The sequence below is a fragment of the Phragmites australis genome, chromosome 16 (assembly GCF_958298935.1).
Source record: "Phragmites australis chromosome 16, lpPhrAust1.1, whole genome shotgun sequence".
Taxonomy (NCBI): Eukaryota; Viridiplantae; Streptophyta; class Magnoliopsida; order Poales; family Poaceae; genus Phragmites; species Phragmites australis.
In genome coordinates this window covers 9,703,125-9,775,213 of record NC_084936.1, presented here as the reverse complement: position 1 = coordinate 9,775,213, position 72,089 = coordinate 9,703,125, and the positions used below count along the sequence as shown (strand labels likewise).

General features: G+C 42.8%; 3 pseudogenes; 1 reads left to right on the top strand and 2 right to left on the bottom strand.

The window, feature by feature from the left end:
• Positions 1-4,814: 4,814 nt before the first annotated feature.
• On the bottom strand, positions 4,815-6,756 carry LOC133895259 (two-component response regulator ORR12-like; annotated as a pseudogene).
• Positions 6,757-24,546: 17,790 nt separating this feature from the next.
• LOC133895044 ((DL)-glycerol-3-phosphatase 1, mitochondrial-like) lies at positions 24,547-29,293 on the bottom strand (annotated as a pseudogene).
• Positions 29,294-69,835: 40,542 nt separating this feature from the next.
• LOC133894855 (putative disease resistance protein RGA3) overlaps positions 69,836-72,089 on the top strand; it is an 11,106-nt pseudogene continuing 8,852 nt past the window's right edge.

Below are 72,089 nucleotides of genomic sequence, written 5' to 3'. Positions count from 1 at the left end.
GGAGTGGCATTGTGTCTGAGGTCCCTTGAAGATTCCTATGAGATGATTTGTGATCACAGAGATTTCACCAGTAGGGGAGCCAACTGCACTAGTGAATTCTGGGGCCATACAAGTCAGTATGTGAGATTACTATTAAGGATCACATGTCCATCAGCTACAGATTGTGGACTGTCGAACGAGGTGATCCGCACATGGTTCCTGATTCGATCAAGAACGACATCTTGTGGCCCAAGATATTAGAGAAGTTCAACTTCCCTGAATAGACAGATATGGAAGTAGTTAAGCATAAGATGCTAACGAAAATAGGCCTTTCATTTAAGAATGAGAAGGGGACACTAAATAGAATGTATGTGTAGAAAGGTACAATGCCATATTTCCACAAATGACCGCAACTGCAAGATCATTGGTAAGCCTTTGCAGAGTACAAGTTATCGAAAGAAGCACAAAAGGTTGAGTAGGGTGAACAAAGCAAACTCGAAGAAGAATATGTACCCCCACAAAGTTGGCAGTCGTGGGTACGCGAGGAAAGAAAGGCAGTGGCAACAACAACTAGATGAACTGCGAGAGAGAGAGGTGTCACGCCTGAGACGGAGGGCTGGAGAAAACGATTGACACACTTCCTTCTTGGGAGGGGTGCTTCTTACTCGTCTGATAGAAACTTATGCTTTACGACCTCCAAAGACCCAGAAGTGATGCAAGATCTAGCAAAAAAGCTTGTAGAAGCCCACGAGTAGTCTGCACAAGACTCTTTTAAGCCAGAAAGGGATAGAGATGAGCTCACCTTGGCCCTGGGAAATAAGGAGCACGGTGGTTGCACACGAGGCTTTGGTGTGATGGGTTGAAATATGGATTCCCTGGTGACGTCGACAGTTACAAGAGTCGAAAGTGATCCCAAGCAGAGTGAGATGCAGAACGAGAGGTAGAATAAGCTAGGATGATGAAAATACTTGAACAAGCGCTAAAAAAGGAGAGGAAACAGACAAAAGAAAAAATAGCACAAGCAGTACGATAAGCCCTCATGCGTGAATGGGGTGCCATTGTGAGTGAATAGGAACGGCCAACAACATCTCCTAATGTTGCACGCTCCAGCCCTAGTGGTCATCGAAGTAGCTATGCATCCACAGGAGTTCTAGGAGTTGACTCCATCACTTATGCTGTGGACCTCATCACAGCACGAACACCGTGTGAACTACACATTGGTGCTAGGAACATTACCATCAAGGTGACTTTCGGCGTGGCTTATCCTCGCAGCTCCTATGAATATTTGCACGGACATCCGATACCAGAGGGCTACACTGTGGTCGAAGTAGACGAGACAATTAACCAGTACTGCCATGTTGAGGTGGACTACCCCACAGAGGAGGGGGCCGGACACTATAGGAGAGAACGAGCACACATTCATCGCGTGGGAGAAGGTCTACATAGTGTTTCCACCAGGGATAACTCTCGAGAATCTCCACTCTCCACTACACCCCGGGCTGACGTCACCTCGAAGATCTCCCTCTCCTCAGCCATCTCCCAAAAGAAGTCCACCTCCTCAGCCATCGCCTAGAAGAAGTCCATCGCTCAAGAAGCTAGCACCATCAAGAAGCCATCCATCAGCTCTGAAAACAAGATCAGGTTCTGCAACATCCAAGCAAATGACATCATCTAAGAAGTTGGCGGCATCTAAGAAGTTGGTGGAATCCAAAGATGTCTATTCACTCACTACTGAGGAAACCAAAAAGATTGTGGATGTAAGTGTCACATCTCATTTCCATCATCCACCACCTCTACCGAAGCCTGTTGTGTCAGAAGATGCCTTGAAAATTTTCAAATGGCCAAAGCTAAACAGACAGGGGCGGCTTCAAGTAAGCCTTCGACTGACTATGAATGCATTAGCAACAAGTGGTCTACGAGAAAACCAGGCCCAATCATTAAGGATGCTCCAAGCATTGCAGACTTCCTTGCTGTTCAAGAATAACATCAAACTAGCATGGCTTACTATGGGAGTGGATATATCAAAGTTGGATGTTACATGACCGTTTGAGTTGAGCAAACTTTTGGTCAAACTAGATATAGAAAGAATCTTACAACTCAAATGCACCGATTACATCAGCGGTACTTGGAGTAGTCCAAGCAGGGTTTTCAGGCATTTCCCGTAAGATACAAAGATGAATATTTCCTCAACGGGGACGACTTCTTCTAGTTGGAATTCTTGCACTTGTATGAACTGTACAAAGAAGATGCCCTCGATGTGGCTATAGTTAGAGCATGAACTCTGTAAGTGACTTATGCGTATAATTCATATTATATGATCATATACCTTGAAATTGCATAGCTAACTTATCTCTTTTGTAGAATGGAGATCCAAACATACAAACAAGACTTAGATAAGAAAGTAGGATTCATAGATCCTGGACTTGTGAACCAGAAACTTGTAACGAAGAATCCAGACTTCACTAAGGACTACTTATTGAAGTGTCTGCTTCACCACCAATACAAGAAATTCATACTCTTACCCTACAGCTATGAGTACGCGTTTGCATGCCAGGGTGTCCTCATTTTATGGACAACTCAATTCTAGTACTAATTTGCTATGGTGACATATTCTGCAGTTTTCATTGGATCCTCTTTGTCATCCACCTAGACTTGAGCAACATCATTGTCTTGGACTCACAAAAGAGAGATAAAACAACTTACCAACACCTCATCGACATGCTAAATAGGTTAACTCAATGATTTAATCTACTCGATGATTGCATCTAAGATTAATTGTTATTCATATTCACGTACAGGGTGTACACAAGATACTGCAAAAAGAGTGTTATCCATTTTCCATTCAGGAAGCAGTATGAGGTAAAAACAAACTTTTCGGTACACAATCCATATTCATGTCTTGCATTTCCTACTGAATAAAAAGGTTTTATTCATTCCACTGACGAATCCTTTCCTCTTGATGTGTATGAAGCAGGCACCTGACAACAATCTCTGTTCATTTTATGTTCTTACTTTCATGCACACATTCAGATCGGACGGAGACACTGTTAGGTTCAATGATCTTGAGGTATGAAATAACACATCGATGTCTTCTTTTCAATTTCTACACATATTCAAGGACTAATTCTGTCGATTTTTCAAACGGAACGCTCCAAACTAGGCATAAGTGTGTTACAACCTGCAGAAATACATGCCCTTCAAGTGTACTAATAGTAAATACGAGCTGTCTGTAATAATAGTACAGACGGTTTCTATTTGAAGCTATCTGTGATATTCGTTTTATTACAGATGGCTCTAAATACAAGCCATTTGTATTAAGATTACAGACGGTTCTCAATGGAAACCGTCTGTACTAAAAGCGTCCCACCACTTCTAGAGGCATCTCATCATTATTATAGAGGTTCTTATTTAGAGTCGTCTGTGATAATCTTTGCACAAACAGCTCCATAGTAACCATCTGTACATGGGTGTCCCACTAAATCATTTATATAGTAGTGGGCACGGCCCGTCAGCTATCATGCCATGCTGGGTCAGCCCGGGTATTGTTGTGGCACGGCTAGCCCGGCGGGCATGGTGAGAAGGCGGGGTAGCGTAGGGGTAGGGCAACCGAGCGGTGGGGTGGGACAGGGCGATCGGGCGATGGGGTGGCACGGCAACAGGACGAGGCAGCACTGTGGGGGCAGGGAGACTGGGCGGTAGGGCAGGGCGGCATGGTGAGGTAGCGGCACGGGGGGCGGTGCGACCAGGATGCGGGGTGGGGCGGCTGGGGACGGGGCGACACGACAGCGTGGCAGGGCAATGGGGCAGAGCAAGTCATGCCCGTGCCCATGCCGGGCCGTGTCTGTGCTAACTCGTCTAAACCAGGTTGTGCCAGCCTAGCCCGCCTACCCCTGAGGCCGTGCCATGCCTAGGCCATGCATACAGTGCCGTGCCTTCGACCGGTCCAGTAGCCATGGCCTATTTGAATAGCACTACCTTCCGGCACAAATAAATGAAAAAAAAAGATAATATGGCGTCTGCTTTGTGTGACATCATTCTCCGCTCTGCTCACACTACTACAAAAGCTATTTTTGAGACACCTAGGTTTCATTTTTACTGGCGGTTCATATGACAAACCGCCTAAGTACTCGGCTGTGGCTCCGTGCGGATGTGAACCGTATATGGAAACTAATTTTCACAGGCGGTTCGTTATGTGAACCGTCTGTAAAAATAACTCCATTTTCACATGCGGTTCACATAAGGAACCGCCTTAGAAAATATCTATTTCCATGGGTGTCTACTTTGATAAAAGGCAATCATGGGTGCACATAAATTTTGTAGAGGTTGCTTGTCCAAATGAAATGCCAAAGATTATAACACAACACAGAATTAATTGAAATCAAAAGTGTCTGCGCTTTCCAGCATGGAAATCAAGGACCAACGTAAGAGTATATGCAACCAAGCAGAAAAAACGGTAATTTTGAGATGATTTAGGCCTCTCCAATGCTACACCTTGGTTTATGTTTTAGATATTAAATGCATGTTTTTGTAGGATAAAATTTGATGTGCCAAGCAATTGAATGATGAAATAGGAGTTAGTGTGTCATGAAAGAAACAAGCAATGCTCGAAATCCAGAAGACAAGAAACAATAAAAAATGCATTGGCAAAAAGATAGTGTTGATATTCCATAATCATATATATAACTTATAGAAGTTTGCAACAGATCAAACAAAACTGATAACAAAACCAAGACCATACATGGTCACATCTAAACAATGATTTATAGATAAAACTCAGCAGATAATCCCACGTGAGAGTTGCATTCTATCTTTATTCATTGCCTCCCTCTTGCTCATCAAATGCAGCTCAGAATGTGAGGCACATCGCCAACTTTTACAGGCTTCAAGATAAAATGCTTTGCTCATCCATCCAAGCACCTACATACAAAAAATGCATCTAACTCAATCTGAGTAATGTACTTATAATTAGATAAAAAATATTTAACTAATTCAATGATTTGATAGTTTTGTTTTTACTCATCACTTATTGATCCTTTCCGAGATGCTGTCGGAGCATGCAATCACCATTGGGATGTGCTTCGACTTGGGTCATTTCTGAATGAGAAAAACAAATTTGGTTATTAATTAATAAGGCTTTAAATATTTAGAGACACCAAAGTACATGTTCAACAAAAAAACTGCAAAATTGTGCAAAGTTTTTTTCTTCAAAAAGAACTTACCTTCACTACCATAAGTAGATCATAGCCAGTCATATTAGCCATACAACAGTCAGTCAAAATCAAGTTCATGTCATGTTTCTATGTCCAAAGTTTTCGAAGACGAACAAGTCAAACATAGTAAATAACCACTTTAACTTAAAGAAGTAAGTACATTCTAGTATAATAATATTGAGATACCGCATCCAAGAACTTCAAAGCCTGCTTGGGACCCTCCACAACCGTCACTTCAAAAAGAAAGAAAAACATGAAAACACTTAGGCGACAACTTTAGGAGATATGGTTTGTAATCTCAATAGAAGCTGGACATTTCAATATATTGAAAATGCTTGTATCTTACAGTCTATTGATGTATTATACCTTTATGGCTAATGACATAGAAAATAAAGCAAATGAACTCATTACTTTCTTTTAATTTAGTGTGCTAAAGCTGATTTATTGGTTTATTGTCAGGCACGGGGTTGACTCAAGAATGAAGAATGAAGAATGGTTTGCAATGTTGTGAGGATTTGTATATTGATATTTTACTTCTGTTTATGTGTATGACTTTGTGACATTGAATGAAGATGTTCGATTGCTATGTGTATGATATGTGTATGTTGTTTGATCTGTTGTTGTTTGAATGCAAATGATCCATGAATAATTTATTGTTGATATGTCAGTTTATATTCAGTAATATATGAATGCAGTACTGTATAAATGCACATTACAGACGGTTCTATGTCTACAATAGTCTGTACAAATACACAGTATAGACGGCTCAAAATTGGAGCCGTCTGTATTGAACTATCTTCACAGACGGCTCGAAACTATTCCTATATCACAGACGACTCAAAACCTGGAGCCGTCTGTGATAATCTATAGTATAGACAGCTCTAGTCACGAGTCATCTGTACAAATCTTTGTACAAACAGTTCAAAACCCATATATACAAATCTGATTTGTACAAACTCTTTTTCATAGACGGTTCAAAAAAATGTCCCGCACAGGTGTTGTGAACCGTCTGTACAAATGGATTCTCTATTAGTGTAATAATATTGAGATACCACATCCAAGAACTTCAAAGCTTGCTTGGGACCCTCCACAACCGTCACTAAAAAAGAAAGAACAACATGAAAACACTTAGGCAAATGGAAAGAAGGATGGATGACCGGAAAATAGCATGACCTATATATGATATTACCATGCAAAATCTATTTGCTATATATAGTTTTTACATAAATGGTTCAAATTTCCTATTTACCACATAGTTCATGGTGCATCGGATTAACATAAAAAAGTGTCAACCTAAGCATTACATAAGAACATAAAGTGTTGCTATCGTATATATCCCTATCACTATTACATACTAACATTCTCTCTTGGCAAAAAAATAGGTATACTAATGAAAATGAACATACTCGGAGAGTAATACATCATAAAAGACTAATTACACAATAATATGGAAATTCCTAATAACCACATCACCTTGAATGTTGCAACTCTTTAAGACCCTGGAAGCAACAAGGAAATCAACACGAGAATCGTCGACTATGAGCAAATGGGGAGAAGCACCGTCCATGACACTCTCAACACAAGTTTCTTTGGGATAATTGCCCTGCTTGGAGGTCGACACTGCAAAACTTTGATATAGGGTTCTTTGTATTACAATGTCCTTGAAGGATTGAAGCCAAAATGGACATGTTTATATATAGTAAATTGTGGTTGTACTAATGATATTCTTAAGATAGTCAATGAACAATAGCCAGATCTAGCTATCATATCTTACAACATGATAAGTGAGAATACATATATCATTGTACTAATGATATCCTTAAGATAGAGAACGAATAAACAGTAGCTAGATCTGGTTGTCATATTATCATTGTACTAACAATATTTTTAAGATAGAGAATCAATGAACAGTAACAGGATCCGACTATCGTACCTTACAACACCGCAATTGAGCATATATATCATTGTACTAGTGATATTCTTAAGATAATTAATCAATTAATGAACAATAGTTGGATTCGACTGTCATATCTTGTAACATGACAAGTGAGCATATATATTATTGCACTAATAATGTTCTTAAGATAGAGAGATCAATGAATGGTAGTTGGATCTCACTGTCATATCTTGAAAGACGACAAGTGAGTATATCTTATAGAAGCACACCGTCACATCTGAGTCATCTGAGTAGGGATGGCAATGGACTCTCATCCCCTGTTCCCTGATGAGTAACAATCTATTAGAGGCAAATAGAGAGCCAATTTTCTCCCCTATGGGGCCATTAGCGGGAGAAATCTAGCCCCACTGGTGGAGCAGGGTCAGTGTTGTTCTCTTGCTCCCATTCCTCATGGGACCTTGAGTCATGTGCATGCGAGCCTTCCCAATATAGTTTAGGAACCCCTGGCCCAATGAATGTTTGAGTCCACTGGGTGAAGTCAGCGGGGGATTTTTGCTTGCGCAGGGTTTGAGCTGTTCACCCATGCTCCGTTGGAACAACCCCGTTGCTATCCCTACATCAGGGCCTAGATGTTTCTCTCTTCGTTGGCGAATGCAGTGTCACAACCCTCCAACCATGCCCCACGGAATGGCTGAATATATGGTGACCTTTACCAAGACATAACCACATGGTCACGGCACAAACCGGAAATGATTGCCCTCATGTCAGATCCTGGCATCTAATATGCATGACCCTTTGTGATTTCTGCACTAGCCCCTAGATCCATATGCTAGTGCTCATAGTTTTTACAGCAATGAACCATCATACATTATGTGGAAGCCTATACAATAAAACCGAATAGTTCACGCCAGTATTTAGTTTAAGTTTAAATAGTATACCACATAGGTCCAATTTAAAGAGTTCAATTATGTCCAAAAAAAAAATCTGAGGTGACACAAACAATAATCCTCTCTATATCATAAATTGGATCTCCTCTAACCTCTGGATTTTGTGGATAACAAGAGTGAGTATATGAAATACTCAATAAATAGCAGAAAGGCAAATGCAAATATAAAAGTGGAATGTACAAGCTTGAAGGAAGAGACTAACATAATTTGTTTGCAGAAAAGTAGTATTTATACAACAGACTGACACTTAAGAATAATAAATAAAGCAGTATTTTACAAGTAGAACATCAATTAAGTGAATGAAATAGTGAAGCTACAACCACCAACTCTGTTCCACAACTCAACCCCTTGATAGCATGTGGAGCCATCACTAGTCACAGTGCACCAACCCAGACTCACCCTTCCAACCCAACATGTTATTATGGTTGCATTTGTCTACTAGTGTGAAATTCCAAACCACTCTTGACCGTAAGTACCGTTATTCGAATAGTTTTATACTCTACAGAGATTGTATCACTTTACCTATAATTGGTGATTAACTCATTTGCGAGCATCCATCTGTGCTTTACATATGCCAAGTGATGTGCGTTCAGTATCACTACAAAGCCTTTCATCAATGTCGTCTGGTATTGGCCTCATCCAGCGAGTTCCCTTATACCGGTTGGGGAGGGACGCTAGCTGTAAGTGCTCCCACACTAAGATCCCCATGTGAACTAGGTACCACACTCAAGTGCACCATAACATGTCCTTTACGGCTTTGTGAACAAGTTACCACTCTCCCGCCTATGCTTATAAAAACTAATGTCAGCTTCTGAGGATTACTACGCTAGGCCTAGTGCCCGTTAGGGCTGTGGTTGTACTCCTTAGTTTGCTCAATGGTGCAAAAAAGATCGGACCTTAACTCGAATTGAGCCTGCCCTTGGACCAACAACATGAGGTACGCCTTCCGTACTTGTGCAATGCACTATAGGCTCAAACTCTGAGCCAACAAGTTTTAGTTATTATTACCTCATCAACAACACCCTAGATGTGAGACTTCACTAAGTGACATTTACTAGCACACTTAGAACCAACCACAATGACATCGCTGTGTAAAAAACTAACCCTTGCATCTGACATCCCATGCCATACACCCAGACCAAAAGGTTACGACCCACCCACCAAGATGACGACACAATAAGCATTGTTAAGCATGACTCATTCATGCACTAATCAAGTTTGACTTTAGCAATCATAACTCCTCCTAGGGTGACAAAACCAGAGGTACGATATAGACCAGGGTAAAATGAATCAGATAACTATAGGTTTGATCTAGCAATGGTGTACCAGTGTAGAGGACATAATCATACCCATACAATATATTTTAATTATGAAAATGTAAGATCAGAATGCTTCAGGGAATACTACTTGCCTTGCTCTTCCACAAAAGTTTGATTGAATTCACTAGTATAGAAAGGGAATACTGCTAGTTTATGAGCTAAATTGGCAGATCTAACCGTGAGCCATTACAAACCTACAATGATCTAGAATCGGCAGTGATACTTCACTTCCAGTTCATAATACCAATCGGCTGTGATAATAACTATTACTGCCGGTACAAAATCTCATGGATAGAGCAATAATTGAGCCAATAGGAACCGGCTGTGATCATATATACTTGTATTCCAAACCGGTAGTGATAAGTTTTATCACTAATGGTTCAATATCTAAACAACGGAGCAATAATTGAGCAAAGATGAACCAGTAGTTTTAATTATTGTCACTGTCAGTTCTTATTCTACCAGTGGTGATAATTCTTCTATAAATCGAGCATGTCTCCCTCAGTCGTGCCCCACATCTCATTTCGCTCTCAATCTCTAGAATCCGCCCCTGAGGGGTAGTGGCAGCCGAATCGTTGCGGTGGTCATTGTCACCACTACGGTCGCCTCTAACCATTGTGTTCGGCTTCCACGTCCTTCAAGCTCCTCGCCATCTCTTGAGTTCGAGCCACCTCATTTCCCCGAGCCATCTCATGACCGCCCAAGCCACCTCGATATTTTTGAGCTCGTAGCCAACTCATGACCGTCTGAGCCACCTCGCCTTCTCCTAGCCTGTCGCCAACCTTGCCATCTCGAAGCCCGTCACCGACTTTGCCATCTCCGAGCCCGTAGCCATGTCTCCTATCTCCCAAGCTCGTAGCCCTATCTCCTCATCTTTTGTCTCTCCATCTCCCCAACTAAATGAGTGGCTAAGTTTGAGTGTTAAAGATTGTGGCAATAGGTAGATCTAAACGATGGCAGAAAACACATTCACTTCAAGCTAAGTTTGAGTGTTAAAGATTGTGTTTTCACAATTGGTTTAGACTTACTATTGTCACTCAAATAGTGCAAGACGTAAAATGGATGGTGCAGGGTTGTTGTATCAGGAGCTCTTTGACTTAGAACTTTAGAAGAGCTTCTGGTACAACAGATTTGCAACATCTGCTCCTATTTATCATTCAGAATATAGATTTAGATATAAAATACTCTATCATGAATATTTCAGTATAGGGCCTCTGTCTAAGTTTGAGATCAAACTTAGGCTGATCCACATTCTGAAGAGTTCATGGTAGAGTATTTTTACATATGTGGATGATTTATCACCGCCGGTTTTTAGCTTGAACTGGCAATGATTGTTTCATTATCATTGTCGATTCTCAGTTTGAACTTGCAGTGCTACTTGCTATCATTGCTGATTCATAAGCTGGCAGTGATAATTCATGAATATCACTACCGCTAATCACTACCGGTTCAAAAACTGACAGTGTTGACCTTTTCTATAGTAGTGATTCTACTCTCCAGCTTCGCTATAGTCTATACGCAAGAAGCAAATAATACCAAATAAAGACCAAAGCCAAATCACACAATAGCAAACAAGTTCCAGAGAGGTTAAAAGGAATTTTGAAAATAATAAATGAGGGAATATTCTAAGAAATATTCCTTTAGTTTATTATTTTAATTTAAGCATAAATTGTAATTACAAAAATCATTCATTAATTATTAATCAATATTTATTTATTTATTATTAAAAAGGGTGGGCTCACATGTCTTTGGCATGTGGGACCCACCGGTGGGGCCCACCTAATGATTTGGATGAGGGGCTCGGTTAGGGTGGCCAGCAGAACTAGACATCATTGAAGGCGATGCTCTGGCTACCAGCCGGGTATGGGGAGGCATAGGGTGGCACGAGTGGGCCTTCTCCGGTGAGGTTGTTGGCAACAACACGACCAAGGCAACCACTGAAGCGTGAGAGAGGCAGTGGATGATAGGGGTGATGGTAAACGACGGCAGTGGCAATGGGGAAGAGGCATCGAAGCATGACTGAGGGCGAGGGAGAAGATAGGGACATGGCGGGCGGCTTACCGATGTTGGACGGCGAACGAATGCAATGAACAGTGCGGCTAAAGGTTGAGAAGACGACGGCGGCTTAGGAACCTTGCGGGTGGTGGCTTTTGGCGGTGGGATCGAGTTGGCGACAATGGGATGAGGTCTAGAGTGGCATTACGGTGCACCTGGTGGTCGCGGATAGGGTCAGCAATGATAGGAGTTGGTAGATCCAGCTGTCAGAGGTCAACTATGGTGCATGGCTTGGGCGACGGCTGTAGGAGGTGATGATGACACATGAGTGGTGAGGCAGTAGTGGGAGTGGGATGGATTGGAGGGGCTTGACCCCACGTCCTTTTATTGGTCGGGGTGGCATGGCTCACATGCCAAGGTGGAGGCAGTGGCCGTCTCCGAGTCAGGGACGAGTCCCAACTGAAGATGGGAGGGGCAGTGAGAGCGGGTTGGGTTGGACCTAGTCCTTAGTATATTTATCACTTTTATTTACTGGTCATAAAAAGTTCTATAAATACAAACTATATACATTATGAGGGTTGTTTTCTAGTATGCGTTTCATGCATTCTTTGTTATCTAAGAAATAGCTATAGACATCATGTACTAGAGTGGCCTTTGTAACTGTGTCACACCTGGTTTTAAGATCAAACTGAATGTAAATTATATGTAGGTCGGGATCAAGTTACATACATACAGTGACGTTATAAGTCAATAACATAAACAATACATTTAGCTTAAATGTACCTTCATTCTAACAAAAAGGGACCAATGATGCAGTGGATCTAAGCATAGCCTTTATCTTCAACTGGGTGACTCCACAAACAATCGATGGAGAATACACCCTAGAATGCGCTATCTTCTGTGAAGTCTTCAAAATCTTCGCCGACTGAGCAACATTGTTTGGGTCTATCAAGTGTGAGTATATGAAATACTTCGTAAGTATGGGAAAGTATGACATGATGCCAATATTAAGAATGGCTTAAATTAAGGGTTTATTTACATAAATGCACTTTTAGTAATTTTTTTATAAAGGCAACATATTTACTAAGTGAAAGGTTCTTTAAGACTTGAGACAAGGTTCCAACCACATTGCTCTACAACTGAGGTTCCAACCACCTCGATAAGCTAACTCGAACCACCACTGTGATCCATCAGATTCAACCTAAAACCAACCCAGAAATCACCCGACTAATCATGTGAGGAGTCCATACCACTCATGACTGTGCGCACGGTTGTTATATAAGTTTTCACTCTACAAAGGTCATTTTACCCACGAGTTGTGATCAACTCTTCCGCTGGTACCCGTCAGTACCTTAGACACTTCCGAGGTGTGCGCTGAGAGATCACTGCAAGGACTTTCCAAAGTGTATCCTAGCATGTACTTGCCCACAGAGGTTTCACCACCGTGGGAGTAACCCTCCACTCTAGAAGCCTCCTCTCATGCCTGGTGGTTCGGGGGCCCTTCCATCTATACACCTCCATTTGGCGCATACGCTACTGGGAGAACTACTAATTACTTGGCCAAGTCATACTCATATAAGCCTTGTGGTTGTCCTGTCTTCATGGGTGGTTGCTCCACGAAGCGGTCCTTAGTATGGTCTAGGAAAAACCGCCATCATCCAACACATGATAATAACCAATTATGTGACAAAGCCAACAATTCTGTCTAGAGCACATCCACAAGCCTACCAACAAGTCAAACTTGCCCAGACCCTACTATCCAAGTCTAAGCATCTTTACCAATATTATCATCATGATTCACATTATTAACAAAAAAATATCATTTGCCTATGCTACTCATGAGTAAGCAACACTAGACATAAACTATCCAAAACATTATAACCAAACTATGGCTACAAGGAATATTGGGGAAATGTTAGTAAACCCTAACCATGGGATATCATATTTGACAAGCATGCAATTTGTAAAGCAAAACTTTATAATAGTAGGCACAAAATGTTCAAGGACACTTGCCTTCTCCGTTGATTTGCTCGAAATCCCCGAAGTCTTGATTTTGGACATTCTCAAACTCCTTCGGGACAAACTACTCTACACATAGGTAGAACAAGAAATGTTAAGAACAAATACTAGAACAAGTTAGAGCACAATTTTAGGAAGATTTGGGTACAAGAACCGCCCAAATCGAAGCAAGAATGCGTAAACTATGGCTAAATGAATTTTAAACGGCTAAAAACAATAAAAACTATTTTTCTATAATTAAACCTACTTTTTAAAATGGCTAAACATTTATTTAAAATTTTCAAATTTTTTATAGCATAAAATTAATTAAAACAATTTTGTAGAATTTATTTGTGTTTTTCTAAAGTTAAAACTAATTTTATATGCAACAAAACATAATAAAAACATTTATTTTATCAAAGAAAGCATTTTTATCAGAATTAATCTATATTTCCTAAAATATTTTCCAAAATAAAATATTTATCCTAACATTTTTGCAATAATTTTACAATAGAAAAACATTAAATAACATTTATAGAAATAAAAACAGAGCTGAAAACATATTAAAACATTTATTTAAATCATTTTTTATTTTTTGTAATCTTTTCTATTAAAAGAACACCTATTTTCAGAATAATCTATTTTCACAAATTACTTTCTAAAGGGAAAATCGAATTATTGCTATTTCAGAATAATCTATTTTCATGAATTACTTTCTAAAGGGAAAATCGGATTATTGCGATAGCGTTGACGTCATCGGCTGACTAGACATGCTGACGTGGCTCGGTTGCTGACTGGACTCGCCATGTTGGACAAAACATTGATGTGGCGCGCTGACGTGGCAAGGTGATTGGGCCGATGGCTATTTAAATCACGCGTGCACGTTTACAATCGGACGGATGACATCAACTAATGCGAAAGGGTACAAATTAATCTAATCCTAGCCATGCATCTAAGATAAGACGATAGAGACTTGGCCTACCTTGGCTCCACTATAGTGATGGCGATGGCGAGCTCGGGAATGGTGGACGATGGCCAGAGAAGGACGGAGAGGTTGTCGCCAGCTGGAACTCAAAGACGAGGGGCGGAGCGTGACCAAGTGCCGAAGACAAACTCGTGGAGGGGTTTAGGTGGCTATATACACACGGGAGGATGAGATCAATTTGGCCGAGGCTTTAATGGCCGAGGTCTTCCATCACTCCTTGGTCGCCAGTTTCCTTTTTGGCGTCAATTGATGATTCAATGGCCTTAATGGCGCACGAGCTCAGCGGGATTCAAGAACGGGCGACCGGCGCTAGAGAAAAGGAAGGGAATTCAGGAGGTTAGGGGAGACTCTGACATGTGGGTTCGGTTTGAGAGAGAGAAAGGGAGGGGGAAATTTGGCTGTCACAAATAGTTGTTTCATTACTGATACAACTTATGGCCTTAGTCTTAACTCTGGAGTTTAAGACGTAAGCATAGATTTTTTTTGATAATGTAATTCTCTACAAGATCCATTGATGGGAAAGAAGACTAAATACATTGGCTCCAAATCGAGTAAAGAAAGAGAAATGAAGATGTTTCAGAATGACGAAAGAACATCTATTACCGCCAAAATGAGGTCTTTTGGAAGTTGTTAGGAATTCAGGGCCGGCTCTGACATTTCGATGGTCGGGCGAAACTAAAAGTGGGAGCCCCAATAAACCTATATAAATTTTGAAATATTTATATATCAATTGCAAAGACAATATTCTAAATATTAAAAAATTGTTACCTCTAACGATGATACAATAAAAGATCAAAATTATAACATATAGACTACTAAATAAAGCACTTTACCTTTAGATATCATGTGAAACAATTTTTTCTAACATCTACAGAAGCGAAGTCACTAATGATGGTATTAATATCAATCTCATCCAGTAAATTCTTTTCAATGCATGAAGTCGTCAAACCATTTAGTCTTTCTTGAGACATTATTGACCTCAGATAGTTCTTTAATAACTTCAACTTTGAAAAACTTCTTTCAGCTAATGCCACAGTCACAGGCACAGTAAATAAGATTCGATAAACAATAGAAACATTAAGATAGCAATCCACTTCTCTAAAAAATTTAAAAATCTTCATAGCAGATATTGTTCTAATCGGTAAAGTCAATTGCATAACCCTTAATTTAGATATTAGATCAATTAACTCCACATCAGATGAACTATGTAGAGAGAAAGTTTTTGCAAATTTAGTGCAGCAGTCTGTTAGTTCAATATCATTCAGTGACTTCAAGATGTTTCAACTCAGTAAAAACCCGAATATACCTTTAAACACTTGGAGTTCTTTAAATCTATTTTTCAATGAAGGTGTTGCCATATCAAGCACGACCAAAAAGTAATTAACTTCAAAGGCCTTCTCAGCTTGCAGTATTTTTTCATTGCAATCAATTTGATCAAGGTTCAACACCCATTTCAGATGTAAGGTCTTTGGCAATGTTTAAATTAGATGCATAATCTTCATTTTTATACTTCTCAAAGTATTGAATCATACCTTCAATTCGGTGCAAGGCTGAGTCGATGCACATGGATAATGATTGCAACTTCTTGCTCACAGTATTTACAACAAATAAAATGTCATGCCAAATGACCATATCAAGTATAAACTCAAAGCTACCAAAAACGTCGAATAAATATTTTGCATCACTCTTGTCCTTGGGTTCGGTATCACAAGCTTGACATAACTCAGACAAAGCTGACCTTAGATGAGAAGCTTGATATCTAATTGCTTTAACACTGTTGAATTCGACTCTCCGAATGAGTATTGCTCAATGATTTCACAGTTAAACTTAGAACATGGTCAAGCAAAACTTTCCATCTTTTGGTAGAACCAGAAAATAATACATATATTCATTGCACAATACCAAAAAATGAAACAACTTTAACACGTTTTTTTCATGTCACAAAGAGTAAGATTAAGACTATGACAAAAGCATGGCATATACAAAGCTCTTGGATTGATATCAAGCAACCGTTTTTGTACCCCCTGGTGCTTTCCTTTTATATTTGAACCGTTGTCATAACCTTGACTCCTTATATCATCAATATTAAAATCAAAAGACTTCATGGACTTAAGCAATACATTAAAAAGTCCCAAACTAGATGTGTCATCTACCTTCAAGAACCCCAGAAAGTGCTCCTCAATTTTTGTTTTTCTCTTAGACATATTAACACATTGAACTATCAAAGTCATTTGTTCTTCATGACTCACATCTGGGGTATAGTTAAGGATAATGGAGAAACATTTTGTCTCTTTGACAATCTTTAAGATAGTATTTGTAACATTGGAAGTCAAAAGAGAAATCAACTCATTCTGAATTTTATGACTGAGAAAATGATAATGAATTTCATTGTTTTGAATACGCTTAAGGTGGTCTTGCATTACCAAATCAAATTCTACGATCATCTCAACACAAGCTAAAAAATTATCATTCTTGTCATTGTAAAACTGCTCATTGGATCCTCTAAAAGCTAAATTTTATTTACCAAGATATTTCACAATGACAACTATTCGTAACAAAACTTGCTTCAATCTTCATTTCTCCTTTGTGATTTCCTGTTAAAAATCTTTGTCAATTGTTTCATTTTTGCTTAATCTAGTTCTTAATTCATTCCAAGAGTTCATGCTAATAATACGCTCGACATTAGTTTCATGTTCTTTGAGCCTTTCCCTAAGATGCCTCTAATCTCTAAATCCATTATCTGCTAATGAACCCTTGCTATTGTTAGATTTGAAAATCTTACAACATAAGAAAACTACTTTGTCAACATACTTAGAATAAACCAACCATTTTTCATCATGTACCTCTCTAAAGGGAATTTAAGATTTTTTTTCTCTTATATGTTCATTCTCAACTAATATGTCTCTTGCTTTGTTATCAAGATTACCCTAATTTCTTGGATCATAGATATCCATAGGAAAAACTGGTTGTTCATCAATACTAGCAGATGAATTAAATATATGCTCATGATCACTCACATTGTTATCATTCCCATTGGTGTTAATATTTTCTTCTGTAGGACATTGGTCTTCTGAATTAATATTAGTTTGTTCCTCCACAGCAACTATCGCTAACTCATCTAGGTTCCTTAAAATGCCCGTACTGCTCCTAAAACAATTGTCAGTAGATATTTCATGTGATATCAAGAACGTGCTGAAATTGGAAAAAGAACACATTAGTTATTTGGGTGGGACGAACCGGAGGAGGATCAAACGAGTGATGCATCGGATGAGACGCTACTGCATCTGCATTACAGCTTTAGGATTCTTAAAACTACAGCTTTATTGAGAAGTCAGAAAGCAGTACAAGCAGATAAAAAGGGGCTAACATTATTTACTCGAAGTGCAAGATTCTTGCCTCCATCAATCCAGCAGTGGCAAAACTAGTGGTTGGTGTGCACGAATTCAAGCCTTCGCTTCACCTGCAAACCAGCCACAAGAATCAGTTCAGCAAATTGATCAGTTGCGATGTTGAACAGACGGAAGCCTCAGCAAGACAGTTGATCTGCTTTCACTGCCGATGTGGATCCTTCTACCTTTGTGTCAACTGATCAACTCGTTGATCGCGTCGCGTCTCGGAACGAAGCAAAGCTGCGGCGCGGACGCGCTGCCAGCGGAGGCGGTGGCCGGCAGGAACCGAGGAAGCAATGATTTGATCGAGTTGTTTTTTTTTTCTCCCAACCGATCGACTGATCGAGTCGCGCCGTCGCGGTGGCGACGGGCCTGGGTGGCGGTGAGGCGGTCTTGCGTTGTGGACTTGCCGTGCGGAGATGTGGAGTCCGTCAGGGCATCAGCCATCAGGCTCAGTGGCCCACTAAAGCAGAGCCGTCGCTGGACAGTTAACTCAGGCCAGCCCATTCAGTGCTGCTAGATGTCTGCTACTCAAACCTAGGAACGGTATATGCTAGGGCTCTTACTTTCTCCGTTTCATAATATTTATTTATGATCTCGAGAGTATCTATCTTAAATTATTTATTTATTATGATAATTAAGGATATTTTATGATCCATTTTACTGATATACCCTTAAGTGTATGCATACATTTACTCCAACACTGGTGAGTTACTTGCTCTCATCCTTGCATTGATTAGGGGTAGTATGGTCATCTCAGTGCATTTTTCATTCGATTTCAGTATTCCTTATGTAATGGTGCGTGTGGATAAATATTGCGAACTTAATGGTGCACGTAGATAAATATTGCGAAATAGAGAGAGAGTATGATTTGGAGAGCTGGCGGACGTCCTGCTCCCGCACGGCGGGCCTAGGGATTGCTGCTCTCTGGTTACTCTGCTGGCTGCTACCAGAAGTTCGAATATTAATGGGTTTGTTTACTCCAACGCCTCATTACTATGGAAGAGATATTGCTGAATAAACATTGGAATGAGCAAGACAATGTAATATCCCTAGACCCTAGCTGGCTAGGCAATTTATATTGGGAAGTGGTTGTTGCATGGAATGCATATATAAACCAGCAAGACCTCACTATAGGAATACAGAAGGAAATAATACAATTGGCCAAAATAGATAATAAGGATCATCTCCATATCATTTTGCGTCCACTTTTTGTCCCTTTATTCTTGCAGCTTTATCATTTCTTCGCGAGTTCTGTTTCCAACTCTGCTTTGCAAGAATGAACAACAACCTATAAGCAAGAAGGCATCAACTTGCATGCCTGTACACAAAATGGCCTCTCCATGCGATTGTGTTAGCTTCATGGTGTTGCAGCGTTATTCCAACAATTTGATGGTTTCTCGACCATACATAGTGACCTTGGTATCTTAGCACTACAGAATATATAGTATTGCCTCTCTGATAATCTATCTCTCGCGCTCCAATCGAACACAATATTTTCATGAGATGTTATATATGCATCAATGCACGTGTAGAGTTCAGAATAGTATGAAGGTTCCAAACTTGAAATTTCATGCAGGTAGAAAAGATGATGTTCTTTCCAAGAATGATAATTCCAACTCAAGCTTCAAGATAGGAATCGAACCGCTCCACGTGTAGAGAAAATGTTTCCTACAGCTGCACGATGCAATTAAAAGATATTTTCCCTATAAGAAAAAATTTCCATTTTCACCCCTGTTTAACCCTTGACTCGAATGCTTGACCTAGGCAAATCAAATTAAACAAACCTATCCTGGACCTGTAAATTCCATAGTATTAGAGTGGCAGCAGTACAGCTAGGAGCTGCAGAGTCTCTCACTGGACACTAACGAAACCACATAGTCACAGCTTGGTGTTGTCTTCTCTCGTACGTCGTGAGGCTTTCGACGAATTGATGCCACTAGCCAGCAGGTCAAGTCCCACTCTGTTTGCAACCCCGATTTCATTGTCATCCTTGCAGTAACAATAGAGATATGTGACATCTAATTGTTTCACCCCAATACCTCAATCACCTAGGTTTTCCCTGTTGAAGGTACAGAGTTGAGAAAGAAATGAGACTGGCATTATCACTGAACCATTACTACTAGCTAAGAACGAGAAATGTCCCTTATTCGGCACCACTTATATATTGAGATGATTGCTGCATGCCTGCATTAGAATAACAGGAACTTCTCCCTGCACTTCTGCTCATCCATGTTTTTATCTGCAGTCATGGACGCTTCATGAACTTTCATGTTTTTCATGATACTTTCTTTTACCCAACTCTGCTTTTTGTGATGAGTGCATGAACCCTGGTCATGCAATGTTTAGTGGAAAGCAGCACAGCTGCCATGCTAAAGAAGTCATGTAGAGCCGATAAAGGAGCTTGATGCTACTTCAGTGAAAATTGAGCAGTACATGCATGTGTAGTAGAAAGCGTTGTTTACACACAAGCGGTTGGCATGGTTCATCCCATGCTTTAGTTTTTGTAGCATGTATGTATCTTGTGATTCCTTCCGTTAGCAAATCTGTGCTCATTTATTTCCATGGAGTTTGTGATCGCAATCTTAAAATGTGACTGCACATACTATAAACTGAAACGAAAATCACGGAAGGAGCGGTAGTTAAGGGCAACTAGACATATGATCTTATTTTATGATTCCCTTGCATTTAAATACTCAATATGGCCAATTAACTGATTACTTATTCGATTAATACCAATTGCATATTACATGCTAATGAAGCATGAGTATATTAGATCCTATCGAGGTATATAGGCGATCATTTCAGAGTTTCAGACTATGAAGCATACATGCTAATGAAGGATAAGAGAGCAAATTAACATAAGCTTCTGACATTGCAAGGGAGGTGGCCACTTAGTATGGATGGATTTCAAGTGGAACGTAAAAAGTTGACTGCAAATCAGAGACACCCCTTTCTGAGCTGTTCGTCTATATCCTGATGTCTCCTATTCCTATCAACTATCATGGACATTGATAGGATCCCTCAAAACCATGGGATGAAAGGAGCATTGCTAAGTCTTGACAAACCCCAAACGACTATAGAACTCTCCGAACGACTATAGAAATCTCCAAAGTATCCATTAGTACATAAGGGGAGTTCCTGTTAGAATAATCATATAATAAGATATTTGTCAATAAGAAAAGTAAACAGCAGGTTTAAGCAGATATTTAAAAGGAGATTCTCCCAAATAATTGTACAAATATTTGAGCAGGAAAGGTTAAAAGAATAAATTTCAACATATAAGACTACGAGGTGAGATGGTAAAGAAACTTTGCTCGAGGGGAGGTCACCGGTTTGAATCCCAAAAAATACATGGGCCTGTAACTTGCATAGGAGTTGCGGGGGTCGTCTGCACAAGTCAACAAAGCAGCTAGGGGCTTGTTCGTCGAGTGTGAAAAAGTTTCTTTTTTTGTTTTTTTAATACACATCAGTGATAGATTTGGATCTGACTCATCACTGATAACAAATATTAGTGATAAGTCTGAATCCGACCCATCACTAATGATTGTACATCAATGACGGATCAGATTCAGATCCCTCACTAATAATAGAACATTAATAACGGGTGTAAAGCTACCCGTCACTAATGACAATCACCAATGACGGGTCACATGCCTCCTCGGGCCATAGGAGACACATGTCAGTAACGGGTCCGCACCCGTTACTAATGTGTTGTTCTTTTTTTTTAAGTTAACTGGTAAGAGATCTGCTAATTTTTATATTAATCGAGTAGGAGAAAAAAGATATATCTTTTTTGCTACTACTGTCATTAATCTTGTTTGTTCTTTAGCTTATTCACTTCATTGAGTAGGAAGAAAATTGATATATCTCTGAATATTTCTCTTGGTCAGTGAGCAGGTCCCAGTCTCCTCGTCCCGGTCCACTCTGTCCAGCACCATGTCACCCAGTGACCAGGTAGAAAAAGGATATATCTCTGAATATTTCTGTTCTATGGCTAGAAATCTGACGTTTGTTTCCCAGAATAATATGATCAACCTTTGTTTGGCTTGCAAGCAAGCAATTCTAATTGCTTAATTTCCTTTCTTACCTTTTTTACAGGTTTTCGTGGGCTCAGAAGCACATAGATGGGTTGCTCTTACCAGGTATATAAACGACACATACATGCTCTTCCAAGTTTGCTAATTCATTATTTCTGATGGCCTAGGATGTTAGGCAGCTAAATACAAATTATTAAGTGCATGTTCTTGTCTCATTTATGCAACATGCAGTGATCAGATCCTGTTCCTGGTGCTAAACTTGGTTTCGGTAATCGGGCTAGTATTGACGTTCAGGCCATTTTTCTCCCTGTCAAATGCAACGAGGCATTCATAATTGTGTGTGTATGTAGTTTATTACTTGCGAGCTAAGGATATGTTTGTTGGGACTTCTGTTTTTAGGTTTTTTTGAAAAAAAACTGTGCTTTTAGCTTATTTAAAAAGCTACTTTTGAAAATAAGCTGTTGAATTCTATAATAATTTTTTTGTTTTCTCAGTACATAGCTTCTCAGAAAAATATCTCTCAGTTAGTTTCTCAGCTTTAGTTTATTTTACTTAGAAGCAATCTTCTAGCTTCTTCAGAAACCACTTTTTCATAATCTCATTTGTTCTGTTTTCTAACTTCTAGCAGTAGCAGAACCAGAGTCAGAAATAGGAAACAAACATGACCTAAATCAGGAGCACCGCCCCATTGCAGGCCTAGGTCTAAAACTGTATCAGTCCATACTCTCCATTGTGTGAAGGGTTCTCGGAATTTTGTGTCTAATCCAAAGCACCAGATGCTTCATTGATATGATCAAATGTAAATGTGATCAGGCTTGTTATCCTTTTATTTTCTGAGCTTCAAATACAGGCCTGGGTTTAAAACTGTAAGAATTCATATATTGTATCAATAAATAATTTTCATCTTACATATAGATGTGTAATTAGATATTTAGATATAATTTTATTCACATATAAAAATAGTAATTGAAAACACGCTACAAACATAATAGTGCACAAGTGAAAACAGAAAGGATAGCATGGACAATTCACCTAAACTTTATCATGGACAACTCCACTATATGTGGAGTAGATCAAGCTAGAGCTCTGTCAAACAACCCCTCAAATTAAAGTATTTTGTTAGCACTTTTTCAAATGTTGTTAATGCAAAAAATGCATATCATGACAAGGGTAAGTCAATTAATTGTATCACCATCCTCTCTTTTAAGAAACCAAATCCAACTGGCTAACTAAATAATTTTCACCGGAGAAACATTTCCAGAACCCTACCAAACGATCCCTTACACCAATAGTTTTTACTGAGAAAAGCAGTGTGAATTACTGAACTCCAAATGCACGGAACTACTTAACGTGGTTCAATAGTAGGCCCTCAATAGTCATCATCAGTTAGTTAATACTAAAATTTTATTTCATAATTCAGTGTGGTGTAGCCAGGCTGTCTCAAAAAAATCTAGGTCTATGCCAAACTCTAAACTGGGACCTAAACTTAAGTGCTAAAATAAAATAATAATAATAATAATAATGTATATTATAATGTATTACATAGCAACATTGTATACCAAGGATTGTACCTATTGCTTGAACACATGTCTTCAAACTCTTGACTGTTGCATAATCTTCACTTGAAATGCATCATTCTTTTATTGTTCTTTGAAATGAAATCTTCAATGATATATCCATAAGCAATCTTCTCCAGCATGTCACTCTCAAGTGCTATTGTAGTCAATCCATTAAATCTTTCTTATGTCATTGTAGAACGCAAGTAGGACTTCAATAGCTACAATTTAGAAAAGCTCCGTTCTATCGATGCAACAGTCACATGAATGGTCAACAGAACTCTATGTGTAATAGTTGAATAGGGAAAACAATCATGTGCTTCAAAAACTTTAGAATTTCAACAGGGCCCATGTTTTCCTTTAGAATGAAATCTTGGAGAAAAAATAACTCCACATACAATTTATTAGCATCAATATTAGATTGTCTATCTCTTTTAAGCGCAGCCTCAAGATGATCACAAGAAGATTTTAAGCTTTTATTATCGAATGACCACAATGTGTCAGAAGTAAATAAGAAATCAAAAGTATTATGATAACCTTAATACTGTTTAAATCTCCTTGTAAGCGAGAAAATAGCTTCATCAACAATATGTATAAAATAGTTAATTCTAAATGATTCCTCTGCAGATTGTGAGCAACATTTATATCATCTGCGTTCTCATCAAAATGTCTCTTCTTTTAATTTCCCGCTTTTTACGAAATGTTGTACCAATATCCATGGGGAAAACGAGCAGCTGTTATGCAATGACTGCAATCGGGAAAACGAACATGCTATGGTACGATGATTGCGATCGATTGGGACCCCTGGACTCATGTGTCGACTACCGAACTACCACGGTACCATCATAGGGGCCGAATCACTGAACCTGGACCTACCTGCAATGAATCGAAACAAAGCCTATATAGAAAGAATATACCCAAAATGCTTGGCCCAGCTTAGGAGCCCCCAAGATTTGAGGGCCTATGCAGTCGCACAGGCTGCATATGCCCAAGGACAGCCCTTTGGTGTAGCTACACCTAGTGTGTTTAGGCTAGCATCTCTCAATGTTTATTTTTACTATTGCCTTAGTGCCTATGCCAACATTACTAGCCTAGAACAGTGACTTTTCTCTTGGATTTTTTTGACCATATGCTACTCCTCCATATTGAATTTTAAGATGTCCACTACAATGTCCCATCAAACATGTGGTCCTAGGACCTATGTATCAGTGTGATATAGAGTGGCATATCCTTAAACGCAACTAAAGAGGTGGCATATCGTATTAACACTCCCAATATTTTTGACATGTCTCTGTACGAAAGTTGTGTAATCTTTAAAAGGTGGCAAGCCCCATTCGCTAGAATTGAAATCCAGCAATGGACTGAGAACTTGGTCAGCTCCTTTGTGATATGACACATCCAGCCTTGGATTGGGGACCATCACCACGTACCTGCAAAACGAAGGAAAAGTTTTGTACTCAAAAGGCACCAAACCTTGCAAAAATGAACAGATAACGACCACTTACATTCCAGCAGTTTTAGCTGCTGCCACACCCAATGGTTCATCTGAAAAAACCAAGCAATTGCTGGGTTCAACATTGTGCTGAATTTTTTTTTTGCAATGCTTATTGCATCAGGGGAGAAAGATAGCCACTTGACGCAACATCCTAAAAGAACATTACAAATACATTTGCTGCCATACGGTCAATTCCACTACCTCAAACCTCCGCATAGCAGCTGGGGAAATACCAGGACATGGCTTGCCAGCCTTCACCGGATCGTCCCCCGTGAAACATGATCCATCAGGGAAAACATCTCCTGGTGGTTTTGTGTCTTCACTACAAAGTGATGTTTATGGCTTCTGTAGCCACACCAAACAAAAGATCATTCGTAGGATTCTAATTCAGAGAAAGCACTATGAGCATTCCAGACAGATAAGGCCAATAGATGACACCATATAAAGAAATTGCCCTATTGCAACACATATTGGTATTCCATTTGGATGGAGATGATGGATCAAGTGTAGTACACCTGCAAGAAACAATTCATTTATCGAGCATCCATATATACACATCTAATTCGGCATGCTATGCTAGGGACTATTTTTCACTACGAAAAAATTAACAGAAAGCAGCCATAAGACACTTATAATTTAATAGTAAGTAAACCATTAGGATAAAACATATTAATAATTTATTAAATGGAGGTACATATTACATGTCGGACCCCTCCTTTGGGGTCATCTAGTGTAGCTCATACCAGTCCCTGGATCAGTAGCTGGTACGCACGAACTCCAACAGAAATAGACATCATAGTCATATATCGAATAAATACGATAATAAAATACAATACAGAGTTCATTACAATAGAAGCCCGAAGGCATAAATTAACAAACCCTTAGAACACAGCGGAAATACACAAAAGCGACCCAAGCCCAACAGGCAGCTCGAGTGCAGACGAAACCGGCTTCTCTAATCTTCATCTTCTCTTCCGACGAAGTCAGTCTCTGGATCATCTGGATCCACAATTAGCAAGTATGAGTACGTAAGGTACTCAGCAAGTCCTACCTCAAGGGAAAAAAATTAGATGCTTAAAGATAGATCAAGGATAAGGCTGTAGAGTCTTTTAGGTTTTGCGGAAAGCTAATTTTATTGATGCAGGGTTCATTTTGCAAGATTAACTTTAACGCAAACATTTCCGAAGTGAACACATAGGTTGAGCTTATGGGGGTTGACGGCCTTGGGGGAGAAACGTCCGTCCCGCCAGTTTCCACAAGACTTTTGCCAGCGGACACACAGTCCAGGAGGCTTAGGGCACAAAGCCAAAACCATTCTTTTAGAAAACACGGGCACACAGCCCCACAAGACTTTGCCAGCGGACACACAATCCAAGAGGCTTAGGGCACAAAGCCAAAACTATTCTTTTTAGAAAACACGGGCACACCGCCCACTCACACGCCAAGGTGTTACTCACGCCGAAAAGCTAATCATTGTGATCAAACCATAGCATGTCCTTGACCGAGGACACGGCTATCCGGATAGGTTTAACACTCTGCAGAGGTTGTACACTTTACCCACAAGATATGCACAGCCTCCCACCTTAGCAACTGGTGAAGCCGTCATAACGAGACGTAACGACCTCACAACGAAGCCACAATATCCACCCATGGGGCACTAAGATACCAGGGGCTTTAGAAGAAACACGGGAAATATCACTTAGCAATCCCAAGGCTTGACTTAGCCTCAACAATATCACCAGCCGGACCTTGGGCTACACACTACCCAAGTCTTCTCCTGGTCCCTATTGCCACTACCGGCCTCCGGGTGGGTACCGCACTAAGTCAGAGGGGTTAGGTCAAGTCCTGCCCATACAGGCCATGTGGTTGTACGAGTGGATACTAGGTGAGATGTCACAGTGAACCGGTCCTTATATGACCGAGGCAAGAGTCTCCCAGCAAGAACACCACAAAGGCGAACCTTGCTCCAAGGTGGCTCCCACCTTTGTGGGGCACCTTACTCACCCTCGTCAACACTACTCTAGAGTTTTCCCAAGAATACAAGTGTTACACGCACCAAGCACCAAGCACACACCATTTCACATTGTAAAGCATGATTATCATATGTAAATAATCTAGTTCTTTCTTTTGAGCAAAGCAATCCTAAGCATACTAGTAAACAAGCATTCTTCCAAGCAATCATTATAGTTGATGTTGGGAACCTTCTAGGGTTTCAACGGAATAATGGTAACAATGACAAGACATGGGATAAACAAGCTGGGTCATAACTATTCTAGCATTTCTTTACGAATCATAACTACTAATCTAAACATGCATACTCCTATTATTTGAAACAATGGCTCTACGGGTTGTATTTAAAAACATAGGATCAACATGATCAACGGTTGTAGGACTTGCCTTCGTTGAAGTCCTCGTCTGCTCCTTCTTCAAACTCCGGGTCCTCAGGGTCGTCCTCGAATGCTTCTTCCTCTAATAATCGCAACAACGACAAAGGCACAATCAATCAAACAATTAAAACAATGACCAATCAATTTAAAAAATTATGAAATTGATATGATTGGATAGATCTTGAATTTAGAGGAATACCGGTGGAAGAATCGACAAAAACGGAGCTAGGACGGAGGAGAAACGGGCTTCGGAAGTTTTGCCGGGAGAAAAATTCAGAAAAAAGAAAAGGGGGGAATATTCCTGGAATATTCGGCTGAGTCGGCTCGGACTGGACTCGGCTCGCGGCTTGCGGCTTGGCTCTGGGATCGGCTCGGCTCTGGGGTCGGCTCGGCTCCGTTTTTCGGCTCGGGCTCGGGCTCGGTGTCGGTGGGCTCGGCTGCTCGCGGCTCGGCTTCAAGGGGGCCCACCTGTCAGTGCACCGGGGGGAGAGGATACAAGAGAGAGAGAGCAGAGCAGAGAGAGGGGCGGCCGGCTCGGCTCGGGCACAGAGAGAGAATGAGAGGGAGAGAGAGGAAGGGCGACGGCGTCGTGGGTGCAGCGGTGGCGCGGCGGCAGGGGGGCCGGCGGAGGCCAGCGACGGGGCGCCGGCAGCGGCGGCCGTGCTGGTGGCGGGGCGAAGGCAGGCCACCGGTTGGGGGCGACGACAGCCGAAGGGAGAGCGGCGGCGCGCCGGCGACCGAAGAGCGGCGACGTTGGAGACGGGAAGGGCCAGGTACGCTCGGGGAGAGGGAAGAGAGAGGAGAGAACCGGGGGGGGCTCACCGGCGGTGGGGCGCACGGGGAGAGGGCGGCGACGGCAGTGGGCTCGGGAGAGAGAAAGAGAAGTGAGGAAGGGGATGGGGACGAAGGCACTGTTCATCCTCTTTTATAGTAGCCGGCAGTGGGGAGCGGCGCGCGGGACGAGGCGGCTCGGGGCGCGAGGCCACGGCGCAGGGCGCGAGACACAGGCGCGGGGCGCTAGGACTGCCGGCGCGGCGACGGGACGGTGAGTCACGGGGAGAGAGACAGAAGAGAGAGAGAGAGAGAGAGGAAGGAGAGAGGAGAGGGGAGGGGGAAAATTAGGGATTTGACAAACCTACCCCACTTAGGAAAATCTCGTCCTCGAGATTTGAGGTTCTTCTTCGAAGAGGTAGGGGAACTCCTTCCGAAGATCATCTTCACGCTCCCAGGTAGCTTCAGCCTTAGTGTGGTTGCTCCACTGCACTTGACAGAATCGGCGATACCTTCAGATATACATGGTCTCCTGCCTCGAACTCAAGATTTCTCCTTCTAGTGTCGGCATAACTATTTTGTCTGCTTTGAGCTGCTTTCAAGTTCTCTCTTATTTTGGCTACATGCTCTTCAGCCTCCTTTATCAAGGCTGGTCCATAGAGACAACGTTCTCCGTCCTCAGACCACATAAGAGGGGTTCTGCACTTTCTCCCATATAATGCCTCGAAGGGTGACATCTTCAGGCTTGTCTGATAGCTGTTGTTATAAGAGAACACTGCATAAGATAAACTTTTCTCCCAATCTTTTCCATATGTGAGCACACAAGCTCTTAGCATATCTTCCAGGATTTGATTCACTCGTTCTGTCTGCCCATCGGTCTACGGGTGATAGGCTGAGCTGTAGTCCAACTTAGTTCCTAAGGTGGGATGTAGGCTCTTCCAGAATCTTGTGGTGAATTGAGGGCCGCGATCTGACACAATTCTACTCGGAATACCATGAAGCTTGAGGATGTTGTCTACATACAACTGTGCTAGCTTATCTCCTCCATAGGTTACTTTTACCGGTATAAAATGAGCTACCTTGGTCAAACGGTCTACTATGACCCATATAGAATCATGTCCTCTTTGAGTACGGGGTAATCCTACAACAAAGTCCATCCCGATTTCATCCCACTTCCAAACTGGGATAGGAAGTGGTTGCAATAATCCTGCTGGTTTCTGATGTTCTGCCTTAACCCTCTGGCATATGTCACAGCATGTGACAAATCTAGCTATGTCCTTTTTCATTCCAGACCACCAGTACTTCTCTTTTAAGTCCAGGAACATCTTTGTCGACCCGGGGTGGATCGAATAGGCAGAGTTATGGGCTTCGTCCATAATGAGTTTTCTAAACTCTTCTTTATTAGGAACACAGATCCTATCTTTGTACCATAAGGTTCCTTGGTCATGTACTCAAAATCCAGGTACCTTGCCTTCTCCGGTTTGGACCTTAATTTTCTGTAGCTCTTCATCTTCTTCTTGAGCTTTTCGGAGTTGGCCTTCTAAGGTAGGTTGGACTATCAAGGTATTGACACAACCTTCGTTGACTATTTGGAGGTTTAGGCGTTGAATTTCCTTAAGTAGCTCTGGCTTCCGTTTCTGAACTTTCAGGTTGTAGCAATGAGCCTTCCTGCTAAGGGCATCTGCTACGACATTGGCCTTGCCTGGATGATACTGAATATCCAGATTATAGTCCTTAATCAACTCCAACCATCTTCTTTGCCTTAGGTTTAAGTCTGGCTGGGTAAAGATATACTTCAGACTCTTATGATCTGTGAATATCTCACACTTATTTCCAATTAGGTAGTGTCTCCAGAGCTTAAGGGCATGCACTACGGCTGCTAGATCCAAATCATGTGTCGGATAATTCTTCTCATGCTCCTTCAACTGCCTAGATACGTAGGCAACTACCTTACCATCTTGCATTAGGACACATCCTAATCCTTGCCTAGAGGCATCACAGAACACCGTGAAATCCTTGTGAATATCTGGCAAGGTTAGCACTGGGCTGTGATTAATCTATCTTTTAGCTCTTGGAAGCTCTCCTCACAAGCCTTGGTCCATTGAAAAGGTTTTTCCTTTTGGGTCAGTTCAGTCATAGGTTTTGCTATCTTCGAGAATCCTTCTATGAATCTCCGATAGTATCCTGCCAATCCAAGAAAACTTCTGATTTGTGTTATGTTAGTCGGCGGTTTCCAATCCGCGACTGCCTTAACTTTAGCAGGATCCACTGCTACTCCTTCTTCCGTTATGACGTGTCCAAGAAAAGCAACTTTCTTTAGCCAAAATTCACACTTGTTGAATTTGGCATAAAGCTCATGGGCTCTTAATCTTTCTAAGACTATTCTTAGGTGCTGTTCATGCTCTTCGGCACTCTGAGAGTAGATGAGTATGTCGTCAATGAAGACTACGACAAACTTATCTAACTCTTCCATGAACACCCTGTTCATTAAGCTCATAAAGTAAGCAGGAGCATTGGTTAACCCAAAGGACATTACTGTGAACTCGTATTGTCCATACCGGGTTACAAAGGCTGTTTTAGGTATGTCACTTTCCCGAACCTTTAGCTGGTAATACCCTGACCTCAAGTCAATCTTAGAGAAGAACTTGGCTCCTTGCAGTTGATCGAAGAGGTCATCGATCCTGGGTAGTGGGTATTTATTCTTTATTGTGTCTTCATTTAAGGCTCTGTAGTCTACACACATCCTAAGACCACCATCTTTCTTCTTCACAAACAAGACAGGTGATCCCCACGGGGACAAGCTAGGCCTTATATATCCTTTCTCTTGCAACTCTCCTAGCTGCTTCTTTAACTCCACTAGTTCATTTGCTGCCATACGGTAGGGTCTCTTGGCCATTGGGGATGTTCCGGGGATAAGATCTATGATGAATTCTATTTCTCGGTCATGTGGCATTCCAGGTAGTTCCTCTGGGAACACATCTGGGTACTCCTTCACTATGGGCACTTTGTCCGGAGTGGTGGCTTCCAAGTTGCACAACATGTGCTTGGGTTTTGGTCCCTTAGGCTGGCATTCCACTTTAATGCCATGGTGGTTAACTAGGGTGACTTTTCGGGTGCCACAAGCTATGTTGCCTTGACATTTAGCTAACCAATTCATCCCAAGGATGATATCTATTTCATCAGATTGGAGAACCACTAAGTCTGCTAGGAACTCTACCCCACTTATTATAATTTTCACCCGGGGGCATCCTAATAGGCACTTAATTTCCACTCCGGGAGAGCGTATCATAAAGGGGGTCTTAAGCATGACAGTTGGAATTCTATGCTTAGCAACAAACTTTGAGGATATGAATGAATGCGAAGCTCCAGAATCAAATAGTACTGTTGCTAGAGTTGAATTGACAATGAACTCACCGAAGACGACGTCCGGTGCTTCCTGGGCATCACGAGCATCGATGTGGTTGACGCGGCCTCTTCCAGAGGATTGTGTTGTCCTCTTCTGCTGTCCTGAGGCTTGGGGTCCACCACATCCAACTCTCGACGCTGCTGTCCTAGCACTTGCTGCGGGGTTCGTCGGGGCTCATGCTGCGGTAGGGTTCTTGTGTGGGCAGTTGGCTATCACATGCCCGGGCTCTCTACAATTGTAGCAGACTCTGTCCTTATTTCTCTCCGTCACCTGTGCAACAGTTCCACTGCTATTCTGCTGACTTACTGGGTGCTGGCTGCAGTAGGCTGAACTTGCTGGTTGGTTAGATCCCTGAGACCGATACTGCATGGTTGGTTGGTGTTTTGGCTTCTGGTGGTAGCTAGGTCTGGGCCTTGCATACCTTTCTTTCTGCTTTTGCTTCTGCGCCAAAAATTTGCGCTTCCGGTCATTGTCTCCTTCAGTCTTGGCCTCCTCTACGATGATGGCTCGATTCATCATCGTATTGAAGTCTGGGTAGGTACTTGCGGACAAGTGTCTTTATGGTACTATGCAGTCCCCTTCTGAAACGGTCCTGCTTCTTCTTATCTGTGTTCACATCCTCAGGGGCATAGCGAGAGAGCTTTGTGAACTTGCGGATGTACTGATTCACGGTCATGGACCCTTGCTTCAAGTCGCGGAACTCCACTGCCTTCATCTCGATGATCCCTTTGGGAATGTGATACCTCCTAAATTCCTCCTGGAATTCCTTCCATGTGATGGTACTAGCATCTTGTACTGCTTCTTGGTAGTTTTCCCACCATTCTAGAACTACTCCTGTTAGTTGGTGTGATGCCAAAAGAACTTTTTCATGGTCGCTGGGGTTTACAACATCCAGCTTCCTGTTTATGCCCCTTAGCCAATCACCTGCTACTAAAGGGTCATCCTCAGTGTGGTCAAAGGTGGCTGGTCTCAGTCTCATGAACTCCGTCATTTTGGGCTGTGGCCCCTGACCATGTCCACGATTGCCTTGAATGCCTTGAGCTATGGCTTCGGTCAGCCGATTTCCATCAAAGCCACAAGTTCCTCCACAGACGGTGGGGGTGGCAGTTGTCCTCTTAGTTGGTTGTTTTGGCCATATCCTTCTAGCTCTTGGTTTACTTCTTCATCATGGTCTAGCTCTTCCATGATTTCTCTTTGGGCTTGAGGATACAGCGGGGCTTGCCTAACCCATCCGCCTCGGTTGTGATTTCCTCCTCTGGTTCGTGGTCTTCCCCTGGGTTGTCGTCCCACTCGAATCTCACTAGCGGCCTCATATCCTTCACGAGCTTGATGCCCTTGGCGTGGCTGGATCTGGGTTGTCCTCTTAGGCGGCATCTGCTTGAAGGTAGGAGAAAAGATACGGCTCCAGAGGGGATAACTGATCATTAGGCTACTAGGGTTCTTCTAAGAGCACTTGATTAATTAAGGCACACAGCATTAGCACGAACATCAATCACATAGCATCACATTACACAAGATTCAGTACAAACACGGGCATTGGAGCTAAGGGCTCCAAGCAAATAGAACTGCTACAAACACAACACACTACTACACTACGATACAAGGGTTACATCACTGGACACACTACTGGAAGTCTGACACGCGGTCGGCAGGCGGTACATTGGTCTTGACGGCGCTCCTGAATTGCGCCGTTGCTGATGGTGAAGAGGGGCTTTAGGGGTGGGCTGCACTCCACTCTGCAGTGAGGTCGATGTCGTTATGGCTAGTTAGCTCCAAGTCGTGCATCTGACTAAAGGTTCTAGCCATGTCCTCCTCATAACCATCCAAGTCAATGTTGTTCTCCCCCACAGACTCCTGGCTATCCTCTGAGTCATCGTCGCGCACAAACTCGCGCTCGAAGGGTTCTTCTTCTTCTTGTTCTTCCTCCTTGGATCCTTCTTCATACATCTGGCCTTCTGGCTCTGCTCCGGGAGCTGGTGGAGGTGGTGGCGGCACTGCGACCAGTGCTGGTATAACTCTGACAGACGCGATTGCGCTGGCGACTCCTGGGGGCAGGAGGGGAACTCCAGGTAATTCCAAGCGCTGAACGCTGTCAAGAGGAGGCAAGTGGAAGGTCCTCTTCCTTGGGGTGAGCTTGCGGTGCGGTCCTCCGTGTGTCCTAAGGCAAGTCAAGTAGGCTTTGTTGAGCTCCTTGACATAGTGCTCTGAGGTCTCCATGAGGGCCTTGGTTACATCTTCGGCTCGCCTTTCTGCAGCTGCGGTCTGCTCTTGGACTTGTTGCAACTGCCTCCGCAGAGCTCTTTCCCGGGTCTCTGAATGTTCTGCCCTTGAATACTTGCCCTCCACTCGAAGCGGTGGCTCTCGTATAGCTGGTCCAGTGCGAGAAGGTACTTCACTGTAGCAACTAGGGTAGGGTCGTCCTCTCTTTGACCCAGGCCTTCCAGCCTTCTCATCCTATTGCACCACACTGGGCGGGAATGGTCACTTACTGGAAAGAATTTCACTGGGGTACGTCCGGTGTCCTTCTCGTGCTTCTCGCAGAAGTGGAGTAGGGCTTTACGGGCTGCAGCTTGGTAGGTGTCACTGTACTCAACCCCATAGGCAACAACACTCCATGGTTGCCAGTCTGTATGCTCGGGCGTCTCGAACACAAGAACATGGACTTCACATTTGCTGGTGCCATGCTCCTGGTACTCCCGTCCACGGTACTCTGGACGCTGAGTATATCCGAACCTCATCAGTGTCTCCCAAAGGATGAGGGGGAAGCCCTGCACGTCCAAGCAGTAGGTGTCGGTCCATCCATCTCCTTCCATCTGCCAAGGTTTTAAGGAACAGAATGAGTCGGGATTGAGTAAAAACTTTTGTTAAATGAAGCATCAAGGTATATAGGCAATTGGGGTAAGGAAATTTTGTCAAAATAATTTGTAATAAAATTATCACTCTTTTACTCGGCCAATCCTAAGGTTTCGCCCTACAGTCAAGTAGGGCTCTGATACCACTCTGTCGGACCCCTCCTTTGGGGTCACCTCGTGTAGCTCATACCAGTCCCTGGATCAGTAGCTGATACGCACGAACTCCAACAGAAATAGACATCATAGTCATACATCGAAAAGATACGATAATAAAGTACAATACAGAGTTCATTACAATAGAAGCCCGAAGGCATAAATTAACAAACCCTTAGAACACAGCGGAAACACACAAAAGCGACCCAAGCCCTACAGGCAGCTTGAGTGTAGACGAAACCGGCTTCTCTAATCTTCATCTTCTCTTCTGATGAAGTCAGTCTCTGGATCATCTGGATCCACAATTAGCAAGTATGAGTACGTAAGGTACTCAGCAAGTCCTACCTCAAGGGAAAAAAATTAGATGCTTAAAGATAGATCAAGGATAAGGCTGTAGAGTCTTTTAGGTTTTGCGGAAAGCTAACTTTATTGATGCAGGGTTCATTTTGCAAGATTAACTTTAATGAAAACATTTCCGAAGTGAACACATAGGTTGAGCTTATGGGGGTTGACGGCCTTGGGGGAGAAACGTCCGTCCCGCCAGTTCCCACAAGACTTTTGCCAGCGGACACACAGTCCAGGAGGCTTAGGGCACAAAGCCAAAACCATTCTTTTAGAAAACACGGGCACATAGCCCACAAGACTTTGCCAATGGACACACAGTCCAAGAGGCTTAGGGCACAAAGCCAAAACTATTCTTTTTAGAAAACACAGGCACACCGCCCACTCACACGCCAAGGTGTTACTCACGCCGAAAAGCTAATCATTGTGACCAAACCATAGCACGTCCTTGACCGAGGACACGGCTATCCGGATAGGTTTAACACTCTGCAGAGGTTGTACACTTTACCCACAAGATATGCACAGGCTCCCACCTTAGCAACTGGTGAAGCCGTCATAACGAGACGTAACGACCTCACAACGAAGCCACAATATCCACCCATGGGGCACTAAGATACCAGGGGCTTTAGAAGAAACATGGGGAAGATCACTTAGCAATCCCAAGGCTTGACTTAGCCTCAACAATATCACCAGCCGGACCTTGGGCTACACACTACCCAAGTCTTCTCCTAGTCCCCATTGCCACTACCGGCCTCCGGGTGGGTACCGCACTAAGTCAGAGGGATTAGGTCAAGTCCTGCCCATACATGCCATGTGGTTGTACGAGTGGATACTAGGTGAGATGTCACAGTGAACCGGTCCTTATATGACCGAGGCAAGAGTCTCCCAGCAAGAACACCACAAAGGCGAACCTTGCTCCAAGGTGGCTCCCACCTTTGTGGGGCACCTTACTCACCCTCGTCAACACTACTCTAGAATTTTCCCAAGAATACAAGTGTTACACGCACCAAGCACCAAGCACACACCATTTCACATTGTAAAGCATGATTATCATATGTAAATAATCTAGTTCTTTCTTTTGAGCAAAGCAATCCTAAGCATACTAGTAAACAAGTATTCTTCCAAGCAATCATTATAGTTGATGTTGGGAACCTTCTAGGGTTTCAACGGAATAATGGTAACAATGACAAGGCATGGGATAAACAAGCTGGGTCATAACTATTCTAGCATTTCTTTACGAATCATAACTACTAATCTAAACATGCATACTCCTATTATTTGAAACAATGGCTCTACGGGTTGTATTTAAAAACATAGGATCAACATGATCAACGGTTGTAGGACTTGCCTTCGTTGAAGTCCTCGTCTGCTCCTTCTTCAAACTCCGGGTCCTCAGGGTCGTCCTCGAATGCTTCTTCCTCTAATAATCGCAACAACGACAAAGGCACAATCAATCAAACAATTAAAACAATGACCAATCAATTTACAAAAATTATGAAATTGATATGATTGGATAGATCTCGAATTTAGAGGAATACCGGTGGAAGAATCGACGAAAATGGAGCTAGGACAGAGGAGAAACGGGCTTCGGAAGTTTTGCCGGGAGAAAAATTCAGAAAAAAGAAAAGGGGGGAATATTCCTGGAATATTCGGCTGAGTCGGCTCGGACTGGACTCAGCTCGCGGCTCGCGGCTCGGCTCTGGGATCGGCTCGGCTCTGGGGTCGGCTCGGCTCGGTTTTTCAGCTCGGGCTCGGGCTCGGTGTCGGTGGGCTCGGCGGCTCGCGGCTTGGCTTCAAGGGGGCCCACCTGTCAGTGCACCAGGGGGAGAGGATATAAGAGAGAGAGAGCAGAGCAGAGAGAGGGGCGACCGGCTCGGCTCGGGCACAGAGAGAGAACGGGCGGGAGAGAGAGGAAGGGCGACGGCGGCGTGGGTGCGGTGGTGGCGCGGCGGTGGGGGGGCCGGCGGAGGCCAGCGACGGGGCACCGGCGGCGGCGGCCTTTCCGGTGGCGGGGCGGCGGCAGGCCACCTGCCGGGGGTGGTGGCCACCGGAGGGAGAGCGGCGGCGCGCCGGCGACCGGAGAGCGGCGACGCCGGAGACGGGAAGGGCCAGGTACACTCGGGGAGAGGGAAGAGAGAGGAGAGAACCGGGGGGGGCTCACCGGCGGCGGGGCGCTCGGGGAGAGGGCGGCGGCGGCAGTGAGCTCGGGAGAGAGAAAGAGAAGTGAGGAAGGGGATGGGGACGAAGGCACTATTCATCCTCTTTTATAGTAGCCGGCGGCGGGGAGCAGCGGGCGGGACGAGGCGGCTCGGGGCTCCGACCACTTCAGAGGCCTTGCGGCCGCAGCGCCTGGGGTAGCCAAGCACACCTCGCGCCGCATTGTCTTGACGCAACGACGAGAGGAGGGCATGTATGCACCTCCGTCGATGAAAGCGATGGTGTGCTCGGGCTCTTGGAATCCGAGTTCTTGGTTTTCGGGGGCGGCTTTGTCATCGCCACCCCTGCGGAGGTGGGTGTGGTGGTCAGATAGATTATATGGTATTTTCAAAACGGGTGTGTGTTCTGCTAGAAACTGTTTGAGCCTAGCATTCACAATCAATGTAAGAAAACAAGGTCCAACATTATAGAGCGTAGTGGGATTAAAAAGTCAAACTTCATAGATTTTGATCAACAATTAGTCAAATTATGCTCATGTTTATTCTACAAAAATATATCAATATATTCGTATCTCACATGTATTTTAATAAGATATTAGTTTTATAGTAATTGATAATATATCGTTAGAGAAATTAATAGTCAAAGTATACTTTAAAATACTTTTTCAAATCCTAATACGCCCTATAAAAAGAAATCGAGGGAGTAGTATATATTAGATGCTTTTATAAACTCAACAATTCGAATGTGCTATTTTAATAATTCTATTACATATTTCAATAAATCACACACATAATGTTGGACCTATTATCACAAATTATTAATATAGGTTTCACAAAATATTGAGCATGACTTCTAAAATGAATTAGATCTTTACAATTGTTGAAGTAGGTTGTGAATAGTTTTTATTTTTTACTTAGTACATAGGAAAGACATTAGTTTTCTCTCCTAACCAAATAGGCGCAAAAGATAAAGCATAGATTTGTTCTACCACCAACTTTTAGTCGCTGTTTAATCTTTACTATATAAAACATGAGTTGATTCTAGCGTCACATTTTCCTCTGCTCTTCTTCCATCTAATAATAATTCATAAAATTTGAATAATTTATCCACTTTTGCCATTCAACCTCGTCATCTAGCCTTCCCACCTTGTTACCAGCTACAGATATGAGATCTGTTTTACTAATAAAAATAAATAAAGAAATTAGGAAGAAAATTAGTGGATAATCTCCTCTTTTTTTATCCCATCTGAAATTAAACTATGGCATCACACCCAACGTTTCATTTGGTGACGCTCCTATGGTGCACCATATATCTATACTAAAGTTTATGATTGATGTTACCGCATCTACTGTTTGTATTTTCATTGCAACTCACGGTCACTTAGCTAGTTCTTAAAAAAGAGTAGCCATTTAATTAGGTTGTTCACGAAATGGTCTCAGACAACGCCTTTGCTCATTGTGTCTTTTAGTTATATGTTAGCAAACTGTAAATTACAATTTAACATAGTACAAGCACATGGCCAGTTTAACGTGCAAATCACAGTGCTAGCATATATGTGACAAGTCAAAGTGATGCGTCTCGAAGCAAAGGTAAAAAGTGATTATAAGGTGTTAGTGTTGATTTCGCTTAACTGTCACCCTTGAGAATAGGATCATAGTTGACTAAGATCATGGCTGTGATCGATGAGCCAAAACTGACTTTTGGACTTGATCCAACCTGCCTGAGCGCATAAGAAAGGGGTTTTCCTGACGTGTTGTCTTATGGACGTGAGTACATCTAATGGAAGGGAGGCTAGAACCTAAAACATAACCGATCAAGGGAGGCTAAGAGCAGCTTGAAGGTCATTATACATCACCGGCCATCCATGTCGGTGATCATCCAGTAACAATGATATTAGCATCGATATCAACAGCTTGTCTGCCTCATGCAGGTGAGGGTCTTCGCAGCCTTAGAGGCACCTCTAATCAGGTTAGTCACGACTTCGTAATGCGAATGAGGTGTTCATGCTTTTAGACTATCAATCCTTAGTTTCAATTTAAGAATAGATGCAATACTAAGCCTAACATAAGATGCACCTTCAGTTCATGGCCCTTACCATGGGTGTCAATAGCGTAGTGGCATGTAGCAGGCTAGGAGCAATGGGCTTCTGAGAAGATGCGCCTATTGACCTGCTGCCTCGCAAGTAAATTGAAGGTCATCTGGATTGTTGTCTCATATCCCTGATTTTCTCTATTTTTTATGGAACAATGGTGCAGATAGAGAAGGTTTTCAATGGACTAGGAAAGCATTGAAAGATAGGTAGCATAAAGATACGTGGTCGTGGTAGCTTCTTTCCGGATGCCTTAACCATTTCCACGAAAGAAAGCTTCTTTCCTGATCCACTATACCTGTCTGCTACAAATAGGTTTGAATAGACAGATTCACAGATCCTGAAATATGTGTTGTAATCAAATAGCAATAACATCACAGGATTACATGAAGTGCAGTTGGTAGTTTTCCGAGGGAGGAGTTGGCCGGCCAGGGTTCGTTTCCCGTCCTCAACTTTGCATTCTCGTTCTTATTTAAAGGCAGGGGTTGTTGCCCTATTTCCATTTTTTTTTTACGTTTGCTGAGAATGCATGTGACGGGAAGGTGCCAGAAAGGCCAGCATGAGCATCAAGGCTGATGTGGCCCATCAGTACTCATGCATTTGAACACCCGAATACTTACTGTATTTTTTAAGAAGAAAAATTTAATACAACTTTTCACTTGAGCTCATTCTCACTATTGACATGGGCATCCATTTGAAGAACAGTTTTTTAATCTTAGAGTACAAGTAGTCACTACTTTTTTTTAAAAAAAAAAGATATAATTTATTTATATGATTAATGAAGCAAAAACATTCCTTGTTTATTACACATTAATATGACCAAATATCTCAACTACCGATTTTCCCTTTTGCAAAAAATCTTTTAATACTTTATCATTTTCTGCTAGTGTTGGGTAGTTCCCAAAGATTTGTAGGATTTGCGGGGCACTTTAAAAAATTCAATTTTCTAGTCTATGCAAGCGTAGTTCTAGGACTGAAACTGTTGGGAAAAATTCAGCCTGAGGATAATGGTTGAAGATCACCATTTAGTTCCCTCCGGAGCCTTGATCTCCGGACCCTCTGTTAAAAACTCGATCTTCGGTGTCATCATATCCTTTCACGGTACCTGTTTGTACCTACGAAGCCTTCCGTTGGCTCTGCCAGCTCGACCTTCTGAAGCCTCCCAAAACACAACCTGACAGTGCGGCGTCGGGCTGCAATCGACGACCGGCTCGCCCCCTTCAGGGGATAGGCACCACGATAATTACCACGGTGGATATTTATCTCCCCTATAGGGTAGAAGGTAGTTATTCGGGATAAGATCCAATAATTTGGTCAGATCTCGGATATTTGTACATTATGATAACTTGTACGTCAAGCTACGCACGACTCTATAAATAGTTGGCTATGATCCTCTAGGCAAAAAGAGACAGCGGGAGAGAACGGGCAAGACAACAAAAAAAGACACAAAGGTGAAAACACACCAAGTCACGCTGTGATACTCCTCCCAGAGTGATACATTTTTCTACCATCAATACATCGTTGTGTTCCTTCCTCTTAAGCTTCGTCTCCAAGCTTGACTCTCCTCCTTAGAAGAAACTCTTACCATACTTGTTAGGGCAAGACGAACTCTTGCTCCAACAGCACGCCGTCTGTTGGGACTTGAACACAGAAGTGCTAAGAGAGGTAGTGTCGGAGGATGAACTCCTCAAGCGGGGATCCTGAGGGACCACCTTTGAGATTCGGCCGGGGGATGATTCTGAATCTACCTCGTATGTGAATTTAATGCGAGTATGAGGGATGTAGGCGGGAAGGATGATCGTTTGCTAGTGGGAGTAAATGCTCAAGGGATTTAAGGCAGGTTTGGACCGCACGGAGCGTAATACCCTACTCCTGTGCGTATGCTATTAATGCTCTGGGAATGCCTTTCTCTGCATCTCTCGTGTTACAAGGTTTTTGTCTAAGTCTAGAGCTTCTTCATCTTCGATCCGTCAAATCTTGTGCTTCAGCTCGCCCGAACTTGTTCAGCTTCTAAAACTTGTCTGCTTCGGCTTGTTGCTTATCTGAACTTGTTCTTCTTCGGGGTGCACTCCCCCTTTTATCCTGATGGGGAGGCTTGACGCGCCCAGAAAGGAGGGCACGAGTCCCCATGAGCCATAAATGGAAAGCAACCATCATGGGCTGCAGTTTGATGTTACGGGGGGTTGAAAATACGCCCTTGGCCGGTCCTGTCGCCCATTATGCCACCTTTTAGCGGGTGCAGCAGGGGGGCCCACCGAGCAGCCGCCGAGTAACCCCGTGTGCCCGCCCGGTCAGAGCAGGTCTGACACAGTAGGGCGGCAGGCGATATGTCTCAAGCCCAGCGACGATATCTCCAAACCGTGCAGGGTGATGCGCGATGGGACCCGTCGCATTAAATGTCCCCACGCCTCCCTGCCAGGCGGTGGCAGGGACTGACGACAGGCGTGGGGGGGGAGTGGTTGGAAGTGACAGTCCACGCTCCCTCTTAAATGTAGCATTGGGCCTCTCACCAATTGACACCTCACCGTAAGCCCTTGTGGGGTCCACCGGCAAGGGGCTTCTTAGGTTCTTGGGGAACTCTGGGTGTTCGGGGACTACTGTTCATAGCCCCGAGCACCCTCTCTCGGTTATGTCTCTTCTCGGTCCTAGGGGAACTCCGGGTACTCGGGGACCACTGTTCATGGCTCCGAGCGCCCTCTCCCGGAACTGTGTCTTCTCAGGTGCTCGGGGAACTCGGGTACTCGGGGACTACTGTTCATGGCCCTGAGCGCTCTCTCCCAGAACTGTGTCTTCTCGGGTCCTCGGGGAAGTACGGGTACTCGGGGACCGCTGTTCATGGCCCCGAGCACCCCTCTCAGAACTTGGTCTTCCCGGGTCCTCGGGGAACTACGGGTACTCGGCGACCACTGTTCATGGCCCTGAGCACACCTCCCCGAACTAGGTCTTCTCGGGCCTCGGGGAGATAGTCCTCGAGGGAAGGCGCCACGTGGCATTCTGATGTCCTGTCCTCGGGACTCGGGGACCCCTGGTTCCCATGTCACCGACAGGTAGGAATCCACCAGGAAAACCACCAAAGGGTTAGCTAAAATCGTCATACCCACCGTTGCAAGCATGCAACCATATGCATGGTTGCCTCAGCCATACGCACCATATGCATGATCCAGCCCCGCTGTCGTGTGGGACGGTGTTCCTCTGACCTTGGCCAACTCAGAACCCTGGGTCGGTATAGGAACTCCAGACGGTGCAGAGACCTTCCAGCCTCTATACAATGAAGACCTCACCGTCTCAGGAGAGGATGCGGCCGAAGCCACGGTCAAGCAGGCCGCCTTCCAATTGTTCTGGGTGGTCCAACCCAGGAGTGCTCCCACCTGGACTTGGTCCCCAGGTATACCCTTTTACCACACCTGAGATACCTCGAGCGAGCCAACATCTTCGGAAAGTCTGTCCATAAAGCGCCCTCCTTAGGCCCCTTAGGCAAAAGAGGGTTCCAAGGAGACGGAGGGCTCCAGGGTGCATGGACCCCAACAGCGCCTCCGACACCGCCCTCGTAATGCCAACCGCGCACAGGGAACCCCTAGCCCATCTCGTTCGGGGAGGCATAGTCAAAACCACTTCGGTCCCAAAGGCCGGTGCATCGGGTAGCCTCGATGATCTCCCAAGGGGGAAATAGACCCGAGGGAAACCACAGGCTCCAGGACGCACCCCCTTCAGCAACGCCTCCAACATGCCATCACCAGGCCCTAGATGGATTACCTCCGGGGCTGGGCAACGGCTAAAGGCTGAGGGGGTTAAGCACCGCCTCTCCCAACCTAGCCACAGACTTCAAGGCCACCAAACCTCGCAATAGAGGCCTTATTCTTACAAAGGTACACCCTCTATTAACCACCAAGTAGTTTACCTAGTAATCCGTCTTTCATACGGCCAGGTTAGAGTCTGTTGGAGGCCTCCAACCTTACTACTAGAAGTCATTTTTCAATAGATAGCCACTAGGTAGGAGCAGTAGAACTTAAGTTACATTCTCACTTAGCATCAACAGTTATATAACCTAGCTATGTTTTATACTACAACTAGCTTCTTATTGCCAACAGTAGACTACAAAACTAAGCTAGTATAACCATGCAAAATTCCTACACTCCCGCAGACGCATCATGCCTAGGTCACCTGGGGGACGGGTCTGCCTAGGTTTCATGGAAGGCATTGTGCTGCCTTGGAAGTGTAGTTGCCACGTATCAAGGGATTTTTTTGATAGACCGTGTTGCGGCGCCACCCATAGGACATCTTCTGGTGGCGCGACAAGCCCACGTATTGCGAACGTAGCATGCCTAGGTCACCCGGAAGGCAAGACTGCCTAGATTTCCTGGAAGTCATTGCGTAGTCTCGGTAGACAGTGAGGCCCACACACCGCGGGCGCCGCTTATGCTTAGGTCACCTACAAGGCAGATTATGCCCAGGGTGCCCTGGAAGGCATTTGCATAGCCTCTGGTGTCGAAGCCACGCCCCGGAGGATATCCCCGGTGGTGAAGTTGCAGTGCTCCGAGGAATGCTATCGCAAGGAATCCTTGTTGCATGGCATGCCTACACACCATGCGTGTAGCATGCCTAGGTCACCTGGAAGGCAAGACTGCCTAGGTTTCCTGGAAGGTATTGCGTAGCCTCAATAGTATGTAGATGCCGGTTATCAAGGGACTTCCTTGGTAATGTAGTTGCGGTGCCCCCTGGGGGTTTCTCCAGGGGAGTGACAAGCCCACGCACCAGTAAGCATCGCTTGCCTAAACCCAAGGTCACCTGAAAAAGTTTCCCGGAGGGTAGGCTTTGCCCTTATAGGAAGTGAAGCCCACACACTGCAGATGTAGTATGCCTAGGTCACCTGGAAGGCAAGACTGCTTAGGTTTCCTGGAGGGTATTATGTAGCCTCGATAGTGTGTCGACGCTGCATATCAGGGGACTGCCTCAATGTGAGGATGCGGTGCTCTGAGAAATGCTGTTGCAAGGAATCCTCACTACACGACATGCTTATATACTGTGGGCGCCGCTTATGCCTAGGTCACCTGCAAGGCAGATTATGCCCAGGGTGCCCTGTAAGGCATTGCATAGCTTTGGTCATATAAATGCCACGCGCCAGGGCACATCCTTGGTGGACAGTGTTGCGGTGGACCCCGAGCGTTTCCTCGGGAGCATGACAAGCCTACACACCGCGGGCGTAGCATGCCTAGGCCACCTGGAAGGCAAGACTGCCTAGGTTTCTTGGAAGGTATTGCGTAGCTCCGATAGTGTGTAGGACCTTCGGCATTAATACATGCCAAGGAGCCTTACAAAACCTTCGGCAAAAATGGAGAACCTTACAAAAACCTTCGGCAAAAACGGAGAACCTTACACAAACCTCTGAAAAGAATGGAGAGTCTTACAAAACCTCTGACAAAAACGAAGAGTCTTACAAAACCTCCGGCAAAAACGGAGAACCTTACAAAAACCTCTGACAAAAACGGAGAGTCTTACAAAACCTCCAGAAAAAACGGAGAGTCTTACCAAACCACCGGTAAAAATGGAGAGCTTTACCCAACCTCCGATAACAACGGAGAGCTTTACCAAACCTTCCGAAAAAACGGAGAGCTTTATCAAACCTCCGATAAAAACAGAGAGCTTTACCCAACTTCTGATAACAACAGAGAGCTTTACCAAACCTCCGGTAAAAACGGAGAGCTTTACCCAACCTCCGATAAAAACGGGGAGCTTTACAAAACCTCTGGCAAAACAAAGAGACTTCCCAAAACCCCCCACAGTGGAGATGTTTTCCGGAAACTCCACCAGGCGAAAAGGATCTGAAAGGACCTAACGGGAAAGATACCCCGACATCTTGAAGGCTAATACCTCCGTGCCGAAGGGATACGAAACCTGTTGGCCTCCAAAAAGCACCGCACATAGATCAAAGAGGTATAAAGATCCCCCTCCCTACAGGGGAAGGTATGACCGTGTGACTCAAACACGTATGGTAAAAGGTAAAATTATTACCCTACCATCTCCTTTAAAAACACATTTCATATGTCATTTTATGAGTGTTATACTAATATTTAATAAAAGCTCACGCCTCGGGGCGCGGGAAACATAGTGGAACCCTCGACTGTCCATTGCAGAGACCGCAATTCATGGCAATGGCTAAGGGCCAAGGGGTTCGTGGACCACCTCTCCCACCTAGCCTTTGGCTTCACCTTCAACGTGCCGTCGCCAGGATCCGGATGGAATCCCTCTGAAGCCGGGCAGCGGCTAAGGGCCGAGGGGGGTCACGGACTACCTCTCTCACCTAGCCTTTGGCTTCACCTCTGACACATCGCCGCCAGGCTCCGGACGAAATCCCTCTGGAGCCAGGCAGCGGCTAAGGGTCGAAGGGGTCACGGACCACCTCTCTCGCCTAGCCTTCGGCTTTGCCTCTGACGCACCGTCGCCAGGCTCCGGACGGAATTCCTCCAGAGCTGGGCAGCGGCTAAGGGTCGAGGGGGCCGGGGACCACCTCTCTCACTAGCCTTAGGCTTCGCCTCCAACGCGCTGTCGCCAGAGCAGCTAAGGGTCGAGGGGATCATGGACCACCTCTCCCTCCTAGCCTTTGGCTTCGCCTCTGACGCGTCGTCTCCAGGCTCCAGATGGAATCCCTCTGGAGCCAGGCAGCGGCTAAGGGCCGAGGGGGTCGTAGACCACCTCTCTCGCCTAGCCTTCAGCTTTGCCTCCGACGCGCCATCGCCAGGCTCTGGATGGAATCCCTCCAGAGCTGGGTAGTGGCTAAGGACGGGGAGGGTCGCGGACCACCTCTCTTGCCTAGCCTTCGGCTGTGCCTCTGACACATCATCGCCTTCAACCCGGACAGTCGCTAAGGATCCCGAAGGGTCAAGGACCACCTCTGAAGCTCGTCTCCAAAGGTTCCAGAGGGACTTCGCTGAGTCAGAAATCTAGAACAAATTAGGAAGGAGGCCTTACTAGTCCCAGGCCCAGGAGTATGCAGTAACCGGATTCGATGAGGTCGCCACTGCTCCACCCGGTTCTTCTTAGTTACCCTACATATCCATTGCCACCAGATTCTCGAGGCCACCTCTCTCCCAGAAGAAACGAAATCAGCGATGATCTATACGAAGGCTCGGTGCCCCGGTCGTTAGAAAAAGTAGCCATCACCTTTGAAAGGGACGAAGAAGCACGGTTTGGAGGCATGAAAGCACGCGCGCATGCGGTCTCTGTTCGAAAGATCCCCTCATATTCCGATACGGAAGGAGACACGTTATATTATTAAACAACTAGTACATCCAGGGGATACAAACTAAAGCAAGAGTACATAAATTGCAAGAAGAAGATAGATACCTACGGAGCAAAACAGGGAGAGAAAGAGTACAAGGTGACTAAGTTCAGCCGTGACATGGATATAGCACAGCATCACCAAGTGCGCCATCCTGGTGACTGCCTTCACCTCCTACGAGTTCCGGCAGGGGCCACGCATGGGACGGCGTATGTGCCTCATCTGCGGCCTGCTGCTATGGAAGCCGATATAGTAGCCAGCTCCCGAGTTGTCGGAGGACGCTGAGGAGTCCGAGGAGGTCACCGGCGGGGCCTCCTCCCTCACCGTCCCGGTCTCCTCCAGCTTCGTCGCCGGGCTCACAGATGCCGGCTCACTCTCCCTTCGTAGGAGATCCCAGTCGATCTCCTCATCTTCATCAGAGATATCGATGATCTCGACAGGCCTGCCCTCCCCAGCCAAAGGTCGGGCCAGAGCAGCTGGCAACCGCCTCCCCTATAGGGATGGAAGCGGTGTCGCCACCGGCGCCTCTGCCGATGACCGAAACGGTCTGGCTCCCTAAGAAGCCGTCGAGATCATTGACATTTCCGAAGAGGATAAGGAGGAAGACAATGCCATACTCAAGTCAAGGTTAACCACTCGCTTGTGGGGCTGTGGAGACTCCAACTGGGTAACCCCGGTTTTATACCTGGGCCACGCAGCCACGTAGGTCCAGAAGATGAAGTGGGACGAACACCGCCGTGTCCCCCCATTGAACACCTAGGGGGCCGTGGCCATATCCGGGTTCCGTCCAACATGTGGCAGCGCTCCATGACGAATGCCTCGTTTTCTCGTGTGCATGTCCTGTCACATTAATAGCCCAAACCCCTTTCGGCGTGTGACATGGTCGTGGGCATAAGACCCTAAACGACTCCCCGCATTATCCAGTCAGAACGCGGCAGTGGCACGTCTTGTCCCGCCAGGCGAACGCGTGGGATTCTCCAAACCCACACGTAACCTCTACTCTAGTGACTTCAAAGGACAGAGAATTGTCATCAGGCATCCTTGATACTATACCAGGCTGGGGTTGATTTTTCTTCTGCATCCTCTCCCCTCTCCGAAACATTGGGGCCCGAGAATGAGGGGGTACAGTTGGGAGAAAAATAAGCCAGCCTAAGGATAATGGTTGAAGATCACCATCCAGGTCCCTCCGAAGCCTTGATCTTTGGACCCTGTGTTAAATTTCGATCTCCAGTGTCATCAAATCCCTTCACGGTACCCCTTTGTACCTACGAAGCCTTCCCTTGGCTCTGCCGGCTCGACCTCCCGAAGCCTCCCAAAACACGACCTCCCGAAGCCTCGATCCTCCAAAGCTTTAGCCTCCCGAAGCCTCGGCCCTCCGGGGTCTTGCTTCCCAAAGCCTTCCCGTCCCGGTTCTATGCCTCCTGAGGCCCCCGCCTCGGACTGATCGGGCCGCCTTCCCGAAGGAAGCGAGGTGAGTCAGCAGGCCTTAGGAAAGATCTGCCAGAAGGGGAGCACCGGTAGTCTCAAGAGTTGTGAGCAGCGTTAACACTTAGCTATATTTGAACATGCACAATTTAAAATGTAGTAGTGACAATATTCCCTATTGTATCATTAATCTCAAGATGCATAGTCCATAGCTATTGATTACCTAGATCATCTCAAGATGATGGTGAAAAGTGGTGACGTAAACTAGCGAAAGAATGTCAGTTGTGCCAATCTATGCTATCAGGATAAGATGGTTGTCGTCTTTAAGGTGGTGATTGAAAGTTGTGAGGATGAGTAGAAGTAAATCCACCATCATCTTCAAGGTCATCAGTATCCTCCGGAGATGGAGGAATCGGAAGGAGGGGTCATTGTGGCATAAAATCATTGTCCTTGTTGTCATCTTGAGCTGTCATGGTTGGAGCACGTCCTATTTCCTTGTTGGTCGTATGCCATGTCTATGTGGTGCGTGAATGTTCTCTTGTAGTGTTCCTTGAACCTTTTCTTGTATTGCTGCTGGAACGTCAAGGCATTGGTAGTATAAAATCATTGTCCTCATTGGTCTCGTCATTTTCTGGTTAAATACTAGAGGGCACCCTTGTACTGCTTAGGTTGGCTGATCTTCGTCGTCTTCTACATGAATAAGATATTACACCCGCATCGAAGAGCATATACATCAATAAGAAGTTTGAGTTTTCTTTATTGATCAATCAGCGTCTTTTGGGAATGCCTAATGCAAAAGAGGAACATTCAAATCAATGAAAAAAAGATAAGCAAGGTGACCAAATAGAAATGACGAATATGGATGTGGGATGCATATTGATCGGGCAACATCGCCATCCTTCTTTTCCTCATAGAGAAACCTAGCACAGAAGGATGGTGGGCAAGTTCACACACCCTGAGATAAATTTGACGTGGCTCATGCAAGAGGGCTCTAAGTTTGTCGGTGGTTATATGTTGGAATGGAGCGGTTAATGCGAAACAGAAGGGTCTTGCATGCAATATGGACACGACTTAGATTAGGTTGTTCTCCTTGTAAGGATCATCCTTCCCTATACGCACAACCTACAATGAGGCACTTAATGCTATATCGACCGTTGTATGTGTCTATGGAAAGTCTGTACTAGAACATCCCACCATAGATTTATTGCTCCTTACTACAACATTCTAGCTCTGCACCAAAGCACGAATCCCTCATTAGTTAAGGAACATTAAACAATTATTAAATATCATAATTAATATGTAATAATGCTAAATAAATAAATAATAAATGAAGTTATATGCCATAATTATTTGATAAACATTAAATAAATTAAAAGTAATTACATTAACAGTACAGTGAATAAGACAAAATATAGATGACTACGAAAATAAAGTGAATAATGCATATGTCATGAACAAGTACAAGTGCACTATCTACTAAACGACGACGACGTCGCACGCAATCTCCAGGAGTGTAAGCGTCTGGCGGGTGTGTGGCCCCTATCCTAGTGGCTGAGCCAGCCCCTGCCATGTGTGCCCTTACTTGTCATCATCATCATCCTGCCATGTTGGACCCCCACCAAATGTGTATCCAGACCCGCTAACTCGGCCCTACATGTACCATGATGAAGGATCCTCATGAGGAAGAGTGGACGCTTGTAGTGCGTGCTTCGATGGAGTCCAGTGTGCCGAAGTCTCACTATGCTGGTACCACTATGAAACCCCAGGTGCATCGGGATTTGGGGGTACTGGCCGCCTAGAAGCTCAACGAAGCTATCGACCTACATTGCATCAACCCAGTCAAAATCATATGTGCTGCTCTAGTTAGGTGTCTGCTACGTGCAGCCAATGATGTCCTTGTGATGATTCGATACTACAGGCGAATGTGTCATCGTAGTTTGAGGAGGCTATGTCCACTACAGGGGCAGTGAACCTAGTATACACTGCTTGGGCTCAAGAGCCTCCGTACACTCCTTGGCTTCAGCACTAGAATGTGACACATAATGCTTCATAGCCGAAGGTGCCTCTTTCGACTATGCCTGGACAGGTTCCTCACGGGCACTAGACGAGCGCCTTCTGTGGGAGGCATGGAACGGGTCATAGCTGGTAAGTCATACCCCTTCGAATACGGGACACAACCACCTAGACCACGTAACACGAACAATAAGCGAGACCCTCTCGTCCGTCCTCATGTAGTCCCGGAGAGGGTTCTGATCCCTTCGCATTGATGACCCTCTTGCTTCCCCACAAGCTTGCTTCCTTACAAGCTTACTCCACCTGCGTATGCATTTTGTACGCCGCTTCGGTCTGTATAAGATGTGGGTCATGTCAGTAATACATAGGTTTAACTAATAAAAATCGTTAGAAGTACAACATCACTTACCACAACATGATGAAGGCATGCACGATCCTCGAGGAAAGGTCTGAGAGCTAGCTCTACAAGTCTGTTGAGTAAGGTGGCACGTGTGTGTGAACGGTACAATGAAAGGTACTCCCAGAACGTGATGTCATCGTATTGTCCAGCAATATTGATGACGTCCACCATGGCTGACTCTGTCCACCTATTTATGTGCTCGTCATTAACGCATGACTAGTCCTACATGTATGCGATCCCCTGTGCGCTCCTCTTGTACGTGACATAAACAGTTATAATTTCTTATCATAGATCACCTACGGTAATAATGGTACGTATAATAACACACTTACTCGTGTGCCCGTCCAGCGTCTCATGGGGGAGGTCTTGGAACCAACTTTCGATACCCAAACTGCCCATGTACACGTTCAGGAGAATATACTTATACATTGTTCATGTACAATAAGAAGGATCTGGTCATCCATATGTGTGAGTCATGCAAACAAGAGGATGCGATGAGGCCTCAAGTCTCAATTTCGGCTACTCGTGTCATACGCCATGGATCCTACTCCACGATATCAGCGCTGAGGACATCTAGATCACTGATCACTCGGGAGTAGTTACCATAGTGTTACTGCTAACTCCATCTCAGCCTGACATGAATCCATCTATACCTCATCGTATGCCTCATGTCATCTGCAACACCATTGGAGATGGGGACTGGATAGTAGCTCTTGCTCACCCAAGGTTGGCAAACCGGTAGGTACTCCCAGCTCCATAGCTATAATAGGTGTAAGCAGCCTGAAATAGATCTCTTCTTCTTTAACCACTGGGTTGCAGCACACAGTCCTCTATACATAGCAGTCAGCACAGCCAATCCCCAATTGTAAGATGTTGGCTCATAAGGACGTAACACAAGCTGACATGCTAACCATACAATATGAGGAAGGATATAATCGCATGTCGTGTTGCAGAACATGATGCATCACAACAGGATGTACATGTACACCTCATAATGCTGCATAACTGTAGCCTCGTCCGCATCCGATGGGCATGGACCGAACTATAGCAGGCCATGAATCTAGGACAAAGAGAGGTCAACATCCTTCATATCATATTTCACACTACACCTACAAAATGCAGAGGGTCAGTGAAGCATGAATAACACTAGAACACACGAAGTGCGTTACATAACAAATAATTACCTGTCCTGAATGTAACTCTTCCACTGCTCCTTTGTTGGTCACAAAACTACTAACGGGGCACCCCTGATCGGCAGCTTGGTCAGCATGGCCATGTTCCTCAATGTTACGATCATCTCATCAAAAGGAAAGTGGAACTGTACGTCTCAGGACGCCACCGGTCCACGAGAGTTGTGAGCAGTGACACCTCAATCGGCGGGAGAGGTGTCCTGCCACCACTCGCCATGGCAGCTCCAGCCATCATTAGAGCGAACCGTAGTAGTCCTACCCATGCGAGTGGCTCATGGAATCGATGGTCTAACTCCTTAATCGTGTGGACACTCTTGGCACGTAATAGAATCAACTGCAAATCTATCCAATACATGTACTGAGTAAGTAGGTAATTATCATGATAATTCAAAAGCACATATAATTATTGTACCTATTGTCCTATGAAAAACATCCTCCCCCTATGGTTCCCGTCGTACCGCAACTGAAGAAGCTCGGGAAAACGACCATGAGGCATGGCAATGATTTCAAGCTTCATGGTTCAATAAAAAAACAACATAAGACAACAACTATTATGTGAATAACAACGATGTTAGTACCATACAATATATTACATGAACATGTATGTGATGCTAGTACCATACAACAACTAAATTGCAATAGCTCTAATACAATATAGTTTGATCATAGCCTGATAGTTTACTATCAGGTTGGGCAAGTCCTCCTGTCATGTCCAGGTTGTTTGCAAATTTTGCACTTGCGTAGACCGTCAACAACATCTGCTGCATCCATGTCACCTTGCAGCCTCATGGATCTAGGACTTCCAAGATCCATGCGTCTTGCTAGGGGATAAGTTACCCATTTAGGCCTCTCGGTCGCTTTGTAGTTGCTTCCGATATTGAAGGAACGTATCTTTGAAAGTCATGTGCTCCTCGATGCATCGATCGTGAAGTACAGTGATATGTACTGTGATCCATCATTATCGCCCATGTCCCTGCAAGCGGTGAAGACATGAAAGCATGGGATATGGTGTAGTTTTGGCTTACTGCATGTGCACTTCATCTTGTGAGGCACAATTTGACATTGTTGCATGATGCCCCCTCTGTACCCTGAAGCATACCTGCGATGGTACATGACATCGAATTCATTGTTGGTCAGGTCGTAGATCCTGGTCCGATGAAAGTATGCCTTGTTCCTCTTTCTGGATATTATTTTCTCCACCGTAGGTGTGAACAGCGTGTTGCACTCCATAGAAGCTATACCACTGTCTCGAAAGTAGTCTGTCATTCTATAGAATGTGAGCTCAATAATGGCACACAACGGGAGGCCCCTGTACATCCTTTAAGACATTGTTGGATGCCTCCACTATGTTTGTTGTTATGATGGTATACCTAGCATGGGAGACAATAATTTTATAAGGGATATTTGCATAAGAAAGGGTAAAATATGATCATTAAAATGCTATGTGCTAACCTGGCACCATGACTATCATGGATTAGGGCCCAACGCTCCATCGATTTTTCTGCTATCCACTGGCTAAACATAGCACATGAATTATTAACGATAGTTTGGCCCCCCACCATTTGCGTCTGCAGATGGTCCTCTTGTGCTTCCTACTCTGTCATCGTATTGCGAGTGGTCTCATTTAACTCTCTCCATATCTCGTTGAACTTCGTCTACTAGTTCTGAAGACACAACCATTTGAACCTCTTTACAAGAGCCTTGTTGTGGTACCCTGTGTACAGATTCGTGCCTAGTGTCGCATGCACCACATTCTCTCCACATCATGCCATGTAATGGAATAGTTTGTGCTGTCATGCAGTACATCCAACGCGTGCAGAAGACCCTTGTTATGGTCTGAGATGATGCAAACTCGTTCGCTATTGGCCACGACACGTGTCCTCACCAAGGTGAGAAATCACAACCAACTATCATTGTTTTCATTCAACCATTGCAAACGCGAGAGGAATGATATGATTGTTTGCATCCACCGCCCTTGCTGTCATAAGGTTACCATGGTACTTGCCCCTAAGAAATGTGAAATCCACACATACAACCGGTTTGCAATATCTAAAAGCTTCGATGCACTGTCCAAAGGACCAGAAAAACCTAATGAGGTATTGGTCGATGGTGCTGTATGACCCATCCTCTAGCTTGATCGATTCATCTGCCATGGCCCATTGAGTCCTTGAATTTATCATGGCAATCTTCTGCAGTAGCCTCATAGTATAGTTTTAAGACTCTTTGAAGCTTTCAAACAACATCTTCAACGCCTTCTGCTTCGCTCGCCACACAGTGTGGTAATTGATCAGCATACCCACCTTAGTCTGCACCTTCTCCATAATGGATTTTGGCGACAAACATATGTATGTACCAACAAGGGTGATGAGAAGTTGAGCTATGAACCTTGTATCAACGGCATGGCTCATATTACTAATAACCTCTTCACTGCATATATGTAGAGTGTGTTTGCTGAGTATAAAATAGTTCTCATATTTTGGTTTATGTGCTCGTATGAAGTAAGGACAATTCGAGTGTTTGATACACCTAACCTCATACTCCGTAGGGTTAGATTGGGCGCACTTGTGGTCCCTTCTTATGATTACAACATAATTGCTAATAAAATAAATGACCTCCTCCCTGTTATGAAACCATTGTCTAACCTGAATGTCACTATTCTGGTATCTGTGTTATACTCAACGACGATACAATTCAGCAGCCCAACACCATGAAAGTACTAGATCGCTGGCACCGAGTCATCATTGTCAGTAGCTTCTTCATCCCCGCTACCACCGGCTTCATCATCCATGCATCCTGCATCTACCTCAAAAGGGTCCACTCTAGCTCCCTCTGTATCGGAATTGCCCTCCCCAACATTCCCTTCCTCCACTTCATGCATCACATGCTAACGTGATCCTTCTACGCTAGTCACTGTATCACCTTGCACCAGCCTTGATACTATGTTTATACATCCCCATTTCAAAGTTCTCCTCTAATGTCTTGCATGAGTACAAAGCCTATGCACTATTTCTTCTCATCTCGAAGAACGTATGGATAACGACTGAGCTGTTTGGAACGAGCCGTGGCCGCACACCCTCTAGGACAACATAATAGGACTATTGGTTCACAAGCAAATAGCTCATAACATGTGATTTCAGGCCATCTAGAAATAGGTAGTTCAACCGTATTCTCTATGTGCTAGCAGTTTTGAATTGATACGAGTCACTCGTGTAAAATAACAGAACGTTCTCCATAATAAATATAGATAGTCATAGTATATCTGCTAAACAAACATACATGTAATAAAATAACTACTTACATGTATGTACGATACATAACTACTTACTCTAATTACTATACTTACTCTAAGTATTAATTATATACATAATCTAAGTACTCTAATTTATTAAATATAATTGAACGGATTAAACAATCTACTTATTCTAATTATTATTACTAATCTAAGTATTAATTATATACATAATCTATGTACTCTAATTTATCAACTTGATATAATTTATCAAATATAATCGGACGGATTAAATAATCTACTTACTCTAATTACTATTACTCATCTAAGTACTAATTACCTATATAATCTAAGTACTTACTATAGCTGATCTTGTGCTGCTGCTGCTCCTCTCCTAAGCTTCTCGCCTGAGCTCCACTGCTTGTCTTTGCTGCTTCTTGCCTCTGCTCCTCGCCTGAGCTCCGATGCTCACCTCTGCTGCTCCTCCTCACTTCTCACTTTATAACGGGTAGCACGTGACACAATTAGTATAAAATCTAGCACCATCCAAACCGGCCACACCGAAAGCAACGACAACATCAAAGTGACCCACCGACGTGACGTGATGTGACAACAAGGCAACGCGATGTAACCGCATAGCAATCACGACTATATTCGGCACACGAGATGTCAAATATGGCATTATGGACTATATTCGACACCTTATGTACCGAATACACTTGATTTTTGGCACATGATGTGCCGAATATAGTTCACAGTGCTATATTCGGGACATCGTGTACCGAATATGGTATGGTCGGCCCATATTCGACACCTTACGTATCGAAAAACGGTTTTTGGTAAATGAGGTACCGAATACGTATGCTAAAATTATAAATACGATGACATGTTGTCTATTTCGACAAATACGATAGTATATTATCTACTTTTAGATTTTTGCCACTTAAATGCAGAGCTCCTAACCCTTCCATCGAAAATTAAAATAAAAATGCTATTCAACTGGTCCGGAAGTGATAAAAACATGAAGTGTGGTAGTGTTGAAGTTTCAACTCGCTGAGCGTACATGACGGCAAACGTTGTATTGTGGAAGCTTGCCATCACTCTCATTCAAAAAAAAAAAAAAAAATCTATGCAACGATGTTGTAGACATTTTCTCCTACAGTATTGCCTCAATTTTTTTTCCAACTCCAAGCTGCCAGCGTGCGATCCAGCAAATGCTGTCTTAGAAGACAACATAGTATAACGGGAAGTTCTAGAGACAAGGATAGTGATGAGTGTGGAGAAACCATGCCGAGACAGATCATGAGCTATTTCCAGAGCAGAAATGCAGAATTTCTCGATAAAGGAAGCTTCCTCCCGGCCTTTACATAACAAGGGTGCACACAACCCAAAGGGTTTTTTTAAAAAAGTCTAGAAAAAAAACCACACATTATGACAAAAGTGGAAACTGAAACTGTGGTAAATTAAGTTGGTGGGATTAAAATCTGAGGCCTATAGCCCCATCTATACCGGGTAAAGAGCGGAGCCTTTATCACTGCTCCAATCGTGTATATATTACTATAACCATCTCCTAAGATTCTAGCTGTTGAAGCACAGATCAAGTATGGAACTGGAAATACAAAATTTCTTTTATTATGCACACACTACTATAAAATAAGTTAAAAGTAGTGCCTCATTAGTACCGGTTCAGCTGTAACCACGATAGAAAGTGTATTAGTGTCGGTTTTTAATTTCCCGTGTGCGAACAATGTGTGAGGCGCTAAGAATCGATACTAATAGTATGGATTGTATGGATTTGTATGATAAGATAGTTGATAAGTTCTTGTATGGATTTGGATGATGAGATTGTATGAATTTGGATGATGAGATAGTTGATCAGTTCACTACCTGTGGTGGCGTGTCGAGCGTCGAGCGGCAGCCGAGCTAGCTCATTTATTTTTTAGCTCCTGGAACTTTTTCAGTGCCGGTTGGAACCTCCAACCGGCAGTGAAAAAAAGTTTTAGTGCCGGTTCCAAACTATAAGTGTCGAGTAATCGGTGCTGATTCCAAAACTAGTACTGATGATGTTTTTGAATCGGCACTGATATGTCTTTCTGTAGTAGTGACCAGAAACATTAATTTTCTTTTATTAAATATAATATTATTTTTACATAGCTATAGTGACCAATACAGAGCTACTGCCGCGACTAATATATAAGCTTTCAATTGTTTACTAAGGCCATAGAGCCGGTTTCCCAACATATGAGTTACGCTAAGTGACGGGTAAAGATTTGATTCCACCATGATAAACCATACAAAATGTGCAAAATGGCAATAAAAAAGATGTTTAATGGTTTCAATTTTTTTACAAAAACAACACTGACTTTCTTGCCGTTTTCTTTTTATCATATTATCTTAGTTAGTAGAACTCCTTAATGGAGGTACAAAGGAAGATTTTGATTTTGTGGATAATTTCAGTTTCCACAATTATTTGTTTATATTTGGAGTGTTAATGTGTTTTAGCACATGATACAAGAAATTTACCAAGAATTGACCATTTTAAATTAAATTTAAGTTGAATTCATCCCGCTCTTACGTAATGGTGATGTAGAATGGATCATCTACTGCGATGCCCCCTCAGTCCTATTATTCCTCCCATGCACCTTTTGAATTCTTGTATCAAGCACCTCTTCTGCCACATTCTTGTAGAATTGGTGTGCAGAACAGAAAATATAAATCAGGTGCTGATAATGGATGAATCTAGAAGGTGTGCCTGCGATTCGAAAATATAATTTTGGGAGATACAGGATGTAGAAGCATCTTTTCCTCCATAGAAGCAATAACTTCATATTTTGAGCTTTTGGAATTCTGGGTTGTCACCAGATATAAAAATCCTAGTGTAGGGACCCGCGACCTTATAAGAGAAGGATAAATTAGGTACTAAAAATTAATCGACTCTAAAATTTTTATATGATGAGACTATATTGATTTATATCTAAATATGTTTCAGATTTATTAGTGTGTCTACTCTATCACTCAAAAATGTTTGCAACAAATGGCCAACCTTAACAAACTACTCCACGAATGTAAACAAATAGTGGTAAATTACAAGTATGTAAATGTAAAAACATAAAGATGGTAGAGAGAATAATTTGGTACTAAGAGATTTTTATCCTATAGTATCGATGGTATAAACGTCACCCCTAGTCCACGTATGAAGCAGTCACCTAAGCTATTGCTCCCGAACGGCACCCGGTCACAATCCTTGAGCCACCTAGACCTTAGGTAGACTACGTCACCAAGCTACAAAGACAAGATCTCACTATAAACCTTTCTTCTGATCACTTACTGTTGTTTTCACTTCGGAGTTTGAGCCACCAATGCAAGGGTCTCCAAATCCTCGTGCAAGCATCTTGCCTTCGCTCCACACTAAGTCAGAGAGTCAACAAGCATGAGCCATCAAGACTCACAATGTTGACAAGTCATCAAGACTCTAAGGTGAAGGTGTACCACTTGTTACAATATAGAAACAATCATTGATCCCTTCTCTAAGCAGCAATACCTAACAACAACTCTCTAGCCCTAATAGCACTAATCATTCCTAATATTATGCTAATTACCTTGGATGAAAAATTTTAGCATTTTGGTGGCTCGATGTCTTCTCAAGGGTCTATGAGCTTCGCTGTACTCCAGTACCTTCAAATGACCGAGTGAGAGGTATTTATTACCTTAACTCCGCGAACTAGCCGTTGTTCCAACGGCTCAAAAAACTGTTAACAACAGTACAAACACCGGACAATCCGGCTTTTATAACAGTAGAAGCTAGTCGTTGGAACCCCACTCAAACTCATTGCAAACACTGGATGTTCTGGTGTTATATTGAACTTCGTCACCGGACTATATGGTGTGTAGACTTGAGCCAATCAAGCCATTTCTCACTGTGTATTTGTCCGGCAAAGCCACGGTCCATGCGCTAGACCATCCGGTGTGTAGAATTTCTTTCTCCGTTAAGTCGAGAGAAAAACTTCTGGAAAAAGCTCTACTGATGGTGACAGTGAGAACGCCGAACCATCCGGCATGTTCAAAACCTTTCCTCTGAAAAATTTCCCAAGTTATGTAAAATACTCCCGCGTGTACTTAGTGCCCTAACGCCGGACCATCCGATGTAGTTTTGAATTTTCTCTTCCGAGTCAAAACACTCCGGCGTGTAGAACTTGCTGAGCGTTGGATCATCCAACGTTAACAATTTTTTTAGGACTCATCCAATTCAATTTTTCTTGAGTTCCGCTTTATGTATTGTATCCATAAGACCTACTAAAACATATACTTAAAAAACATGTTAATACCATTGACTATGTTATCATTAATCATCAAAATCATATATATGCCCTAAAAGGGTCATGTTCGCTACAATCTCTTACTTTTTTATGATTGATGACAATAAAAACAAAGCAAGTGACAAATGAATGATACCATTTGTAAAGTGCACAAATAATAAATGACAACACTTGTAAAATGCACAAGGTCTTACCACTTTGCTTGAATGCATGGTAAGAACAACAAATAATGCCAATTATAAGGAAACCAATAATACCAATTTAAAGTGCACTAAAGATACCAATGAACTAATTGTAAGAAAAAGATCCCATCTTTATCATACCTTTTTCTTACCATCACTTTATCCCCCTTTTGTTGTGACTGCTATGGAGATAATTCTTCCCCTTTCTCTATAGCTACTATCTCCCTTGCGACCCATGCAAAATTCTCTCATCCTAGAAACAATCTTGCATCTTACTTAACAATCTTGCATCTTCAGAACTCGTCCAATTCAATCTTTCTTGAGTTCCGCTTCAGTGACTTCTTGATATATTGTATCCATGAGATCTACTAAAGCATATACTTGATAAACATATCAGTTCTATTGACTATGTTGTTATTAATCATCAAAATCATATACATATCCTAAAAAGGCTATGTTCGATACAATCTCCCACTTTTTGATGATCGATGACAATACAACCAAAGCAAATGGCAAATGAATGATACCATTTGTAAAGTGCATAAATAATAAATGATAACACTTGTAAAGTGAATAAGGTCTTACCACTTTACTTGAATGTATGGTAAGAACAACAAATAGTATCAATTGTAAGGAAACCAATGATACCAATTTAAAGTGCACCAAAGTTACCAATTGAAAATGAACCAATTTTAAGGGGAAAATCCTATGTTTGTCATACCTTGTTCTTATGTTCACTTTATCCCATTTTGTTGTGACTGTCATGGAGATAATTCTTCCTCTTTCTCCATAGCTACTATCTCCCTTGCAACCCATGTAAATTCTCTCGTTCGAGGAACAATCATGCATCTTGCTTAACAATCTTGCATCTTGCTTTGGTCCAACTCAATCTTTCTTGAATTCCTCTTCGGTGGCTTATTCATGTTTTGCATTCATGAGAACTACTAAAGCATATACCTGATAAACATGTTAGTCCCATTGACTATGCTATCATTAATAATTAAAATCACATATATATCCTAATAGGGCCATGTTTGCTACAATCTCCCAATTTTTTATGATTGATAACAATATAACCAAAGCAAGTGGAAAATAAATGATACTATTTGTAAAGTGCGTAAATAATGAATGATAACACTTATAAAGTGCACAAGGCCTTACCACTTTGCTTGAATGCATGATGAGAATAACTAATGATACCAATTATAAGGAAACCAATGATACCAATTTAAAGTGCACAAAAGATACCAATTGAAAATAAACCAATTGTATGGGAAAGATTACATTTTTATCATACCTTATTCTTACCTTCATTTTATCCCGACTGCCATGGAGACCATTCTCCCCCTTTCTCCATCTCCACTATCTCTCTTGTGACTCATGCAAAATTCTCTCGTCCAATGAACAATCTTGCATCTTGCTTAACAATCATGCATCTTACTTAACAATCTTACATTTTGCTTTGGTTGTCAAAATTTTCCCCCTTTGTCAACAATATCAAAAAGGCTACAAACACATATTGAACTCAAGAGGAAACGATAGAGCACTTGGGAGAGATCTTCTTGAACTATGATCCAATAATAAATGATATCAATTGTAGGAATGCGATTGAAAGGATTATGTGGATACCATTTGACATGAAACAATATGAATCACAATTCATGAAACTCGCATAACATGATCTAAACTCCCCTTATATATGTGCATACATATGATGAGAGTGAAACATATGTACAACTAGACAATATGTAGAGGTAGGAAGTTTAAACTATATTATGCATGGAGGTAGCTTAAATGTACAAATACATTGACAATAATACCAACTGATGAATATGCATTGCATACCTCCAGGGATTTGTAGATTACTCTATGAGACCACAAAAGATACCACGAAATATATGTTAGTCTCAAAATCACAAGTCATAGAATATGCTCCCCTAAATGTGTGCATACAAGTACCGAATACTTGTAAGACACATGCACTTGTCATTGATAACAATGGGGAGGGTACCCTGCAGGATGGATTCATGGCAAAAAAGGATATCAATTGTAGAAATATGACATATAAAGAACCCACACCTAAGAAACCATGTAGGTTCTCATATGTTAGAGAGAAACACAAGTAACCTAACATATGAAAAACTTACATGGCAAGGTAATGAAATAAGCATAAACAATCCTAAACAAGGCAAAAATACTAGATGCAAAAATAAAAGCATAAACAGACATCTAGCTACCATTATATCTTTTACCTTTGGATGGGGGATTTGGGTATATGATGACTAAGATCTTCATTAATGCACCTGATCTTGTACACTTGATTTCTTTGCTTCAATCTTTACTTCATCTTGTGTTTTAAGTCTCTAAATGCCCCAAGCCTACCCATAGACTTCAAGTCCTCTTTGACAGTGAAGCCTAACCGCTCAAATGCCACTTGGATTGGTGTATCCTTATGTAAGGTGTGAGCCTTAGCTCTGATACCAATTGTAGGGATTGGTGATATCCTAAAAGAGGGGTGAATTAGGACACTAAAAATTAATCGGCTCCAAAAAATTTACAAGATAAACCTATATCTATTTCTATATAAATGTGCTCTATGTTTATATAGTATGTCTACTCTACTGCTTAAAAGTATTTGCAGCTATAGCTAACCCTAGTAAACTACTCTAGGAAGGTAAACAAGCAAGGGTAAATTGCAAGTATGTAAATGCGGAAATGTAGACAGTATAGAGAACAAATTCGGTACAATGGATTTTTATCCCATAGTATCGACGGCATAAACACCATCTCTAGTCCACGTTGGAGTAGCCACCTAAGCTATTACTCCCGGACGATACCCGATCAAGACCCTTGAGCCACTTAGGCCTCAAGTAAGTTGAACCACCAAGCCACTGAGGCATGACCTCACCATAAGCTTCTCTTCCATTCACTTGCCACCGTCTTCACTTTGGAGTTTGAGCCACCAACGCAAGGGTCTCCGTATCTAATATTAACAAAGGTTCCTGATCTTCCGAAAGGTTCTGGTAACTCTCGATTTGGTGGAAACGAGACACAAGTTGATCCGGCTTCCGAACAACACGATCCGAAACCCCGCAATCGCAGCACCACGTCTCCTCTGGTTATCAACCGGCGTTGCACGGTTGACCTCGCCAAGAAGGCTAAAATCCTTGCCTGCGAATCGAAGAACACAAGCAAGAACAAGGAAGAATGCAACCAAATTGCAGATGAATGATTAATCTCACGAGTTGGGGTCTCACAAACCGACGAAACGGCGAAACTGTTCTTGACAGAATAATCTAAGCAAAACCCAACCCTAATTAGGGCGGCGGCTACTGTATATAAAGGATTAGGGTCGGCCAAGGACCCCTGGACGCGTCCCTAATGGACTCCAACACGATACATGGCCCAACGGACCAAAAACGGTGACGCAGCACCAGGACAGATTCTGGATGCTGACTTGTTTTGACGTTTCCCGTTGACTCAGAAGGAATTTGGACCTCAAACCAACGCCATTGGTTTCCTTATGAAATTATCTTTCCAACCATATGTGAATCTTCGAAAACGGAATCCGGATGCGTCCTGGGCGTCCGTTTTACTGCTCGCTGGTCCTGGAGGTCGAGGCTGATTCAGACTCGAGTTGGACTGGACCTCCTGCTGTTGTTGGACGTCCTAGCTGCTCCTCCACGCCTCCAAGCCTTCCTCTATGTGTCTCCTTATCCTCTCCATGATTCCTAAGCAACACATAATCATTAGGTAGTAATCTATTCTCAAAATTATATAAAGAGTTGCTTAGGAACGAGCTCACCTCTAAATTTAATTGTCGTGCGCGAGCCCTTGTGATTGGACCTTGAAAGTTCAATGGAGGATCATTGTATGTATTCGAGGGAGTGATGTCCTCATCAGTATCCTCATATAAGCATCCTACCACCATTTCACACTAAGTCGGAGAGTCAACAAGCATGAGCCACCAAAGGTCACGGTGTCGATGAGTCACCAAGACTCTAAGGTGCCGGTGTACCATTTGATACAATATAAGATCACTCCTTGATTTCCTCTCTAGACAATAACACCTAGCAACAACTCTCTCTAGGCCTAATAGCACTAATCACTCCCTAATCTTGTGCTAATTGCCTTGGATGATCACTTTTAGCATTTTGGTGGCTTGGATGTCTTCTCAAGTGTCTATAAGCTTCGTTGTACTTCAGCACCTTCAAATGACGAGTGGGGGATATTTATAGCTTTAATCCCGCGAATTAGTCGTTGCTCCAATGGCTCAAAAAGATTGTAAACACCAGATTATTCAGTGTTAATAGCGGTATAAAAATTGGACCATTCGGCGTGTACAACAGTAACAACTAGCCGTTGAAACCACACTCAAACTCATTGAGAACACTGGATGTTCTGACGTTATATTGAATTTTATCACCGGACTATCTGGTGTGTAGACTTGAACCAACCGAGCCACTTTTAAACGTGCATTTGTCCAACGAAGCCTTCGGTCCATGTGTGAGATCATCTGGCGTGTAGAATTTTTTTCTCCACTAAGACGAGAGAAAAAACATCGAAAAAAGCTCCGCTGATGGTGACAGTGAGGACGCTGGACCATCCAGCGTGTTCAAAACCTTTCCTCTGAAAAATTTCCCAAGTTATGTAAAATTCTCTAGCGTGTACTCAGTGCTCCAACGTTGGACCATCTGGTGTAGTCTTAAATTTTCTCTTCTGAGTCAAAACACTCTGATGTGTAGAACTTGCTAAGTGTCAGACCATCCGGTGTTAACAATCTTTTCAGAACTCGTCCAATTGAATCTTTCTTAAGTTTTGTTTCGGTGGTTTCTTTATGTATTGTATCCATGAGACCTACTAAAATATATAATCAACAAACATATTAATCACATCGACTATATTATCATTAACCACCAAAATCTCTCTCTCTCTCACACACACATATATATATAAGACCATTTTTGCTGCAACTAGCACGGTAATTTTCTTATGTTTGAACTTTAAACGGAACTCTGAGGAAGGGACTTAATTTCCTCACGATTTCCTCGATAAAAAAAATAGAAGTCCAACAAAAAATGCTTCAATGCCTTTCTGGGGCTCATGATCTATATTTCTTTTACGACAAAGTGGCGCAGGTTTCAGGAGTTCCATTTTTTTTCTCAAATCCAACAATCTAATAACCTAGATATACCCAAAACTCAAAACTGTAATATCAGAATGGTAGCAGTAAAGTGTTACACTTTCCACCGTTCTGAATGTTCAATCGTTCCTTCACTTAAGCACTTGGCATTGCCTTGGCTTGGTGTTGCATTGTCTGGAAACTCTATATTACGGCAAAGCGCCACCATAACCTGCTCGTTTCATTGTTCCAAGATTGTTTAGCTCCAGTACCTCATATATTATTCTTTTTTCGTTTTTCATATTTGAAAAAGTGAAACTTTTGTTTATTTGATCTATTAAGAGAGTAGATCTGGCATAAAACCATGAGTAGTGCCATCTAAAAAGAACATCTGGATTTGATAGATGTAGATAAAGATCGATAGTCAACACATCTTTGTAGATTGTGTGATCATAGCTAATTGCAATGTGACACTGATGTCGCCCCCTTGAGACAATAACAACACTATGGACATCAAAGTATCACACCCCTGATATGCTGCTGAAGACAGACATGTTTTACGGATCTGGAGAGGGTGCAAATGGATTCCAAGCAGCTTGAGTTGTCGAGAACCATTTGTCTCTTTCCTAGTAGCCGAAATGCTTCGCCTCAGCTACAGGTGACTTGTATGGCACCTCTATTAGCTCCCCACCGTTTCTAGGGTTGCCGTCGCCTGCTCAACCGAGAACAGAAGAGCAGCGAGTGCAGACAAAGGAGAGCAGCCAGTTCTAGAGAACGTTGCAGAATTACTCATCTCTATCTCGAAGCCCCACATTCCAGTTATTCCTCGCACTCCTTGGATTCCCTAATCATGCATCTCTTTTTCCACCAATCTCGTTGAACTGATGTGCAGAAAAGAAAGGCCAAAGACCGTGATATTTATATCAACCTAGAAGGTGACCTACTACATATAAATTGTTTGGAGATGAAGGTTGGTATGAGCATTTTTGTTCTTCAACAGTAACATTAATTTTATATTCATAGCTTTAAAATTCGGGTAACACTGAGCAATGTTTTCTTTACCGGTAAATAAAATTTACCTGGTGTTAAAATAAAAGCAAGATTGGATCAAACACGAGATGATTTTTATGTGAAAAACTCTTACGGAAAAAACAACAGGTGCCAATAGGCGATTTCAGTATATCAGGAAATATGTACAACATAAAAGATTACAATGAGCGTCTTAACTCCCTATGCAACTTACAAGATATATTTATAGGTGATGGATAACAATGAGTAGTCTAATATAGATTATTCCGAAATGCAATGCAGGCTGAAGACATCCCTTGTGTGATCCAATTGGAATTTAGATCAAAATCTAATAAACTCCACCTTAAGACGAATTCTATCTTGTAGCAAATAAAGAATTATCAATAAAAAATTTTCAATAATAAATATCACCAATGCCGAATGTCTCTATGACTCAAACTGTAATACCAACAGGATTATCATCAATATTTATCTTGCATACTTTAATATCACCTTGAGCAATGACATATTGAATATAATGATATCTCACGTCAATGTGCTTTGTTATTTCTTGAAACGTCTAATCTTTTGTAAGGCAAATAGCACTCTAACTATCACAGAAAATATTAACATAAGAATTATCTCTACAAAGCTCATTGTACAAACCTCTCAATCAAACAACTTCTTTGCATCCTTCAGAAATAACCATATATTCAATTTCAGTAGTTGATAAAGTAATAATAGTCTGCAAACATGCTTTTCAATTAACAGCATAATCACAAATGGTGAAAACATAACCTGTGAGAGATCTCCTCTTATCCAAATCACCAACATAATCTAAATCAACATAACCAACAAGAACATCTTCAGATTTCTCAAACTGCAAACATGCATTGAAAGTACTATACAGATATATGAAAATCCACTGAATAGCTTTCTAATACTTGTTGCCAGGATTAGCCATGAATTACTAACAATACTCAGTACATGAGATAAATCAGGGTGAGAATAGATCATGACATACATAAGTGAACTAACCGCACTTAAATATGTAACTCTAAACATGTACTCAATATCATAATCTGATTTAGAACATAGAACTGAAGATAATTTGAAATGCTCGGCTAATGGAGTACTCACCGGTTTTGCATCATGCATTTTGAAATGACGAAGGACCTTCTCAATATAATATTGCTAAAAGATATAACTTGCCAACTTTTCTGTCTCTAGTGATCTCTATGCCAAGAATTTTCTTTGCTACCCCTAAATCCTTCATCTCAAATTTATTACTAAACTATGTTTTTAATTTGGCTATTTTTTATTTATCATTTGCATAAATCAATATATCATCTATATAAGCAAATAAATAGTTAAACCATGAACAATCTTCAAATAGGCATATATATCTACGAGGAACCGTCCAGATTGTATTTGAATTAATCAATTGGCCATGCCATGTGCTAACCCAAATCTCATCATAACAATCGCAGCCACCAATGATTAAGACAAATTCATTCCTAGTAATCCCAATATGTGTTTTATGTTCGAGATCAGAACACGCACATTTACAACAAGCTTTATCATATCAAGACATAATAAAGAGCGAGTAAAGCAAATATATTACAAGTCTTAAGTCATTACAAGTTCAACAATTTAAAGTTGTAACGTAACATCAATGACTCTAGAATGAGCAAAATACATCAAGTTTATGCCCTAGCTTGTTGATATTACTACGCAACGAAATACATCTTATAAACATCAAAATAGATGGTGCCATTTTCCCTAAGGCACCATCACGTCACCATGAGTAGCCCACCACTACTCCCGTCCATCACCGACATCGGTGGGTATGAAGTAACCGTACACTACTTCTTCTTCACCTGCAAAAACTCAATACTAGCAAGATGAGTACGAAAGTACTTGCAAGATTTACTTATTAGTGGGTACATATAATAACACGACTCCAAGGATCATGCATTATGGATAAATAGAAGGAGTCGGTCACAAGTTAAATGAATTTACAGGCAAAAGCTTTTTATAGATTCGACAGTGTGAGCTCTCACACATCTCCAAAATTATACCAATCTATTCTGAGAACCGAGTATAAACATGCTAGCCTAGGAACCTTCTCATCTCGTCTTAACCATTCTCAAAGGAACATGCTCATCTCATATTAACCATTCTCTAATCAAAACCCATCATACCATAATTAACCCCACATCAGAACTCTACGATTGATGTGGGTGGATATAAACATACTCATAATTGAGAACATGACAATTCAAATTGATTTTACACCCTGTAGAGGGTACTTCTTTACCCACACGACATGAGACCATACAGCTTAAGCAAGCGATCAAATTGCAAGAGTGGCTACCCGTGACAACCTTTCCCAATTAAGCCTGACCATTTGGAACATGCGCCTCTCGATGTAGAGGCCAGTTAGGTCTACTCTCGGAGCAACCTCAAGTGTCTCTACAAGCACTCCCACTCACACCGTAGACGTTCAAGTCCAAATGATCATAGCTACAAGAGGTATTCGGCTCATCTTTACCATATTCAGATATATAGAAACTATGGACAAGTACTTAAGCCAACGACACTAACGATCGATACTTAAACGACCTAGGCGAGCCTATGACCTTCGAGACTATTCGTGAGCTATATGGCTTGATCATTGTTCATAATGAAAATGATGTTTGGATGATGAGATGTGAGGATGAGATAAGATTTGGACAGGTATTAGGGATGATATAGAGATGCAATGGAGATCAGAATCCTCCGTTTAAGAAGCCAGCATGGACAAAATTGATGATACACAAATAGATAAGGTGCAATGATCAAATTAATTAAGTAGTACATGCAAGCAATTAGTTCATGTTAGAATATATGGGCTTGGCCCATTATATTTTAGTAATTCCAAAAAAAAAATCTCTAGGACCCAACCAAGTGGATGTGTGTGTGCATCTTTTAGTTCTACCTTGCTAGTGGAGGTAGAGTGAGACCAACTTAAAAGGAATTCTCTCCTCCACCTACTTAGCATATGTGGATGAAAGGATTAGAAGAACACATACGCGTCCGCCCGCCTTACTCGCTGGGATCGGGGCGAAGGGCGTGGGCACACGATACCTGCGTGAATGCTCCGCCAAAATTGGATCTAGTAGCTTGCGCATGTGTGGCCTCCTTTTGCACTTTTATTCTTTTTTGCTACATGGACATATATACACACACACATATATGGAAATCGTGCCGGTTAAGAATCCGATCGTGACGCGTAACAGAGTTCAGTCGTGGCTCATCTCAACCATGTGATTCACTCTATATATATCTGCGAGCTGCCGTCACAAAGCATATACGCAATTAGCGTTTTCCTATTTCTCTCTGCCGTCGCACGTAGACTACTCCATCCTATTGTGTTAGCGTGCACCGACAAACGGGAGAATAGATCTTCGGAACATGTCGCGCTTAGGATCTTGCACCGAGAGATTGCGAATAAGATTTTTAAGAAGCGCTCATCGTAACTGCTCATGATCTGTTTCCTCTACATCATCGCGATCTGCTTTATCTACTTCATCTTTACCACCGTCTACTGCATTGCCATCATGGGGGATTCTACATCTCACTCTACCGTTAGGTACGTATATTACGATATTAGCTACCTTGTTGGAGCTTGTCAAGCTTGTCCAGAGACCTTGCCTCCTCAGCGAGCCACCTGTGCAGCCAATGAGAAGGGGAGGTGCAGGGACTAGGCAGGGACTTCCTGTTAGAGAGACAGAAAGAGAGAGGCAAAGGTTAGATTAAATACAAGTCTAATCGTTGGCGTACAGTTTTTGTAATTATAGTGCCAGAAAATCACAAAATAATAATAACCCTTCAAAAAGAAAAACTCGGAATAATAAGTGTTGAAAATTTTGTGAAGCATCAGTAGGTCAGTTCTATGTGAGAACACTTCAATACTTCTTCAAAGTCAGAGTTCCCTTTTGCCTTCGTAAGTTGAGTATCATCCAGATGTGCAGGCTTGGTTTATTTTACACTCAAAGATGGACGTAAGATCAGATTTTCATTTCAGCATTGTTATCATCAGGCATAGTCGTCCAATGATCCAAAATTAACCATAGAGTTCGACCACTTTCTTCAGCTGTAGCGTGTCTTGCCTGCCACACCGACACTTGAAGAGCCTAAGGAGCCTAAGAACTGACCAGTATTCTTAGGAAAGCATATTAGCTCCATCGAGTTCTCAGCAGTACCTAGATGTATCACAGGCAGCTAACTCAGTTACCAAGCAATTGTTTCTTCCCCAGTGTCTCCTATCCCCATGTACTCTCCGCATCCTTTCTGTTTTTCTCTCATGCTTCCATTTATTCATGTGGATTTGGCACCTATTTGCCTTACTGGCTTGTTAAATAAGTTAAAATGTGGATGCCAATGTGTTGCGAATGAAACAATTAACGGAGCTTGCTGCCACATTAGAGAGAGTTGTCATTCTTTGCTTTACCTTCTTTGTATCCATCTTTTTTCTTTACAAAAAGAAAGGTTCCAGATTCGTTTCTTCACCGAGAGAGAGATAGAGAGTTCTCATTCTTTGCATTACCTTTGTTGTATTCATCCTTTTTCTTTACGAAAAAGAAAGGTTCCAGATTCGTTTCTAAACCGTTGCATATTTCAAAGCAAGCACACTGTGCGTACTCTGAAGCAAGGTAGATGATTCGTTCCCGATTTGGTTATTTTATTTGTGCCACATCGGTTGGCCATGAATGCTTAAATGTGCAGTAGCCTGTGCATCTCTGTTGGCGCCTCCTGCTTCTTCTCAGACCAAACCATCCTAGAGAAAGTAAGAGACAGAACATCATCACCAATTCACCATGGCGGACGTTGTGGGGTTGGTCGCCTCGGCCATCGTCACACAGGTGGGTGTGAAGCTGGGCTCTGCCATCGGTGATCAGGTCACGATGCTGTGCGGCTTCAAGGATGACATGGAAGACATGAAGGAGACCCTGGAAGTGGTGGGAGCAGCTTTGGAGGATGCAGAGAAGCGGTCAATCAAGGAGAAGGTGGTGCGGCTGTGGCTGAAGCGGCTCAAGAACGCAGCCTTAGACATCTCCGACATGCTGGACAAGTTCCAAGCCGACTCTAAACATACCGACAGAAAGGTATTTTCGTTGCTAGGCACAATGCTTTGAGAAATACACCTAGGTTTTAAGAAATTGAAGTAAAATGGTTTGGTGGCTTTGTGTTTTTTCCTTCACCTCCTTTGAGTAAATAATTTTTTTAATTTTCTTGTAGATGATGGGGATTTTCTCATGTTTTGACGCTGTACCCAAGATTAGCATGGCAAATAAAATGAAGAAGATCCGTGGGCAACTGAGAAGAATCAAAGAGGATCACATGAATTTCAAATTTGAGTCTTCCAATAGGATTGATAATGAACATCAGTTTTCTGATAGACAAACAACATCAAAGGTCAATGAAGCAATCATCCTAGGGAGAGACAAAGAAAGAAAGAGAGTCGTAGCATTGCTATCTGAAAGTAGCAGCATCGAAGGCACCATAATTCTTCCTATCTTTGGGCTTGGTGGTATTGGCAAGACAACTTTGGCACAACTAGTTTTCAATGATACCAATTTCAAAGATTATGACTATCGGGTATGGGTTTATGCAGTGGCGGATCCAGCCCAGGCTAGGGAGGGGTGCTGGGCCTTTTGCTCTTCAGCATTTTGGGCTGAGCCCGTGCTATGTGAGAGGGATTTTTAAAAAATTTCTGAATTTTCTCCTTTATTTCTCTGTGCTTCGTGGGCTGGGCCCGTGCTGCAGCCCCCCAGCACGGGCCCTGAATCCGCCCCTGGGTTTATGTGTCCCAGGTCTTTGATTTGAGAAAAATAGGGAACACCATAATTTCTCAAGTACTAAAAGAACGGAGAAACAATGGGAATAACATGGAGTATATAAACCAACGCCTTCAAGATCTACTTAATCATAAGAAGACTCTTATTATTTTAGATGACCTGTGGGAGACAGACGCCTCTCGGTTGCATAAGCTGAAGGTTATGCTTGAAGTTGGTGGCAAGATCAGGGTATTAGTAACAACACGCAATGAAGAAATAGCAAATAGCATTTGCACCATTGAACCATACAGGCTAAATCTCCTGAACAATGCCATCTGCTGGGATATTATTAAGCAAAATAGTAACTTTGAATCAAAAGCTGACAAAGAACAGTTACAGCAAATTGGTCTGACAATTGCAAGTAAGTGTGGAGGTGTGGCATTAGCAGCTCAAGCACTTGGGTTCATGTTATCTAGAATGGATATTCAGCAATGGACAGAAGTGAGCGAAAGTGATATATGGAATGAACCTTTCACAGAAAACGCAGTGCTTCCATCCTTGAAATTAACTTACATTGCTATGCCACCATATTTGAGGCTATGCTTTGCCTATTGTGCCATATTTCCAAGAGGTCACATTATTTCTAAAGATAATCTGATTCACCAATGGATTGCTCTTGAATTCATCAAGCCATCAAATATGTTTTCAGCCATACAACTTGGTGAGAAGAATGTGAGGCAGCTCTTAGGCATGTCTTTCCTTCAGCATTCAAAGTTACCAACGGTAAGTTTAGTATATACTTCCGCAACAGAAAATTCGTGTTTTGTTTGGCTTCTGTGTCCTGAAACATCAAAATATCAAAGAATTTTCATTAATAGATTGCATATTACATCACATTGCCAGGATAGCTTAACTGTGCATTTATGCTGGATGATTTTGAAATGCAAGATACTTTTACTTTCATATTTTGCATACCACTCCCGTTATTTCAGTAGTTATTCCCACACTCCAGTTTCATTTGGAAATACTTAATCTAACCCAACGAGCCAGTTGGGCTGTGAATCTATAAGGATGCCCTCGCTTACATAATGTATGTTTGTCCAAACGAAAAAAACAACTCCCCTTAATGTACCTAGTTA